At 38.5% G+C, this 60,948-nt stretch overlaps 1 protein-coding gene, 1 non-coding gene and 1 pseudogene across 7 annotated transcripts; all 3 read right to left on the reverse strand.

The window, feature by feature from the left end:
- Positions 1–729: 729 nt before the first annotated feature.
- Positions 730–59,011, reverse strand: DPP8 (dipeptidyl peptidase 8). Of its 6 annotated transcripts, none has more exons than XM_045822982.1 (21): positions 58,711–58,996; positions 56,695–56,830; positions 52,116–52,385; positions 47,885–47,997; positions 45,518–45,691; positions 44,537–44,705; positions 37,099–37,209; positions 35,660–35,788; positions 34,818–34,879; positions 28,086–28,186; positions 27,233–27,410; positions 26,208–26,367; positions 22,397–22,476; positions 19,022–19,174; positions 18,610–18,745; positions 16,440–16,585; positions 11,363–11,509; positions 9,980–10,132; positions 8,535–8,677; positions 7,874–7,985; positions 730–4,889 (listed from the first exon to the last, which is right to left on the reverse strand). In XM_045822982.1, the coding sequence occupies exons 2-21, from the start codon at positions 56,729–56,731 to the stop codon at positions 4,767–4,769; spliced, it is 2,697 nt and encodes an 898-aa protein (XP_045678938.1). In that variant the 5' UTR covers positions 56,732–56,830; positions 58,711–58,996; the 3' UTR covers positions 730–4,766. The 6 variants fall into 6 exon arrangements, with proteins under 6 accessions (XP_045678938.1, XP_045678939.1, XP_045678940.1 ...); XM_045822983.1 differs by lacking the exon at positions 58,711–58,996 and adding an exon at positions 58,447–58,670; XM_045822984.1 differs by lacking the exon at positions 58,711–58,996 and adding an exon at positions 58,287–58,423.
- LOC123809045 lies at positions 11,877–12,006 on the reverse strand. The gene has a single exon (XR_006783921.1). It is a non-coding gene; the product is annotated as a small nucleolar RNA SNORA38 (small nucleolar RNA).
- Positions 31,120–32,538, reverse strand: LOC123808371 (annotated as a pseudogene).
- Positions 59,012–60,948: the final 1,937 nt, after the last annotated feature.

Genomic DNA, 60,948 nt, shown 5'->3' on the forward strand with positions numbered 1-60,948 from the left:
TGCTATTTAAAGATTATCTTTATTCCTAATACTTTTTGTATACAAATTAAAAGTTTAAGACCCAAATACATAATACAGCAGTGGTTCTTTAACATTATTATCCTTTTGAGAATCTGATAAAGCCTAAGTCCTTCTTCCCAGAATGTACCTCCACTCATTCATGCAGTATTTTGCATACAAATTCAGAGGGTTATAGAATCCTGGTAAAGTGTCTGTTCTGGAAGGATTATCAGATGAGTCCAATGTTACTAATTTTAGAAGAGTTCATCTGTTTCTTTCCCCCCACCCTTTCTCTAGTAGCTTCAAAAGACCAGAGAATTGTCAAAGAAAATATCTGAAGACATGATTACACTGAACTCCCTTCAAGGTTTCTGGGGAACATGCAGAAACCACTATCTACTCGAAGTGGTATTCCCAAGAAGCGCCCAGCTGCTTAGGGAGGATATACCATTTACTGGCTCCGAGCACCGCCTCCCTTGCCACACCAATTGCTGGGTACTAGGAACCACTGGCAGGCACAAGCAGCACTCTGCACACCCTTCTTTGGGTTGGGTGCAATTTTGGTTAGTGGGTATAGTACCAGGAGCCCCACGTCATCACCTTACAGTCTCCCTTCTCCACTGCGAGCACATGACCTTGCTCGTGTGTGTTCACCACTCCACCCTTGCCACTACTCAAGTCAGGACTGTTCAAATGGAGAACAGGGGGAAAGAAGAACATTTACATCAATTAATTTTAGCAGCATCTTTATTGCAACAAAGAACCTGTAATAAAATGCAACAAAACTAATGTTTTGCTTTACATGATTAAAAGCTATGAAGCTGAAAATGAGGAAACCCATAAACTTACTGGTGTGAGACATGCAATTCTTTTTATACAAGTCAATGCTTAAAGCAGCAGGCACTTTATGTCTAAAATTAAAGACCTGAACTCCAATTGTGCTGAATACAACATAAATTTGTACTTGGGTTATTTAAAAAACAAACATACAAACACTACTTTTTCTGTCTTCGAGGGACTTCTGAAATGATTACCCAAAGCTGTCTCTTGCCAAACAAGCAGGAGCCAGCACCTTGCACTGACATGTCTCCACACTCTAGGCTGCGTGATGGTAGGTGAGGCTGGGAGAGGCTGGGAAGGTGGGTGTCAGGCAGGTCTCAGTATTCCGTTATGTCTGCTGGGGATGGACACTAACACCTTAGTTTCGATAGGGCCATGTCTCGTCTCTTACTTCGAGCAGCTCTCAGGCGGGCTCCCAGGCTTCAGCAAGCACTCTGCATCCCAGTCCCCAGTCCCTCCACTACACCAAGGACACATTCAGTACAGTTTTGATGAACTTTAGAATGTCATAAACTAATGAGAAGTACTGCTTCATTAATAAGCATGCTTAGCATTTACTTTAGAATGGAAAAATTAACCATTTTATGTTATCTTTAAAATGTTTCATAGGAATATATTAATAAATATTTCTTTAAAAATTTGCCTTTTCTACATATTTAACTACCATGAGTCAGGACATCTGAATGGGGTCTAGTACCGACTGAACACCGGCCATGGGTATACATTCTTCTCTCTCTAGATGTCGGTTCCTCTTCTAACAAAGAGTATTAGATTATATCAAAGATATACCAGCTTGACACATGTATGATTCTATAATAAGGAGAGATCTCATGGGAATCATCCCACCCAGAGAGAGAATGATGTTAGAGAGAGGTGGGGCACACCTTCCGTAAGGAATAAAACTGGGAGTAAAAAAGCAAGCCTCCTCACCTGTATCTCACTCATTCAGAAAGTAATACATGCATTGTGACTTCGTCCTCTCGCCTGAGGCTATGGAAACGACCCAGGAATGGCAGAGAGGGAGAGACCTTCATTCCAAAAGGACTCTCCAGACAAAAGGGATACATAGTTAACGACCTCTTCTGCTTCTTTTAGGGTGAGAAGGGACCAACAGCTATCACAGATGAGCAGCTGTCTTAATTGTTTTAGGTTCTTGTAAATGAGTCCAGTGTAAAAATTGCCAATTATTTTCTTAATCCAACTCCACTGTCTATAGAAAAGTTTCTTAAAGCAGCCCACGAATGCCTTGCAAAACTGGAAAACTTCTTAGAAATACAGATTTCTGGTCTCCATCCAAATAAACCGAATCTGAATTTGTAAGAGTGAGGTTAAAGACTGTATCTCTCTTAGTTAAGTGTCCCAGACGAATCTTAGATTTTGAGTCCCGCTGGCTCAACAATGACAAGCGACCCTACCTGCCAGTGACTGAACAAGTGCGCCCATCCATCAAGCCTGCAAAAACGCCACTTCATCTTTAACCTCATGCCTTTTGGCTCTCACCCAAATTGCTGCTACTTTTATATAATCTTGCCTTTCAAATTGTCTGTAGACAGGGGACCTACAGGTTTAGTGATATTTCTACTGACTGCTTGAATTGACTGTGTCTTACACAACAGTTTAAAAAGCCACATTCAGTCAAGCTGTCTTTCTGCAAGTGAATTCAGTCAGGTATTCCCCCTACAGAAAGAGACCGGCATTTAAGCGACTGAGAATTACAGCAGAAGCATTCCTCGTGATAGCAGGAAAGGAAAAGGCAACATGCAAAAGGAAAATCTGTGAATTCCAGAGTGCATGAGGTTTTTTAAGGTTTGTTTTGATAAAATAAGAGATGCTATTTTAAAGAAACAGCCTCAGTGGGCGAAGGGCTTCAAATGCATGGTTAACAGCCACTGTCCAATCCATTTCTACTTGGCAGATCAGGTAAGGATGAGATTGTTGGGGCCAACCAGACCACAAAAACCACCCCTTTCAGCTGTCAAATATATGGTTAAATCATGTGGGAAAATACTTTCTTGGGGAAGAATTTACCCAGATCAATTTAATTTAACGTTGAAAAAAATAGAAACAAATCTTGGCATGGGAAAGTACCATAAACAAGAAAGTCAATACAAACACAGACCAAAGGGGCAAGTGTGGCGCCTATTACACAGGACAAACATACAAATGGCAAAACCGAACCCCCTTCCCAAGGACAGAACCCCAGGTCACCCTGCGATTCTGGACGCCTCCCATCCCCCACCCGACCCTCAGTGGGGAAGCCCACCTCTGACGCATAGTCACTGTTCTGACTAACCAAGGCCATACCCTCTGTGGGAGAAAGCTACTCTGTGCAGTGGTGAGAGAGAGAGAGAAGAACAATTTCCCCTGGAGCGTTGTTTAAAAGTACTAGTAACAACTTTCCAAACACTGAGGCTTGTGATAAAAGGGGTCAAATTCACAGTCATGTTCTTTGCCCGAGGCTCCAATGTCACCCACCCCAGCCAGCACCCAAGACTCTAAGGGACAGACCCCAATCAATCAGCACCTGAGCTCCCTCAGCAATCAAGTGCTAGAGCTACCCCCGGGACTGCCAAGGCCGTTTAGCAACTCGTTCACCGGCTTTGAACACTGAAAAAGAGAGACATGGCTTGCTGGGATCAGTTTATGCCAAAGAGGTTGTTCTGGAAATTTCTTTAAGCTCATAATACCGAAATTATGCTCAAATAATTTAAAAAGGATGAAGGCAGTTCAAATTTGTAATGTTTCTAAAACTAAAAGAAAATAAAAAATTAGAACTTAGAATTATGAAAGTAACTCTTAAGAACTTTTCCTCTCCTGAGTAACATTCATCCATAACTGTGTTGGCAAGAGAGTAATTTTTAAAATCTGGTTTCCTAACATCTTAGGAATTTAAATTTCACCTTCCAAACTTTTCATGAGTACTTTTGGTCAAATTATACTTCTGCTTAGTTCTCAGGCAGGCCCTCGCCTCCCCCCGCCCGCCACCCTCCACAGCCGGCTCTCCCTGCCCCACCGCAATTCCCGTGCGTCTCCCTGAAGCCCTGGGACATTTTATTTAGAAAACACCCAATGGAAACTGGCACCACTATTTTCTGAAGGATACAAGTGAATGTGTACTTTTTTCCTTTTCCTAAAGGAAAAGAAATTGCCTATAAATATTCAAGCTCTAATAGTTCGATTAAAATTTTTCTGCCTGTAATTATCAGTATTGTAAGACTAATTAAATCCATGCTACATACAGTTACTCGCCTTTACTCGAAGGGAAAGCTCACTCTGTCATGTCGTCGAAGAGAACTGTTTATCCTAGATACAGTTAAAACTGGCTCAAGACTGGTCAGAGCTCGAATGAAACAATGTAAGTGTCTTTAGGAGGCCACTACGTTTTCCTTGAAAAATCATTAATGACTGGTTAAGTCATAGGTTTAATAGTGATTAATTCATAACATGCTGGATACACCCCAAGCAATGAAGCATAAACTATTCAATTACATTTAAGTGCTATCAAATCTGTAACTAGTCAGAGATTCTGGAATTGAACCAAACCAATCACTAATATCATCATATTTTAACAAACTCAGAAGTATACTGTAAAAATACACTAATTAAGTCCATGAGGTTTATAATGCTATTAAAAGTGAAAATACGGTAACAGGGATACATAGTGCTGATGTCTTACTTCTGTCAGTAATTCTCAAGGTATTGCTGGATCCCTCAGAAATATGTCATTCAATTTTCTGTGTGTATGGTTAAGGTATTAGATTACTATCCACAAGCTGTAGATGTCTGCATGGCACAAATAAACTTCCGGAAGTAGATGTTATGTGGCAGGAATCAAAATGCGATGATCAATTCTATGGTCTCCATTGATTAAACCTCCTCATTTGGTTAAACAGCCAGTGTACACCAGAGTTCTACACAGGTCAAAATTATATCACTTTCAGAGCAGCAATGCGTGATCCCAGGTTTTCTTGAAGGTAGTGCAAAAGATGCAGTTCATAATGTTCTCCAGATTCAGGAACTCTTATGCTGTGTCTCTCCTGAGGATAGATCTTAACAACAAAAAAAATTGAAATACAAGAAATAAGAATTTAATAATATATCTCCTTCCAAAGCCTTCCAAAGATCTCCCACAGGATGAACGACACAGAGCATACCCTCTCAGACATTACACACATGCATCCTACCTAAAGGCCCCTCTCTTTTTAAATTAAATTTTTAATGGCATGTTATTTTGTATTAGTTTTGGATGTACAGCGTAGTGGTTAGACAATCATACACTTTACGAAGCGGTCCCCTTGGTGTTTCAAGAACCCAGCTGGCACCTTACATTACATCCCGTGACTATTTTGCAACTATCAATTTGTACTTCTCAATCCCTTCACCATTCTCATCCAGCCCCACAACCCCTCCTTCGCTCTGGCAGCCACCAGTCTGATTTCTGTATCTATGAGTGTGCTTCCATTCTGCTTATTTCGCTCTTTAGATTCCACATATAAGTGAAACCATACAGTATTCTGTCTGTCTGTCTTAGTTCACTGAGCACGATATCCTCTAGGCCCATCCACGGTGTTGCAAGTGGTAAGACTTCATTCGTTTTTATGGCCGAGTATATCTCACTGTATATATGCACCACAGCTTTTTTATCTACTTGTCTAGTGATGGCACTTGGGTCGCTCCCATATATTGGTTGTTGTAAATTTACAACACTGCAAGTGGAGTGTTGGAAAAACTAGACAGACACATGCAAACAAAATTAAACTAGACCACCTTCTTACACCAAATAAAGAATGAACTCAAAATGGATTAAAGGCTTAAATGTAGACCCTGTCCTCTTTTTATAATTCCCTATACACCATTAAGCTTACAGAAGGATTTGTGTGTAGACCAATGGTTCTTCCAGTGTAGTATGCAGACTTCTAGGGTCCTAAGAAACACTTTCAAGGGATGCACTAGGTCAAACTGCTTTCAGAACAATACTAAAACATTATCTGCATATATTCCCTGGGCTGGCATTCGTACTGGTAACGTGAAAGCAGTGGTAACAGTGCTGGTACCTTAGCATGAGTCAAGGCAATGGCATTAAATTGTAGTAGAAGTCACAGTATTCTTCACTACCACAAACTTGCAGTAAAAAGAAAGATGCTAATTTCACTTGTCTCAGTAAAAATTATAATTTAATTTTATCACATTGCAACTCCTGAGTAGACGTCTTTTTAAAACCCTGTGGTGACAAAATGGGAGAGAAGGCATAAAGTGCTTCTGCTATGGCTGTCTCAGGAAAAACAACTCGTGCAACCGAGTCGTGAGCTGAGCTGACACTTCTAAGTGGAATTTCATTTTTAACTTGAAAGAAGGGCTGATGATTAATAGTGATTCAGACGTGGGTGTCTGACAAACATTTTCTCAAGAATGAATGAAGCGAGCTGGTCACTTCAAGGACGACACTGGCAGTATTTGTTTGCGATGATAAAGTGTGAGCTTTTAAGAGAAAATCAGAATTCTGGAAAACCTGCATCCAGCACTACTAGCTCATGAGCTTCCCAATACAAACTTAAGAGACTTTTCTGATGAGATCAGTGGAATTTTCACGTGAGTTTTAAAACACTATATAATGAAGCGAGTCAACATTTAGAAGACTGGCATAACTCGGCGAACCAATATTTTCCAGCTGACGAATGCATGATAAAAGATCCATTTGAAATACAAGATCCAATAGGTTATAATGTAACAACACAGTATGAAAAACTAACAGATATGGCTCAGATTCCACACAAAAACTAATCTTTAGGACACTAACATGTCCAGTTTTGTAGCATCAAAGAATATCCACAATTATCTGAAACAGCTAAACCCTCCCAACTCTTCAATACATATTCCGTGAGACTGAAAACAGCAATTCACAACAGACAGTGTCTGGAAGTAGCTGTAAGAATCCAGGTGTCTTCCTTATTATGCCAGACATTACGGGGATTTACGAAAATGTAAAGCAGTGCTATTTTTCTGAGTAAATTCTGTTTTGTTTCGGAAAATAGTCTCCCTTCTCCATAAAAATGTGATTTTTATTAACATGTAATAGTTTATTATTAAATTTTATTATTAAAATTTTTATTATTATTATTTTTTTATTATTTATTTTATTATTTTTATTATTAAAATTTATTATAAAAATTTTAAGTAAATAAGTATTTTAATAGTTTTAATGTCTTACACAAGAAATAATGACAGCAATAACCCACACAAACAAAAGCTGTTTGGTATGTACGGGGGCCCAAAATGCTTAATAACTGCTGCCGTGGACAAATATCTCATAGTTTACCCACAGAAATGCCAAATGAAACAAAAAAAGGAAAAAGTAACATTTTTCATTTCTTAAGAGCATATAATCTATGTAAGAAGTAGAAAGGAGGAAGAGTTTCTCCTAAAATCTTTTTATTTGAGTAATGGAGCAATGCAATCAGGACCTAAAAATTCTCTTTACAACAAAAATCAAGTAACATTTCCTCACCCTTGCAAGGAAAGAAGAAAAGCAGAGGACAGTAAATGGACACCTGTAATCTTTTCCATGATTACAAACTGAAAGCAGATAGCAACACATAAGTCATGGAATCTAACAGGCAGGTTTCAGCCTAACTTCAACAGAATCTTAACTTTTATCCAACTGGAGGCACTACTCCCTGTGCCTATGACTTTAGATCTCTTAAGCAAAGAATGTCCACAACCGAAAATTCGGCCTTATTCCATAGTTTATTGTTATTTCAAAGTAATCAATTACTAATCACTATTTATTTTAAAAATGTAGACAACCAGCCCTGGCAGGTGTGGCTCAGTGGATTGAGTGCCAGCCTGCAAACCAGAGGGTAGCAGGTTCGATTGCCAGTCGGGGCACATGCCTGGGTTGTGGGCCAGGCCCCCAGTCAGGGCCACGTGAGAGGCAACCACACATCGACGTTTCTCTCCTTATCTTTCTCCCTCCCTTCCCCTCTCTCTAAAAATGAATAAAATCTTAAAAAAGAAAAAAAGTAGAAAACCTCACCTGTAAATCATATGGCTTTCCAGCCCTCACTAAAAAACTCAGTAATATACTGGTGTGTGCAAAGTGGACATTCTCATCCAAGAATCCATGTAAGAGCAGTAATCGATTTGGTCTGGAAAAACGAATACCACAGGATTAGGCAAGACAGAGTATTCAGGAAAACCACTCACCACCTTTAAACTAATCACAATGAACTATGTTAACTTCCTTACGGTGTAATGTTAGAATAAGGATCCAAAATTTTCTATGTTGTATTTGTAACCTGTTAACCAGATGCTACATGTATAAAAGTTTAAAAAAATAAAAAGATTAGGTGTAAATTTCCTATTAAAATATTAGCATGCATTGGTAGCATGTCCCCAGAAAAAGAAAAATCATGAACACTATTTGTAAAATAATGCGGAAATAATTTTTTCCATCTCAAGTAGCAGTTCACGTAAACTTCTTTTAGCACAAGTGAATCGCCTCAAATATAATTTGTAGAAAAAAAAACACAAGAACTATCCTATAGTTCAGCTTTGAGAAACATCCATGCCATTCTAGTACTCTATAAAGTATTAGTCTTGGCTATAGTATTTGTAGTTTCCATAATTATTATTAAAGACAACTTTGAAAAATACAATTTTAAATTTATAATCTTAATTTTAAAGCCTGAACTTACTCAGAGGGGAACTTTTCTGCTTGCATGGCCACAGATCCTAAGTAATAGCCCTGTTCATTCTGGTCAGGGTGGCCCATGTAACGTTCCGTGTAGCCTGTGTCATAGAAGATCCATAGGGTGACCGGGGCCCCGGCAATAGCAACCTGCACAAGGCAACAGTGATAATCAAGTGTGGTCCAGAAAAGAATGGCTAGCAATGAGAATCTGTAACTGCAAATTCACAACCTAAAATTATCCTTAGGCTTTAGCTCCAGGACTAGAGCTACATGGTTTCACACCACTCAAAAAATCAAGGCGGAGTGCCAAGGTCAATAACTTGATACTTTGTGAGTCAGTTAGTGTTTTGTTCCACAGGCATGCTGTACACTAAACCCTTAGCCTGGGCTAGTTGAAATATAAACATGTTTGTTAAAAGGGTAGACGAACTAGAACATATGAATGAATGCCTCAGTGTAAACTCATTCCTGCTCCTGGGGAAAAACTGTGCAAGAAGGGTCTGTCAGCTTTATATACATAGGAAAAACAGTCATTTTTTAAGACTTCTGTTGGCAATACAGGATTTAAAACAATGAATGAAACATATTTAAACACTAAACAGTTACCTCATTCTAAAGTTCCCACGCAGTTTTATATTTAAATGTTACAATTACATTCCCAACAGCTATAAGCATGGACCAATTATGACAGTTTTCAAAGTTCCCTTTGTGGATATTTTATTAAAGGTTATCTGAATATATATGAAAGAACAAAAACCCTATTGTTTTTATTCTTAAAAATAATCTTTCACTGTGTAAAATAAAATCACGTTATTGAAATACAGGGTGGGGCAAAAGTAGGTCTACAGTTACGAGTACACAAAACAGTTTATTCTTATATTATTATTAATTACTGTATTATTTCCCATACGAACAACTGTAAACCTACTTTCCCTCATCTTATATAAAAAAGAAAACCACTACTCATAGTTCCCACTCTCTTAACAACTGTTAGCATTTTTATATATTTTCTTCTAGCACATTTTTCTAAGAAGTTGTTTATAGAACTGTAACTATCATCTGTAGATTTAATAATTTGTTCATCTAATACAGATTTAATTCAGACCTATTATGTGTCAAGCACTGTGCTTAGCTGCTGAGGATACAGTGATCCAGTGTACCTGAGTGACAGGTCCCTTGGAGCTTGAAGTCCAACAATGAAACATGTAATTACAATCTAGTGTGTATGTGTGCATGTTTTCACTAATCATAACTAAATCTCATAACCTTTGGCATCTGTCTACAAATAACCAACAACTGGTCACCAAGTTGACAAGCAGTTTTTAAAAAAAATCTATTTAATACTCCCAAGTCTGTAAACCTTTAGAAAAATCAGCATCATCCTCATACCCTCGCCGTACAGAAAACTCTATCCTTATGACCAAAATAAGTACAAGGGAAACCACATACCCTGAAGACATCTGATCGCTGGATTAAAGCCATTAGGGAGAGGTATCCGCCGTAGGACCAGCCGTGGATGCCCACGCGATCTAAGTCGATGAAGTCATATTGGGAGGCCAGGTACTGGAGCCCTTCCACCTGGTCGTCGATCTCTATCTGTCCCTGTCAAGAAAGGGGGAGTATTTCACTGGCTCTGATGAATGGGAGTCTCAGTGTAAGACTGCTTTTAAAGCTAATAAATGTTTCTTACTGAAAATACCTGTGGTTTTTAGATTACAATTCATGATCAATTGAGATTCTGCCGCCCGAAAAACTTTTCTAAACTCTATTTAGAGATAGGAATCTATAGCTTCTGTTGCTAGCCTGTCCTGGAGTTTAGTTATTCATTAGTCCTAAAGTTCTTTCCTGTTGCAACCCAAACTGCCCCTGGCCATCTGGGTCATTCCCCATTTCCATTTGTTCTGTTGTCTGCTAAGAGCCAGCATCTTCCTTGTAACAAGCCTTCCCATACCCAAAGGTGAAAAATTAGCCCCCTGAATCGGGTGACTAAATTTCATTTCTCCTTTTTAAAACGTAATGCAGTATAGCAGGAGGAATCATTCGTGAGGCCTTATCCTCCTATTTCCCCACAGTATACCTCTAGGAACTAAACATACTGTTTCTTTAAAGTCCTATTAAGTTTTAATTCCTACCACCACCACCCTGTCTGTATTACTAGGCCTGCCAGTGCACACAATCTCACTTCACTGAGCAAAATAAAAATAAAAACAAAAAAAAACTTACATGAGAATACAACATAAGGTCAAAGAACTGGCTGTGGGAGAAAATCCCCATGTCTTACTCAGCATGTCCAATACACTGGCAAACACAGTAACTGCCTTACTGTGCAAAAGGAACATCGGATTCTCATCATTTCCCAAAGCAGCAGAAAGGACATGGGGCATCTCTAAAAGGTAGCATTTAAAGCTTCCTGTAGAGAGAAAGAGGCTTGTCACAAGGAAGGCACTAACCAGTTGGTTTCTCTCTTCACAGAGGACAGAACAAACCTCAATTATTCCTCTCAATAGTGTACAGGATGCCGAAAGCTAAACGGTGCTGCCGTCCAGCTAAGCTGGACGTACAAAAAGCAAACAGAGGCTATTTCTACGAAAAAGTGGTTCTGTCTCAGCTCCCCAAAGTTACATATAAGTAAACATGAGCTAGCCTCGTGAATATGAAGTTGCATCTTCCCTCCCACCCCCAAACTCTAACACACACACGCACACACACACACGCACACTCTCTCTCTTTCTCATTCACTCAGAGCCCCTTCCCCTGACTCTCTCTGGGATTTCACCCCAAACAATGCACAAGAAATTGTGTCTTTAAAAGAATGTTTGTATGTTCACACACCATTTTATATTTAAAGGCGCCTTCAAATTTAAGCCCTCGGTGACAGGATCCCCTGTTGTCTATCACTACAACCACATAACCCAGAGAGGCTAGTGTGTTCAAACGGAAATACTTGACTCCTTTAAACCGATTATTCACCAGCTGCACCTGAGGAAGAAATACAACTTCAGTGAAATTTATTTCATGGCGGCATACAAAAGCATAAGAGAGGCAGGACGCTGCAAAGAGTAGAAAGCTTAAATTTTCAATATCATTTTTGCCTTTGAAAAGACATTTCCTTTTTCTTGTGGACAAAAACATTTAACATGAGATCGACCCTCTTAACAAAAATTCAAGTACACAATATGTTACTGCTAATCACAGGACAACGTTGCACAGCAGATTTCTAGAACTTATTCATCTTGTGTGACTGGGACTTTATGCTCATTGATTAGTAACCACATACCCCCAATTTATTTTTAAATTAACTTAAACTTTTTCATGTTAATGGTGCTGGTGCTGCTGCTTTTTCATTCTGTGTGGGATGGCTAATGTCGAACCTGCAGGGAGCAGGCCACTCCAGACCTCCCCAAGTCCATGCGTCTTTACCTCCGGTTCTTACGCGTCCAAACGCGGGGAACCATGGACGTCCCTCTGTAGGAGGGTGCTTCTTTTCTTTCTTAAATTTTAAAATTTTTATTTTTTATTGTATTTTTTCCATTACCATTTATTGCCCCTTTCTTTCTTAACTTCACATGTAATTCAGGGCAATTACTGAACAACTAACGACTTTAAAACTATAACCTACATATGAATTACATACAAGAGGTTTAATCTGTCCCACAGAAAAAGTTCCTAGAACGATTACTTCTCCCCTGAAGAACCGTGTCATTCAAATGATACAGACGAGAATAACCAATCGCTTTTCTTCCCTATCCCTCTCTTCTGGGATTGTCTCTGACCAGTAGCAGGAAAACTTAGTATTTTAATAAAACACTGTTACCAGTCCAGCTTCTTTTCTCCCATTACACAAATCAGTGCAAAAGATAGGATAATTCTTAAACACCTTTATCTCCCTAGAAACTACTTCAAAGTGACTGGGAAATTAAATGTAGTTTAGTGTTTCACCAGAAATAAACTGTCTAGTGAAAAGAGAACTTTAATTATTGGGCAGAAAGTTACATAAGTTTGGTGAACACTAAGATAGATATTAAATAACAACAAAATGAACATTCTTTCAAGTGAGAAAGAAGTTTTCTCTGACTGAAACCAGTGGAAAAAACCAAGCCAGCCAGGACTTAAACAGGAATCAACACTGGCCCTCACCGGGCAGGTCAGACGGTTAGAGCATCACCAAGGTTGCGGGTGTGATCTCTCTCTGGGCAGGGCATATTCAAGAATCAACCAATGAATGCATAAATAAGTGGAACAACAAATTGATGTTTCGCTATCTCTCTCCCTTCCTCTCTCTCTATAAAAAAATCAATAAAAAATTTAAAATAAATAAATAAATAAATACTATCTTTACCCAATAGCTACTGAGCATTTATTGGGCTAGATTTGGAGAAAGGGGTAGAGAATCTTCTCTCTGACATTTAGATGTTAGTATCACTGTCTTCCTGTTTCTATTCTTGTCCTCCTATACTATAGGACCTACAGCTTGTTCACACGGTAGCAGAGCAATGTTTTAAAATTATAAATCGGTTATGATTTTATAGCTTAGCTCTTGCCACCGGTAAGGAGTTTAGATCTATACTCCTTACCACTGTCTCTTGAGACCCTATATTATCTGGTCTTTGGCAATCTCTCTAACCTCGTCTCATACTATTTCCTTACTTACGCAGTATCCTCTAACTGTATTATCAATGACTGATTCTAACCACAGGACCTCGACCTTGAAACACTATTTTCCCTCTGTCTGGAATGCTCTCCCCTCAGATCTTTAATGTGGCTCATTCCTTCTCATCCTCTGCAGAGACCTTTCCTGTATCAGAACTTCCATCTTAGTCATGTTACCATCCTTCTTTTGAACAATTATTCATAGCATTTCCATTTATGAATTTTTTTGTCTAATTATTTTCTGAATTAAGCTCTGTAAGGGTGGAACATTAGTCTGACTTGTGAGAACAGTACTTTGTGCATAATGGGAACTTAAAACTCTTTACAGATAGAGATAGAAGAATGATGTTTTCCCTTCCTACCAAGAGAGGAGAGGTTTGATGGGCAGGAGTTTTTCTTTTCTGTTTCTTCTCTCTCTTCCTCTCTCAGGGAGTTGAAATAAGAAGTACTATGTATAGAACACAAATATGAGGATTTAAAGAAAACTACCTCATTTCATTGCCTGTAATCATACAAAGATGGCCCAAGTGCCTGGTAAAAAAAAATCCCCCCAAAGCCAGTGTTTCTGCCTTGGCAGCCTGGAGGCCTCTGCTACTTCTGGAAGGAGGTGCTTAAACATTATGCCCTTTGACGCTGAGAATTCACGAGTGCCTTCAGAATCAGCTCTTCAAAACCTGTGTCCTGCTATCACCGACTCTGCTCTTTTGTGCATTTACATTTGCACAGAGTGTCTGGCACATAGGAAGCATCATAAATGTTTGTTAAATAGACATTTTTAAACATAGTACTATTACCAATGAAGAGTGTAAAGAACCAAGTCTTGATGACCTTAATGACAAGTATTTGTTGCTTTACTTTAGATTTTACTTTTGTTCGACTGCAGACATGGTTGTATTTAGTGACAAAGTGATTCAACTCATGTTATGAACTGTTGCATTTTGACCTGAATATACACCAAGAAAGAACAAGGAACACTCATATCATTTCACCAAACTTCACAAGGCTATTAGAAAGACTTGTCTCACATTACGGAGCCTCTTCATAATTATCTCACACGGAGCCATCCAACAAGAGGATGAGTGCTCTGCTCCCGCCGTGGGTGCAGTGCCAGAGGCACTCTATCCTGTGAAGTCTCCTAGGGACATCTCCCTGTCAACCGAATGCCAGATTCTCCTAAGGCCTCACAAAATTTGAATGTTTCCAGAAAACACTTTGAAAAAGGAATTGTTTCTACAAGTATAAGAAAATACGGTTATGTTCATCAAGTATTCCAAACAACTAAACAATTTTGTTTCCATTGCAGTGACTACGATTTTTTCATTATGGTAAAACACACATGACATAAAATTTATCATTTCAATCCTTTTAAGTGTACAGTTCAGGGGCATTAAGTACATTCACACTGTTGTGCAATCATCACTTCTATCCATTTCCAGAATTTTTTTTATCATCTCAAACAGAAACTCCATACCTATTAAACAGGAATCTCCTATTTCTCCCTCAGCCTCTATTCTATTCTACTTTCTGTTTCTATGAATTTGCTTATTCTAAGTACCTCTTACAAGTGGAATAATACAATATCTGTCCTTTTCTGTCTGGCTTATTTCACTCAGCACAATGTCCTCCTCAAGGTCATCCATGCTGTATTTTCTCCTTTTTAAGGCTACATAATATTTCACTATATACCACATTTTGTTTACCCATTCATCAGTCAATGGGCACTTGATTTGCTTCTACCTTTTGGCTACTGTGACTAATACTGCAATGACCACCGGAGTACAAGAGTCTGTTCAAGCCTCTGCTTTGGGTACACACCCAGGAACGGAACTGCTGGATCAGACTGCAATTCTGTTTAACTTTAAAAAAAACTGCCATATTGTTTTCCATAGAAGAGTTCTAATTTCATCACACCCTTGCCAACTTTTATTCTCCCCTCCTTTTTCCCTGAAAATAGCTCTCCAGATAGGTATGATGTGGTATCTCACTGTGGTTTTGATTTGCATTTCCCTAATGACTAGTGATGTTGCATATCTTTTCATTTGACTCAGACTTTTAAACTTAATTACTGATATAAGGTGTCTCTTAGTCTTAAAATCTAGATAACCAGATAGTTTTTATAGTATGTTTTTCACATATTTCATATATCATTTCTTCATTGGAAAGAAAAAACACTCTTCTTACTTAGCCTTAATATCAAAATATAACAAAACATACAAAGCTTCTGAGGTGTCCTGTAATTTTCTTTTGAATTTCTTTGTATTAAGTTTTTTTTAAAGTTTATAAAGATTTGGCCTCAAGTTTTTAATGGAAGTCTAATTTAACCTTTTCATGATTTTTATGTGTAGATAACTATAATACAAATGCAAATCACATTTCTTTGTAAAAATACTTTATGATGGCAAAGTGAGTTAACTTGACATATTGAATAGCTCACCACTGAGATTTTATGGCTTATGCAGTTATTTTACTTTCATTTTTTTGGATGGCTTAGAATCTAGATATATTTTCAGATACTAAATAATAGGGTATAACTATAAAGGATATTTACTGAGCCCAAGAGTTAACAGTGTAAAAACAGTGCAATTATATTCTAATCTCTTCAATGGCTCAATGTAAGATATATAATCAATAATAAAAATTTAACAAAAATTCCAATTAACAAACTCACCTACTCCAAACACTTTACTTTGATAGACAATAGAATTTACTTAATACTCACATGCTATTATTTTAATAAAGGAAAAAGAAAATCAAGGTTAAATTTCTTACAGTGCTAAATAGTAATATAACAGTTGCCTTAACTAGGTAATAAAAGTATTCTAGTTTGTTTAAGAGGTATAGCCTTAGAATGAAGAGGACAGAATTCATCAAGCCACCACAGCTTTCTAAAAATAGCTATTAAGATCCTTTTTATTTACCAAGAAATTTAATTACTTAATTTCATTTCCCAAACAAATTTCTGTAGATAGAAAACATGTTTACCTACAGACACGAATATTCTCTTCCCCATGACAGTTACAGTCCTTGTTGTAAACTAAGAAACTGACAATGATTTACAAATTAGATATCTAACAAACCCAGCTTCCTGAACTGGATAATTAGAACATAAGCCAGAGTCAATAACAGCAGAGGCTCAACAATGCTCAAATCTTAACTTAAACAATTGACTAGACATTCAAAAAATAAATAACCTTAAAAATTATATATACATATACAAATGTGTGTGTGTGTATGCATATAAGTAATAAAATGTACCCACCTGGGGGCCACCATATATGAACAGCACAGTGGGGTACTTCTTTCCAGGTTGTAGATCATGAGGTTTGTAAAGCATCCCGTACAATGTAAATCCAGTAGTACTTTCAAAAGAGAAAATTTCTGGAGGGGTATAGTCAGGAAGAGGACCTGCAAGGAAATAACATTCAGAGTGTGTAAGAGGAGTTGTTATTGGGAGCTCTACAATCTGAGCAAGGAAAAGGTAAATCTACAACCTCAACCTCACACACAAATAACTGACCATCTTCCCTTCAGGTGACAGGCAAAAAATTAAGCAACAATATTTATATTTTAAAAAGAGAACCCAATGAACACATTAAGTTATCTATTTCAGAAATAAACACAGTGTTCTGAATAATCCTTGGCGCCTCCGTGCAGTACTATACAAATACTTTGTGCTTGGTTCAGTGTAACTTATTGATTAGAACTGGAAGCACAAATTTAACTTAGTCAATTTAAGTTGCTCAAGGCAGGTGCTCAATAAAATTTGTTTCTGATTATTAGAGAATAAGCTTAACCAGAAGGCAGAAAAAAAAGGAAGTCATCACCCTTGTCAGGTGGCTCAGCTGAATGGCGTGCTGATGTTTCCTTCCCTCTTCCCCTCTCTCTGCCTCTTCCCCTCTCTCTAAAATCAATAAATATATCCTTAGGTGAAGATTAATATGTGTGTGTGTGTGTGTGTGTGAGAGAGAGAGAGAGAGAGAGAGAGAGAGAGAGAGAGAGAGAGAGAGAAAATAAAGCCATGAACAGTCTTTGGTTTACCAAAGCTATACAAACCTATCCTAAGTCTGTATATTGGATGAGGTTACCGTTTAAGCAGAAACCATCACCACATTACAAATTCTACTTGCTCCCATTAGAACAATTTATACTAATTCTTAATCCCTTGCAAATATTAATGCATGAAAATACCTAACAGGAAAAAATTGGGGATAGAGTAGATTAAAAGATACATAAAAGCAGTCAATATTTTATGTTTAAGAAATTATGCATTTTGCCCTGGCTGGTGTGGCTCAGTGGACTGAGTGCCAGCCTGCAAATCAGAGGGTTGCTGGTTTGATTCCCAGTCACAGCACATGCCTGGGCTGCAGGCCAGGTAAGGTCCCCAGTAGGGGTATGCAAGAGGCAATCACATATTGATGTTTCTCTCCCTCCCTTCCCCTCTATCTAAAATAAATAAAAAAATAAAATCTTAAAAAAAAGAAATTAAGCATTTTAAAAATAAATAATTCACAGTGCTCTTCACTCCCATACAGAACAAGTTTCTATCTTTAATAAAAATGGCCACTGCAAGTGTTTTAGAAGTTTTTTTTTTTTTTTTACTTTATTTATTTATTTTTAGAGAGGGAAGGGAGGGAGATAGAGAGAGACAGAGAGAAACATCCATGTGTGGTTGCTGGGGGCTGTGGCCTGCAACCCAGGCATGTGCCCTGACTGGGAATTGAACCTGCGACCCTTTGGTTCGCAGCCCATGCTCAATCCACTGAGCTATGCCAGCCAGGGCTGTTTTAGAAGTTTAAGAAAGCTACCAGCTAGTTATTCCCTAAAGATGCAGCTTCACTGCTCAAGAGTATCACTAGTTCAGGGTATGTTATCCTCAAGGTCACTTGTTTATCTGGGAAGTCATCCCAACGTGTGAATAAATGGTTTCCTGACTGATACACTGACTATTTTAATCCCACTTTCAAAAAGGCCTTCCAGCCCTAGCTGGTACTGCTCCACTGGTTGGGCAGCACCCCGCAAAGCAAATGGTTGCTGGTTTGATTCCCGGTCAGGGCACAGGCCTAGGTTTTGGGTTGGGTCCTCAGCAGGGGCACATAAAGAAGCAACTGATCACTGTTTCCCTCCATCTCTTTCTCCCTCCCCCTGCCTCTAAATCAATCAATCAATTGAAAAGGGGTACTCAGCCTGGCTGAGGGTCCCAACATAAAAAATAGAAATAAAAATAGAAACAACACCCATATTACTTGGTAGTTGATCGACTAGGAGAGGTGGGATCAATCGGAAACCCAGCAGCTCGGGGACAGGCAGTGGTGAAGACAGAGATGGGACAGAGATAGGAAGACTCTGCCCAGGAAACATGAACACACACACAGGCTTCAGAGCACTAATGTACTAATCTTACTTAAGATCAGGTTTAGAGAAATGAGTACCTGCTGAGTCCAAAATGGTGGCCCAAAATTCCTTTGTTTTGCAAGTTGGGTCATCCTCAGGACTTGAGAGCTTATAGAGGGTTACAGAGTGTGGATTCTTCTGGTTACTGTATTTACTTATAAAGAAGTCACAATGCTAAAGAAAGGAGAAACAGTTACATTTTTCTCAGGAACACTAACAAAGGTTATCTGCTACTACATCTGCACTGATGCTATAGAAGGAATAGAAGAGTCTGGCCATTTATGTACATACACAATGCTGAAGTTAAGGCTAATCTTTTCAAAGTTTTTCCTAAAAGAATCAAACTTCTGCAGGTCAATTCTGCCAATTTTCATATTACTCCAAAGGACTATTACATGAGTAGAGATTTTTTTCATGACAGGAAAGTCTTTTCAAACAGGGACTTAATACCTGGCTGATGCAGCAAGAGTGGGAATAGCCACGGTCGGTTAGCCTTGTCACTTCTCCAGGATTTACATAACTGACCACATACAGGTGGTGTTCTAAAGGAGAATCTTTGGTGCCCTCAAAATATACCAGTTTTCTGATTTCATCAACCTGGATCTGCCAAAATGACAACAACATGAAAATCAGTGCTCGCGTGACCTTGGCAAGGTCAGTAACTCAACCAACAATCCCCAATTTTGTTCAGAATCATTTGAGTCACCCTTTGATTTGTGCCTCTTTAAAAAAAAATTTCCAGCCTTGGCCGGTATAGCTCAGTGGATTGATCTTGGGCTGTGAACCAAAGGGTCGCAGGTTTGACTCCCAGTCAGGGCACATGAAAGGCAACCACACATTGATGTTTCTCTCCCTCTCTTCCCCCCAACCCCACCCTCTAAAAATAAATAAATAAAAAACCTTTAAAAAATGTCTACAAATGTTAATAAACTTACTGGTTTTGTTTATGACTTATAGCTAAGAATAAAATTTACCCAGAAGAGAAAAGGACACAAGAGTTGCACACTATTAGTAGAGCTTCCTATATGGTCAGAATGTGTACTTTTCTTAAAATACAAGAATTATTCCATTAAAGTGACAACCTTCTACTGAAAAAAAAAGTAGCCATATTTCAGCTTAGGTCAACCATTCAGGCACACTTAACAGAGTCTAACTTTGGCATCCTGTATATTTCTCAGTGCAATACTATCTTAGACAGTACTTTTTGGTCTTCTGCACAAATTTACAAAAATGTTTTATCTGTTGGGTTGGGGAATAGTTGAACTCAATCACAGTTTCAATACTGTTATAGTTTATAAACAAGTATCGATAACATCTGCACCAGTCTGTGAACCAAAGGGTCGCTGGTTCGAGTTCCAGTCAGGGCACATGCCTGGGTTGCAGGCCAGGTTCCCCAATGAGGGGTGTGCAAGAGGCAACCACATATGTATGTTTCTCTCCCCCTCTTTCTCCCTCCCTTCCCCTCTGTATAAAAATAAATAAATAAAATCTTTTAAAAAATGCAGTAAATTCACAGATGAATTCACTTAATATTTTCCCCAAATCACAAGACTCTAAATAAATGCCTTCTACTGTTTCTTTTAAAAATCTTCAAAAAAATTTTCTTACAGATTTTATATATTTATTTTTTATGAGGGGCAGGGAGGAAGAAACAAAGGGAGAGAAACATCCATGTGTGGTTGCCTCCCGCACACCCCGTACTGGGGACCTGGCCCACATCCCAGGCATGTGCCCTAGACTGGGAATTGAACCGATGACCTTTTGATCACAGACCAGCCCTCAACCACTGAGCCATACCAGCCAGGGCTCTTTTAAAAATCTTTTTATCAGACTATTCAAACAAGTTTAATAAAATTTAAAAAACTTTTTTTACAAACCAAAGAAAACACAGATACATTTCTAAAAGCAAGTATTTTTAACTGTCACATTTTCTCCAGGAAGCTTCTTTAATAAACACAATTGATGTACACAGAAAGGATACAAGTGATAAGAAACGGAAGAACAAATATTCATGAAGCTTCAAAGGTATGTGTTAATCTGTGCAAAAAGTTGGGATTGGTTCTACTCTTGTCCTAGCAGTTGGGAGTCAGGTCTTTCAAAATTGAAAAAAATAACTGGTTAATTCCTCACCCCCTGACTTTATTCAACAGAAGTATTAGGATTACCAGAGGGGTTGTTAAACAGCTTGCCGAGCCCCACTACCAGAGATTCTGGTTTAGGAGGTCTGGGGTGGGCCCAAGAATTTGCATTTCTAACAAGCTCCCAGGTGCTGCTGATGGTCCAGGGACCACACTTTGAGAACCACTGCTAACAGTCAAGGGGCACAAAGGCTTACCAGTTTCAAATTCTTACTCAATTATAGCCATTAAAAATCTTTGGGTGGGAACAAGGACACTGGCAAAAGTAGAGAGAAAAAGGTAACTTAAAAAAAAAAATAAAATAAAAGCAGTCCTGGCAGGTGTAGCTCAATGGATTGAGCATCAGCCTACAAACCAAAGGGTCGTCGGTTCCATTCCCAGCCAGGGCACAGGCCTGGGTTGTGGGCCAGGTCCCCAGCAGGGGGTGCGTGAGAGGCAACCACACAATGATGTTTCTCTCCCTCTCTCTCTCCTTCCCTTTCCCTCTCTTTAAATAAATAAAATCTTTTAAAAATATAAAGCAAAAATAGAAAAGAGAGACAAACACATTACACAAATAAATGTGACAAACAAAGAAGAAAGTTGATGCACATAATGGTTTAAGTTGACCAAATAAAGTTCAGGTCAATGTAAATAAAACTTTGGGGGTTCCTTAGGTATTACCCAACCATTATACTGCATGAAGTTTACATTAGCGTCATTTTTTGTTATTAAAACTTAGAATTCCACAAAAAAGATTTTTCTCAGTTGACAATAACATCCAAGGTCCCTAAACAGGAAAAAAAAATGAATATATAACCAGAAGGCCATCTGAGACTCTAACCAAGAGGACTTTCTGAATGAAAAGTAACTTTAAAGGTTGCCTACAATATTCTACAAGTTTTTACCTACAGAAACAAACCTGGGACCTGGATCTTCATTCTCTCTCCTTAGTCACCTTGGGGACTATGAGTGACTTTTCTTAGTAACCAGTATTCACAATTCTTCAATAAACCTCCAAATCTATTTGAGGAAATCACAGGCCTTCACTAAATCCTAGTATACATCAACTTAACTGTACGTATCACACATACAAAGGATGGAGTTCTTAAGAGAGTTCATGAAACTGACACCTAACAGAAGGTTGAAACAAATATAAAGTACTATTAAAGGCAAAAGAAAAAAATTACAATTCATTAAATAACCACAGAAAGCTATATGCTAAGAGTGAACAGAGGGTGGACTTCCCTCCTTTTCCCTATCAATCTATGCTGCCTGTATAACATCACTCTTTGCAGATGGTGGATGAAACTGAATTTGTGAGATAAGATGAATAGGTGAATGAAAGAGAATCATGACCTCAAAAGTAGTAATGTAATTTCTAATGTAGAAATGACACAAGTAGTTTGTTAAGAGATTTAGAAGTAATTTTCAAACCATATCTTAATTTACAATTTTTGCTAGACTTTTCCTTCCCTTATTAAGCATTAACAGTATACTTGAAAATGGTGATCTGTAACAACCAGTACACATCTAATACCAGGGCTATAAACAGTGGGTGAGATTTGTAATTTAAGATTTTTTTTCCAACAACTTGAGTTCTTTTAGGCCTGAACTTAATTTTTCAAAACACTGGGGTTATACGAAGTTGTACTACTGATTTTCAGTAGCAGACATTGACCAAACACCAGCAGAATAAAGGACATACGTTAGATCCATGCCGGCCAAGAACTTCCCATTCACCGCTGGTAATTGCTATTTCTTCTTTGATAGGACACTTGAAATCACCTACAGATAAATAGAGTTATAATTCAGCACTTCATACTAGACTATAAGCAAATGAAACAATAAAGAATATTGTCCAAAAGGGTGCATTTAAAATGTCAAGTTATGTCTGGGGTAATGAAGATGTTTTGAAACCAGCCCTAGACAGATAGCTTGGTTGGTTAGAGTATCATCCTAATACGCCAAGGTTGTGCACCCGGTCAGGGCACACACAGGGGTCACCTGGTGAATGCCCAAATGGGTGGAATGACTAATCAATGTTGTTCTCTCTTTCTCTCCAACCCCTCTGAAGCCAAGAAATAAAAATTAAAAAAAAAAAAGGAAAATGTTTTGGAACTAGTTAGAGGTGGTGGTTACACAACACTGTGAATATACTAACTGCCACTGTTCATTTTAAAATGGTTTATTTAATGTTATGAGAATTTCACCTTAATTAAAAAAAAAACCCTACAATAAAAAAAAACTCCAAATTATGAGTCTTCACAATACTTTGGAGTAAAAATGGAATGATACATGTAAATAAAGTGAAAACAGCAAAATAGATTCTCACAGCAAAGCCAGATAAGAACTCAAAAGCACTTGCATTCGTAGACCCTTGGTTAGACAAACAAAGTCTAATGGGTCAACAAGGCATTTTTTTCTAGAAATGCAACAAACTACTTTAAAAGCCACAGGAGGAAAATTTTAATGAAATTCTTCATCATTTGCCAAAAACAAATTGGTTATTACCATATTAAATGCCAACATGCCCCACTCGCCTTAATGAAATTCTGTCCTGGTAGACGAAGCTCTCTCAGTGGTTTGAGAAGACTGAGAAATGGGAACTATTTCTCACTGCCTACCTGCTGCTAACTCCAGCCACGGAAGTGACCGCTGCAGGAAAGCCGAGATGCTGAGAAGGTACCGGGTCTTAGCTAGTACCACTCAACTTAGACACAAAAATTCAACCTAGTACTTTACATTTGATGGCCAGAAAATAAATATTATTTTATATACACATATATAAAACAAGTACTAATTGTTTCCACATTATAGCCACTAAGGAAGAAAAGAGAAAGGAGGAGGAAAATAAAGTGGACATTAAAAAAAAGGAGAAAGACTTGGAGCAAGACAGACTAAGAAAGAAGGAGGGAACCAGAAGAAAGAGGTGGACAAACAGAAGGGCCCAGAAATAGATGCTGAGAAGGGACAGTGGCCAGGTGTTCTGAGATGAGTACTAACTGAGTAACAGCTCTTCTCCTAAATTATCATCTTTTTATTATTGTCCCCTAAGTATTTTTAGCTAATTAACTACTATTCACAGCTCTCTGACCAGTCTTTATTGCTACATTATCTAGAATTCCATAAATGAAGTTCATTTCTGCAAAACAGAAGATTTGGCAGCATGATTTCACACTAAGAGCCACATTAAACCAAGGCTCTCAGGGAAGAAACTCTCCATCTTAGATATGTAAGATCTTGCCTGTTTTTAAAATAATTAGGGATAGGAAAGGCATGGAGTCATAGGTAGTATTTACTATACTAGTCCTAGATACAGCTGTTTCCCAAATAACAATATTTAAAAGGTCATGCTGAGTGCTGGCTGGTGTGGCTCAGTGGATTGAGCACCGACCTGCAAACTAAAAGGCTGCCAGTTCAATTCCTGGTTCAATTGGCTCCCAGTTCAATTCAGGGCACAGTTCTGGGTTGTAGGGGCCCTGTGTTGGATTAGGGGAGTGCAAGAGGTGGGTAATTGATGTTTCTCTCCCTCCCCTTCTATAAACAAACAAACAAACAAACAAACAAACAAAAACCTCAAAAAATTCCTTTGTCCCCCTTTTTTAAAGTCCATATTGAAAAAACAAACAACCCACACTTCTCCAAAGAAGATATTCAAATGGCCTATAAACATATAAAATGATGCAATGTCGCTTGTCATTAGGGAAATTCAAACCCAAACCATAATAACATACTACTTCATACCCATTATAATGGCTATTAAGAAAAAACAAAAACACAGGAAATAACAAGTGTTGGCAAAGATGTGGAGAAATTGGAACACTTGTTCACTGCTAATAGGAATAGAAAATGGTGCAGCCACTATGGAAAAGAGTATGATGATTCCTCAAAAAACTAAAAATACAATTACCATAAGATCCAGCAATTTCCCTTCTGGGTATGTACCCAAAAGAACTGAAAGCAGGGTCTCAAACAAACGTGTGAACACACATGCTCACAGCAGCATCATTCACAGCAGCCAAAAAGGAGGAAGCAGCCCAAGGGTCTGTGGACAGATGACTGGATGAGAAAAATGTGGTATACACACAGAAAGGAATATTATTAAGCCTTAAAAAGAAAAGACTTTCTGACACATGCTACATGGATGAACCTTGAGAACATTATGCTAAGTAAAATAAGCCAATCATAAAAGGATAAATACTGTATGATTCTACTTGAATGAGGTGTCTAGAACAGTCAAATTCACAGATACAGAAAGTGGCTGCCAGGGGCTGAGGGGAAGGAAGGAATGAGGAGTTATTTTTCACTAAATTGTGTATTTATTGGGTGGTTTCAGTTTTGGAAGATGAAAAAAGTTCTGGAGATAGACAGTGGTGAAGGTTGCATAAAAATATTAATACCTTAATGCCATGAAACTGTGCACTTAAAAATGATTAAAATAGTGAAATTTTAAAAATATTTGATTTATTTTTAGAGACATGGGAAGGGAGGGAGGAAGAGAGGGAGAGAAACATCAATTGGTTGCCTCTTGCACACACCCCCAACAGGGGACCGAACCTGCAACCCAGGTATGTGCCCTGACCAAGAATCTAAGTAGCCGAGTCTTCTGCTTTGCAGTATGATGGCCAACCAACTGAGCGACAGGGGAAAAGAGTAGATTTTGCTATGTATATTTTACTACAATTTTTTCCTAAATGGCTACGTTGAGTCTGTTAAATTATAAGTAACAGTTAAGCATATAACGTAACATCATAAAGTGCCTACCATTCCAAAACAAACTATTATTAAAGTAGAAAACTATAACTCAATTTTTTAAAAACACAGAAGGATTCAATGTACCATTTCACTTTTCCTAGGCTTATACATCCACTCTGTATTACATTTTCCAGAACGAAAACCATCACTCTTTTTAAAGAACAAGTGATGGTTAACTTCAGCTGACACAATATTTAATTTCACTTTGGGCAACATAATTATACCAATCTGAAGCTCTATAACTATAAATAAACTTCAGTGTAGATGAAACAGTATTAAAAAATATAATATGTAAAAATAACTAATAACTGTATTTTAAAAATATCTTTTTAAATCTAAAAATGACATGGCCTCACTTTAAGCAAATTAAAAATTATAGTTAAGGCAAAAGTAGGAAGTAAAAATAAGTAATCCCACTACTCAGAGATTATCTACTATTAATTGTTTAGTATATATCTATCAAGAACTGTGTCCTACAGGGCACAGTCAAGATCGTAGAGAGGATGCCAATTCAACCCCTGGAATGCAATTTTCCTGTTAGGGTTTGCAAATATTAAAATGAACACACTCATAAAAACAAAGCAAAATGTCTTTGTCTTCTATATTTTTACACATGTACGTAGTTATATTTTAGTTTCTATTGGGTTTAATGAAGCAGTACTGATGTTTATGAAGTATATAAAAGAAACGATACATTACCCCTGCCCCTCCGACCTTCTCCCCCCAACATTTTTCTGTTTTAAATAAAAATTATTTCTTACTTGGGGCAGGCAGTCCACCACTGGATCGTTTATATTTGCTCTCCTTTAAAATGGATGTAATTTTATATAAATGACGAAAACCTGTTTTGCATTCAGAGGCAAAAATAAATTCAATCTCATCTTCATGACTTTGGGGAAAAACATGAAAGATGTCATGGATCTGTAAAATGAAGAGCTCAGTTTACTACACACATTAATGAAATACTACATAAACAATTCAATTAAGCTAGAGAAAGACCTGATAAACATATTCTGAAGTATAAACAACTGTTAGTGCTAGGGGCTATTATATATTTACAATTATAGATTTTGCCTGGGCCTTTCAGATTTGTCTTACTTTAGTCAAAGACTTTACCCATTGAGAAGTGAATGTTCCTGAATGGAGAAGAAAATGCCAAAAGCTTTTTCTTACTCACCATTTCTGTAATCCTTTGAAACATGGCATAAGGCTTATTTAAGAATATAAATATTACTATGGAAATGTTGAGGGAAAAAAATTTTTTTAAATATTTTTTTCCCAAAGGGAAATAGTCTAACAGTTGAAGGGAAAACAGATGTTTGTTTTAGGTGAATCTTATAAAGCTTATATTCAGCAAGGGAGTGAGCTGGCTTTATTTATTTTGTATTTTAATTTTTTCCTACTACATTAGAAAATGCAAAATTCAACCCCAAAGTGTTATATTTTAATATAGTTTGCAAACAAAAGGAGAAACTCTTTTTCTATACAGGACTCTTATGGCCCTCTAAGAGGCACTGATGAGGCTGTGTTTTTAGCATTGGATGAGTCCAGGACCATGGGTAAATCTGCAGCCACAGAGATGTCGTTTCCATGGCATCTACTTTCCACCCACACCCTTTCATTATTCTAAATAGAACCATCATTCCAATTTGAAATGTTAGAGCTTAGCAAATGATATTCATGGTTACTTTGAACTTAAAACTTCATTCTGACAGTCTGCTGTAAAGCCTCATTTGCTTTAGCACCCCAAGAAAACATTTCACCAAGCGCAGGAGGACAGGCATACATTTATCCAGATGTCTGTTGTTTCTTCATAGATAATCAGTGGTGTCACAGAGTCAGGCACTGACTCGATGAGCCTCTGTCTTTCCATGGCATCGTCTTCTACTGGGATAAATAATTCGGGTGAGATCAACACTATCTGTAGGCGAGTTTGGGAGCGATCTAGCAGGATGGACCAAGCACTATTTAAACAAATAAAAGAAAAGCACCAAAAATAAAGCAAGCTCTCAGAAAATGAATATTCCCCTACTCTCTCCCCTAGTACCCACCACTTATTTCTATAATTATAATGAAAAAAATTGCTTTAGTATATGTTAAATCAGCTCTTACAAATGGCTAATTAAAAGTATGTATTTATTCTACATTTATTTTTAAAAGCTAAGCTTGAATAGAGGTTTTAAAGTGCCTTTCTTTAAATTCCCAAAATCACAAACAGCCTTTGAAATTTTCTCCCTGTAGTGTCACCAAATACCAGCCTCATAGAACTCCCGAGGTCTCCGTTAGACACAGAACTGTATGTAAGCAGGTTCACATAAGGCTCTACAAATATTTCTGCTTAGATTATACAATGAAAAAATACACACATGTGAGCGTTAAAGTCACACTATTTTTAACCACAAATAATGGAAACCCTGACTGGTAGAGTAAAAGTCCATTACAATGTAATGCACCTATGCTTATAGGGTTACACACCAAAAGTCCATCTAGTTTTAAAAAAGTCTTTGTGTATAAATAACTACACTGCAGATTTACATGTGAAGGCAGCTCCAAATGAAAGGCAAACCTAATAGCACAGACATTTCTAAAGTTCTGGATCCTAAATTATTTGTAAAGAAGTGACAATTTAACATACGTACTATTTTCCCTCTGGAGTCCAGCCAGCTCTGGCAATATATTCAACACCTTCAAAGAGAATCTCAAAAGGCTGAATTAGTTCCTTATCTATGACATCTATAATCTATTAAAAAAGAAAAAAGAAATCTAGTTACAAAAGACTCAGATAAATAATTATCTTACTAGTCTACTTAAATCATCTTTATTAGTGTGATACCTTTTCCAGACTTAGGCATTTAAAAAGGCACTCAGGGTATAGCAAAACCAGAAATTGTAGGTTACCTATGCAGGTGCTCTTTGTGCCTAAAAAAAGTTCTAATCACAAGAATTAGCAATAGTCTATGATAATTCTTAGAGGGGAGGGGGGATGGCTAGGGAGCTGGGTGAAGAGGGTGAAGGAATTAAGAAGTCCAGATTGGCAGTTACAAAGTAGTCACAGGGATGTAAAGTACAGCACAGGCAATATAGACAATAATACTGTAATAACTATAATAACTATATACTGTAATATAACTATATACAGTGCCAGATGGGTACTTGAAATATCAGGGGAACTGCTTTGTAAAGTATGATTGGCTAACCATTATGCTGTACATCTGAAACTAACACAAAATAATATTGAATGTAAACTGTAATTCAAAAATAAAATTAGCCCTGGCCAGTGTGGCTCAGTTGGTTAGAGCAGTGTCCCATAGACTGAAAGGTCACAGGTTCAATTCCTGGTCAGGGCACATACCCAGGTTATAGGTTCCATCCCCATACTGGGCGTGAATGAAAAGGCAACCAGTCAATGTTTTTCTCTCTCTTTCTATTTCTCTCTCTCTCAAAGCAATTCAAAATGTCCTCTGGTGAGGATAAAAAATTAAATTAAAAAATAATAAATTTTTAAAAATTAGCACAGTCTAAGTGTTTTCCCATGAGTTTATATTAACAGAACCCTTGATACAAGGGTTAAAAAAAGTTCTAATCTGGGGCAAGATGGAGGCATAGGTGGACACACCATACCTCCACGCACAACCAAGACTTGAACAACAACAATTTAGAGGCAGAATAACACCCAGGACTGACAGAAAATTTATCTGAATGGAAGTCAGACAGCCAAGAAGTTGAAATAGACCCGTTTATCCAGACCAGTAGGAGGGGCGGAGACGAGCAGCTGGCCGCAGGTAGTGGTGCAGAGAGCAGGGAGAATTGGGCGCACGAGGCAACTGGGAGTACGTAAGGTACCTGGGGCAAGCAGGATCGCAGCGGGTGGACCCTGAGTACCCAAGTGGCAGCTGGCAGACCCAGTGAGGTGGCAATTGTGGAACAGGGCAGAGCGTGCAACGAAGGATCCCAGAAAAGGGACTGAGGTCCCGCGGAGAATGGAGCTACCACCATTGTTCCGTCTCGACCCCACCCCCACATACAACGTCACAATCTAGCGACTGGGGTGCCCAGCCCCGGTGAACACCTAAGGCTCTGCCCCTCACTGTAACAGGAGCGACCAGACCAAAAAGAGAGAGAGAGAGAGAGAGAGAGAGAGAGAGAGAGAGAGAGAGAGAGAGAGAGAGAGAGAGAGAGAGATGGCTCAAACAGAAAAACAAATCAGTGCCCCAGAACTCATCCTTTTGAGTGACCAAGAGATAGCTAACCTATCAGATGCATAGTTCAAAACACTGGTGATCAGGAAGCTCACAGAATTGGTTGATTTTGGTCACAAATTAGATGAAAAAATGCAGGTTACCATCAAAGAAATGAAGGAAAATGCACAAGGAACCAATAGTGATGGGAAGGAAACTGGGACTCAAAACAGTAGAGTGGACCAGAAGGAAGAAAGAAACAACCAAACAGGAAAGAATGGAGAAATAAGAATTCAAAAACATGAGGAGAAGCTTAGGAACTTCTGGGACATCTTTAAATGTTCCAGCATCCGAATTATAGGGGTACCAGAAGGGGAAGAGGTAAAGCAACAGACTGAAAACGTATTTGAATAAATAATAAAGGAGAACTTCCCCATTCTGGCAAAGGAAATAGACTACCAGGAAGTCCAGGAAGCTCAGAGAGTCCCAAAGAAGTTGGACCCAAGAAGAAACACACCAAGGCACATCATAATTACATTAGCCAAGGTAAAAATGAAGGAGAGAATCCTAGAAGCAGCAAGAGATAAGGGGACAGTCACCTACAAAGGAGTGCCCATCAGCGTGTCAGCTGATTTCTCAAAAGAGACCTTGCAGGCAAGAAGGGGCTGGAAAGAAGTATTCCAAGTCATGAAAGACAAGGACCTATATCCCAGACTACTCTATTCCCAGACTACTACTATATCCCAGCAAAGCTTTCATTTAGAATGGAAGGGCACATAAAGTACTTCTCAGATAAGGTCAAGTTAAAGGAGTTCATCATCACCAAGCCCTTATTTTATGAAATGTTAAAAGGACTTATCTAAGAAAAGATACAGAAAAAATATGTATAGTAAAAGGACAGCAAACTCACAATTATTAACAACCATACCTAAAGCAAAACCAAAAGAAACTAAGCAAACAACTAGAACAGGAACAGAACCACAGAAATGGAGATCACATGGAGGATTAGCAACAGGGGAGTGGGAGGAGGAGAGAGGGGAAAAGGTACAGAGAATAAGTAGCACAGATTGTAGGCAGGAAATAGACAGGGGGAGGGTAAGAATAGTATGAGAAATGTAGAAGCTGAAGAACTTATAAGTATGACACACGGACATGAACTAAAGAGGGGGGGAGTGGGTGGGAGAGGGTGTACAAGGTGGAGGGGAGTGAAGGGGGGAAATGGGACAACTGTAATAGCATAATCAATAAAATATATTTTTAAAAAGTTCTAATCTATGAAAAGTAACAGTTCCTAGTTCCCTATATTTTAATTTTTTACTTTGTAACACTTTTATTAAGAGTGAACAGAAATCAATATTCCTAAACTGTAAACAATGGGGAACTGAAGTATCAAAGGAAACACGTTAGAGATCATATATAATAGACAAAACCCCTTAAATTTTCTTATTGCCTTAATACATCAATGTGTAATGTTTAAATATAACTGAATTTCTTATTAAGCAAACATTTTTGCATATACTGCCTTCTCTTTATCTTTCTGTGCCTTTATCTTCTGTTTGACTTTCAGAAGTTGTGCCTGGATGGCTTTCTCTTCCTGTGCTATCTCCTGAGCTTTCTTAATATCAGCCAATGTTTGGTCATATTCTTTCAGTCCTTGCGATCCTGGAGCTCTACAGTACAGTACTTTGGTATTTGATGGGTCTATTTCAAGAGCCTCCAATAAAAACTGCCAACTGTTCCCTGTGAATTTGATATCCTCAGTTTACAAGGGCCAATATTCAGCAAGCAGCTTAAAGCTACAGGTTGCAGCCTCAATCTATCTGCCTTCTCAATAACAGCCTTTGAACCTTCCACATATCTTAAAACCTCTGATATATATATATATATATATATATTTTTTTTTTTACTGTTACTTGAACAACAGTAATTACTTTACTGTTGTTCAATTACAGTTGTCTGCATTTTCTCCCCACCACTCCACCATCTGTATATTTTTTAATGACAATCTCCCAGTTTTGGGATTTGGAAAAAAATATTTTCAATGTTTTTTAAGTTTTCTGTTATTTATAATATTTTATCTACATCTTTTTACTTATTTATTTATAGAGAGAGGGGAAGGGAAGGAGAAAGAGAGGGAGAGAAACATCAATGTGTGGTTATGCGCCCCTTCCTGGGAGCCAAACCTGGCCTGCAACTTAGGCATGTGCCCTGACTGGGAATCGAACCGGCGACCCTTTGATTCTCAGGCCAGCGCCACATTAGCCAGGACTGGTCTACATCTTTTAAATCTGTATCTGCATCCTTGGGGAAATCTGGGTGACTATCACTGGGTCCACCTATTGGAAAAATTCCCTAATCATCCCCTTCCTTCAATACTCCATATTCTGCAATAACACACAATTTGGCAGGTTCTTCACCTTTCACTTCTACATTTCCAGAATTCTTGCCTTACCCATTCCTTTAATCATTTGGTCAAATACCACATTTTTCCCATCCAAATGAGTAGTTAGAACTATTGCAATGAAGAACGAAGAACCATTTGTATTGCAGTCTGCATTTGCCATGCCCAATAAACCCCTCCTGGTTATGGTTATAATAGAATTTTTCATCTTCAAACTTTTCACCATAAATATTTTGTTCCCATTTTGATTTGAGAAGTCTCCACCCTGAATCATAAATTTCTTAATAATTCTATGGAATGGGCATCCTTTGAAATGGAGAGGTTGCCCAGGGGTGGATCCAATGCCTTTTTCTCCAGTACACAATGCACAGAAATCTTCTTCAGTTTTGGGTACAATATCTGCAAACAATTCTAAGACAGTTGGACCAACTCACTCGCCTCTGATATCATGCCAAAGAAAACTCAGGGGTTCCTGGAGTTGGAGGGCTTAGCTCGGGTGGACTGGCGTGACATTTTGATGTGCAGATGTGTTTGGAGGTGGGTTGGAGCACCTTGTGGCCACCTGGCAGCTGAAACCCAAACCTAGTTCCCTATATTTTAGCCTAAAATATTATTTTTATAACATATTAGTGAAATAGTCCTGGGCTAGCAAGCTTTTCTTCTTTAGAAGTCTAGCCAATGCAAATTTTAAAAAAAGATTTTATTTATTTATTTTTAGACAGGGGAAGGGAGGGAGAATGAGAGGGAGAGAAATATCGATGTGTGGTTACCTCTCATGTGGCCCCGACTGGGGACCTGGCTTGCAACCCAGGCATGTGTCCGGACTGGGAATCGAACTGGCGACTCTTTGGTTCACAGCCCACACTCAATCCACTGAGCTACACCAGCCAGATAGCCAGTGCAATTTTCAAAAGTTCTTTTTTTAATGGGCAAAGATCTGATTAGACAGTTCTTCAAAGAAGACATACTAATGGCCAATAAGCAGATGAAGAAATGCACAATATCATTCAGCCATCAGGAAAATGTAAATCAAAACCACAAGTAGCCCTGGCTGGGTGGCTCAGTGGATTGAGCACCAGCCTTCGAGCCTAAAGGCTGCTGGTTGATTTACAGTCAGGGCACATGCCTGCATTGGGGCCAGGTCCCCCTTGGGACCTGGTGTGATAGGCAACCAGTCAATGTGAGAGAAACATTGGTGTTTCTCTCTCCTTCCTGTTCTTTTCCCCTCCCTCTCAAAAAACACACAAACAAAAAAAAAAAAGAACCCACCCAATGAGATACAACTTCAAGCCCACTAGAATGGCTGTAATAAGTAAGATGAACAATAACAAGCGTTGATGAGGATGTGGAGAAATTAGAAAACTTATCCACTACTGGTAGGAATATAAAGTAATGCAGCCACATTAGAAAAGTTTGGTAGTTCCTCAAAAGGTAAAACAGAGTTATCTTATGACCCAACAATTCTATTCCTGGGGATCTAGCCAAGAGAAATAAAACCATATGCCCACATAAAAATTTATACAAACACATTCATGACAGCATTATTCATAATTGCCAAAAGGTGGAAACAACCCAAATGTCCATACTGCTGAGTCGATAAATAAAATGTACTATATCCATGCAATAGACCATTAGGTGATAAAAAGTCATAAAGTACTAACACATGATGCAACATGGGTATAGCTTTGAAATGTGATGCTGCCCTGGCAGGGTAGCTCAGTGGGTTCGAGTATTGTCCCGATACACCAAGTCTGTGGTTTTGATCCCCAGTCAGGGCACAAACAAGAATCAACCAATTAATGCTAAATATGTGGAACAACAAATTGATGTTTCTGTCTGTCTGTCTCTCTCAAAATCAATAAATAAAAAATTAAAATTAAAAAACATGATGCTAAGTAAAATAAAGCAGACTAGATACTGTATGATTCTATTTATAGGAAATGCCCAGAACTAGCAAATCTATAGGCTGAAAGTAGATGAGTGGTTCCCCAGAGCAAGGGCACAGGGAGGTTGAGGGGTAATAATTAAGGGAAGTGGGGTTTCTTTTTGGGGATGATGAATACATTCTAAAATTGACTATGGTGATGGTTGCAGAACTCTGTGAATGTACTAAAAGCCATTATAAACTTTAAATGAGTAAATTGTATTGCACATGAATCAGATCTCAATAAAGCTTTTTTAATAAGTCTTTTTTTTTAAAGATTTCATTTATTTATTTTTAGAGAGGGAAGGGAGGGAGAAAGACAGAGAGACAAACATCAATGTGCAGTTGCTGGGGGTCATGGCCTACAACCCAGGCATGTACCCTGACTGGGAATCGAACCTGTGACACTTTGGTTCGCAGCCCGCGCTCAATCCACTGAGCTACGCCAGCCAGGGCAATAAGTCTTAATTAAGTCTATAATTAATCCTGTGTGCATTCAGCTTATAAGTCTTTGACTGCCCAAATGGAAAGCAGCACTACAAGAGAAATGTGGAATATTAATATATCAAAGACATATATCCAACACAGAAGGTAATTTACCAGTCAATAACCAGTATTTTAAAAATACTGATCTGGAGATTAAAAAAAGCAAAGAAGAGAAACTATTGGAAAGCAGTGGTATATGTGCATATCCCCAAATTCCTATGGGGATATCTTTGGGAACCAGCAGGAAGTTTTGAAAATGGAAAATAAGGTCAAACTGAAATCATGACCAACAAGCCCCCCAAATGATTGTGTACCTAAGATCTACACTAGACCGACCAGTCAAATGACACATGCAAAAACCAACTCAACATTTTCTACTTACCCTTCCTTCAGGATCAATCATTATCTCTGACATCTTAAAAGTGACTTTTGGATTTGCTGTGCCTTTAGGAAGAGATATAAATGAATAAAAATGCATATCCAAAATTACTGAAATTTTACCAGATCGATTCTCTTTACACTTCAAGTTAACTCAGACTACTACAGAGCCAGAGCTTCATTGCATAAGAATTTTAGAACTCCATTGCAAAATCTTAGTTTTTATATTATTATTAAAAAAAAAAAAAAAAAAAAAAAAAGGAGGCTGCCTGGCCAGGTAGTTCAGTTGGTTAAAGTATTATCTCAATGTGCCAAGATTGCAGGCTTGATCAGTGCACATGTAAGACCCAACCAATGAATGCATAAATAAGTAGAACAACAAATTAATGCTTTTCTCTCTCACTCTCTCTTCCTCTCTCTCTAAAAATCAATACAAAAAAATAAGAAGAAAACTAAAAATAAATAATTTAAAAAGAGGCTGAAACCATCAACAGTTAGTATGAAATAAAAGGAGATTTTGTATCATTTTGAAATGCTATAAACAGCAAAATGGGGGGAAAACTACCAATTTATTAAGAACTTAATCCCTTAAAAAAATCTTAATTTTCTAGCAAAGACACCTTTCTATTCCCTCCTTGAAATGATCAGTTTTGTGCACTTCTCCACCTTGAAAATAATTTAAAAGGACCAGTCTGTGATTAAAAAATCTACCCAGTGACACTTAACCACCTGTCCTTACCAAGGGCACAAACAACCAATGATGACCGTAACTCTGGATGGCTGCGGAGAGACTCTTGTCTGGAAAGCAAAAACGAGTGAATATAAAATGCCAGTGGGATACAGTACCTGTTTTAGGATAACGAAATGAATCTGCCCTTCTCGTTTCCAACATAGGGGATGTAACATGAATAACTTCCACCTCAGACTCATCATTTTCTTCATACAAAATTCTAAGAATTTTGTTGCCACTGGGAGCTTAAAAGGAATTTAAATATAGAAAATTTAGAATTATGCCAGAAAGCAATCATAACTGACCATTCCCTCTAGTATTATATTTCCCAAGGGAAAAATAATTTATATATAAAGTACACTACCTTTTATATATAAAATATCACTAGTCTTTGCAGTGGCAAGGTGAATTTCTGCTAAGCCATTCTTACTAGTTAATAAATGTTAACGCCTTTTGGAGGAAAAAAACTGAAGCTAATTATGTATAGATACATAATTAAAACTGGAAAACACCAGTGAAATACTCTGGTTCTTGTATACATTAACATGCACTGCTTATTAAAAAATGAATTAATTACATTTGTAATACTTCCTATAACAAGATAAATGTTATTTTAGAAGAGTCCAGTTTTTTGAATAGTTTCTCTAATTCATGACAAAATCTTGCTCTAAAAAGTACAATTATAGCAAAACACTTTATATCTTAAAATAAAATGTCCAAATCTAAGACATGGCTTAAAAATAATTTTATTTTCATGGTCCCTTAGAGAAGTGTTCAGACGCTAGCTGTAATCCATTAGTGGATTATAGTCCACTAATGAAATCTATTGATGAGGCATAACCAGTTAAAAACAACAACAGGAATAAGTTCTTGTCAAGAAGGCGGTGCAGGCAGACATGGTTCACCTCTTCACACAACCATATCAAAATTACAACTATGATATAGAACAACCACCACTCAGAACAGTTAAAAAATACGACAGAAAAAAACACACATAAGTATATTACACGTAAGTATAAGTATTACTTCATAACATTTATTTTCTAGTTTCATATGATAGTATACTGTACAATGTATTAGAATGCAAAGCAAATTTCTCATTGGGTCATGCTCAGCCACTGCTTTAGACAGCTGTTTCTCAGGCAGTAAGAGTTATAAATTCACCAAGAAAAAAGAGGAATTTGTGCCTTTTTCTGATCCATTCAAACACTAATTGGGCCACTTGTACATAAAGATTCCCTAGTCAATCCTACAACTAATTAAGGTATGGTATTTTTGTATTTTGCCACCAATATTACTAAGACAAGCTTCTAGATGAAAAATTGGCAAGGGCAGTTGAAGGGCCTAAATCAATGAACCACAGCACCACTGTTTTTGTTGGAATTCATTATGGTGGAATATAGCCTACACATTCTAAATAACCACTAGTAGATTCTAATCTTCATCACTTCAGAATCTACACACCAGGATTTAGAATCTGTGCACTTAAGTAATTGGCAGTTGAACCTCCTAAAGCTTTTAGTGAACTATAATGTATAATTTTGAACCCGCTTACTCGTTTCAGCTTCTGGACACCACCAATAGCCAGAGTACCTATCAAATTCTTCTTGAAGAACAAAGGTAGCAACCCCAGCTGATCTGGGATCCTCTTCCATGTTGGCCAGCTCTAGATAAACATAAAAAGCAAAATTATCACAGGACATTCTCTGTCTTTTCATGGGTACAAAGCAGAATGATTCAGTTAATTTTCAAAGGCAGCTGTGGTACAGTGGTGAACTCTGGGGCCAAATGGGCTGAATTCAAATCTGGACTCCATCACTGACTGACTGACCGACCTTGGGCAAATCACCTAATCTCATTCCACTAAAGTATCCCATTTGTAATGGGAGTAAGAACCTACCTTTTAAGGCTGTTATGAGGATTAAATGAATTAATTCACATAAAGCACTTAGAACAAAGTCTGAACCACAGTATTATGCTCCATGAATGTTATTTTCCAATGTAGCTAGAATCATGGAAAACACATGTAAAGGGTCACGTTGCTTGTAACTCTTCTATACAGAGAAGTACATCTTTAGACCTACAATGGGTCTTACAAATCATACAATTCATGATTCCTTCTCCCTCTCCTTCAACCAGAGCAGCACAGTTTTGGTCTGTTTTATACTTAAAATTTCCAGCAAATAGTTAGAAGAGAACTTGTACTTGAAAAGCAAAAACAATAGGAGACTTCCAGCCAAGATGGAGGTGTAGGTGGATACATTTTGCCTCCTCACACAACCAAAAGGACAACAAATTTAAAAACAAAAAATAACCAGAACTGCCAGAAAATCAAACTGTATGGAAATTGGACAACCAAGGAGTAAAAGAAACAGTCATCCAGATGGGCAAGAGGAGCGGAGACAGGCAGCTGGGGTGGAGAGGACGCAAGACAAGGCAGCAGACAGTGAGGGCAAGGCAGCAGCTGGCAGACTGGGTAGTCCCATATTTGCATGCAGATAACCCGGAAGGAACAATTGGGGGGTGATGCAGACAGTGCAACCTGGGTTCCAGCACAAGGAAATAAAGCCTCGAAACCTCTAACTGTAAACATTTGTAGGGTTGTGGTGGCGGGAGAAACTCCCAGCCTCGTAAGAAAGTTCGTTGGCAAGACCCACAGGGTCCTAGAACATACACAAGTCCAGAATCAGCACCAGAAGGGCCCATTTTGCTTAGGGATAGCTGGAGAAGTGACTGAAAGCCAGCCTAGAGCCAAGCAAGCTGAATTGTTGCCTCTCATAACCCTCCCTCACATACAGCACCACAACGCAGCAAAGTGGGTTGCCCCACCCTAGGGAATACCTAAGGCTCCTCATCTTACTACGCAATAGGCATGCTGAGACAAAAATATATGGCTCAAGAGAAAGAACAGATCAAAGCTCCCGAAAAAATACAACTAAGCAATGAAGAAGAAAAAATACAACTAAGCAATGAAGCCAGCCTTCTCTTATGTAGAGTTCAAAACTGGTAATCAGTATGCTCTCAGAAAGGGTTGAATACGGTCACAAAATAGAGGAAAAAGTGAAGGCTATGCAAAGTGAAACAAACAAAAATATACAGGGAACCAAGAGTGAAGGGAAGGAAACTGGGACTCAACAATTTGGAGAAGAAATAAACATTCAACCAGAACAGAATGAAAAAACAAGAATTCAAAAAAATGTGGAGAGGCTTAGGAACCTCTGGGGCAACTTTAAACATTCCAACATCCAAATCATAGGGGTGCCAGAAGGAGAAGAGGAAGAGCAAGAAATGGAAAGCTTATTTGAACAAATACTGAAGGAAAATTTCCCCAGTGGCGAAGGAACCAGGCATGCAAGTCCAGGAAACTCAGAGTCCCAAAGAAGTTGGATCCAAGGAGAAACACACTGAGACACATCATCATTACATTACCCAAGATTAAAGAGGAGAGAATCTTAAAAGCAGCAAGAGAAAAGAGGACAGTTACCTGCAAAGGAGTGCCCATAAGACTATCAGCCAATTTCTCAAATGAAACTTTGCAGGCAAGAAGGGGCTGGAAAGAAGTATTCCAAGTCATGAAAGGCAAGGACCTGCATCCAAGATTACTCTACCCAGCAAAGCTATCATTTAGAATGGAAGGACAGATAAAGTGCTTCCCAGATAAGGTCAAATTCAAGGAGTTCCTCATCACCCAGCCCTTATTATATGAAACGTTAAAGGGACTTATCTAAGAAAAAGAAGATCGAAACTATGAACATTAAATGACGACAAACTCACAACTACCAATAACTGAATCTAAAAACAAAAACAGAAACAATGTTTTTAGCAAAACAACTAGAACAGGAACAGAATCACAGAAATGGAGATCACAAGGATGGTTATCAGTGGGGAAGGGGAGAGGGGAGAATGGGGGAAAGGTACAAGGAATAAGCATAAATGGTAGGTACAAAATAGACAGGGGGAGGTGACAGGGGGAGGTTAAGAATAATATAGGAAATGGAAAAGCCAAAGATAAGTACAACCCATGAATATGAACTAATGGGGGGAATGCCGGTGGAAGGAAGGGTGCAGGGCAGTTAGGAATAAAGGGGAGAAAAAAATAGGACATCTGTAATAGCATGATCGATAAAATATATTTAAAAAATAAAAATAAAAAAAACAAAAGCAATAAAACCACAAAGCCGTAATTACATAAGATTTTGTGACATGAGGAAATGTTTACAATATTACAAAATAGCATTTAATTCCACTTATAAAAATGTTACACAAACATATATTTTAAAATGTGTTGTCATTTAAACCAAAATGTGGTTTTCTCTAAATAGTGAGACTATGAACAGGCTTTTTTAAAAAACTGGTTTATAATTTATAAAATCTTTAGTGTACTTTTTATTTCTGGGAAATGCATATACTTGTATAACCAAACCCTAACAAGGTACAGAATACTCCCAACACTCCAGAATGCTTTCTCATGCCCGTTGCCAGTCAATGGACATTTCTGTCCAGAAGCAACTGTTGATCTGATCTCCATCATCATGAGTCAGTTTTGCATATTCTAGAACAGCACATAAATGAAATTATACATTATCTATTTTGTGCCTGTCTGCTCGAGATCAATGTCGCATCAACACCATGTGATATCAATATGCCAGTAATTCCCTTCTGTTTATTGCTGAGTGGTATTCCACTGTATACCACAGTTCTTTTCTCCAGTTATGTTAACTGGCATCTGGGCTGCTTCCAATTTTTGGTTATTAGGAAAAAAGGTGCCATGATCATTCTTGTATAAGAATCATTGTGGCTCTTTGAGGAAGATGTTGTGGCAGCTGTAGGAGAGCTGTTCCGCCTGCTCCTGCTTCTGACGCACCACTGACTGCTCTCACTGAGAATGGGTCAGTCAGGCAGCAACGTCACAGCTATGCCTTTTAAAGATACTGGAAAAACACCAATGGAACCAGAGGTGGCGATTCACCGACTTACAATTACTCTAACCAGCTGCAATGTAAAATCTCTGGAGCACATGCGTGTTGACTTGCTCAGAGATACAAAGGATAAGAACTGGGAAGTGAAAAGACCAGTTTGGATGCCTACCAAGACTCTGAAAATCACTATGAGAAAAACTCTCTGTGGGGAAGGTGTTAGACTCGGGATCATTTTCAGATGAGGATCCACTTCCACAGTCCTTCTGAGATTGTTAAGCAGATTACTTCCATCAGCATTGAGCCAGGAGTCAGGGTTGAAGTAACCACTGCAAGATGCTTAAATTAACCTTTTAAATAATTGACCTTCAGTTGCTAAGAAAAAAAAATCTTTGAGGATATATCTTTTTATTTCTCTTAAATAATGACTTAGGAGTGGAATGGCTGCATAGTATGGTGAGTATATGTTTAACTATTAAGAAACTGCCACAGTTTTCCAAAGTATTTGTATTATGTCATCTGCTCAGTAGAAACGTGTGACGAAAGGGCCCCTCCAACCTTTGATGTTATCTTTTTCACTTTAGCCAGTCTAATGGGTATATAGAGTAATATCTCATAGTGATTTTAATTTTACCTATTATTTTTGTCTGTATTTTCTATATATTGTCTGAAATGAATATTTATGTAGTATAAACCAATAATCCCTTACCCAAAATTTTTGAGTTCAGAAGTGTTTGGAGCACTGGCTGGTATTGCTCAGTGGGTTGGGCATCGCCCTACAGTTTGATTTCTGGTAGGGGCACATGTCCAGCTTGCAGGCCAGGTCCCCAGTCGGGGGCACGCAAGGGGAAACCGATTCATGTTTCTTTCCCTTTCTCTCTCCCTCACTTCCCCTCTCTCTGGAAAGAAACAAAACTTAAAAAAAAAAAAAAAGGGAACTCAGAATTTGGGGGATTTTTCATGTACTACATATGGACGATGTAATTATGTAACATCGCCAGCATGGTAATCAAATACCCTGTAATCTAATACATCAATATTCATTCCTGCAGCAAATAAGTGAATATGCACACTAAGTAGGATTAAGATTATAAATAGCTTCAGGTCAGGTTAGGTCAGGTTTTGCTACCAAATAAGTTTTAGCACCAAGCTAATGAAAACTAACCTGAGTTTTTAAAGCTTTTTAAATCTTGGAATTAATGATATAGCCAAAACCAGTGCTCAGTTTTCTTGGATCTTTCAACTACCCCAAAGTTATACCCCCAAAACTGTTTTATATTTTGTTCTCCTTTATAAAATAAGTACCGCTCATTTGTATTTCCCTATTACTTATTTCAGATCTTAATTATTAAGTTATTTTTTTATAAAGTAATTTTTTAAAGATTTTATTTATTTATTTTTAGAGAGAAGGGAGGAAGAAAGGGAGAGAGAGTAACATCAATGTATGGTTGCTTCTCACGTGGCCCCCACTGGGGACCTGGCCTGCAACCCAGGCATGTGCCCTGACTGGGAATTGAACCTGCGATGCTTTGGTTCGCAGCCTGCGCTCAAGCCACTGAGCTATGCCAGCCAGGGCTTATTAAGTTATTTATTAAACGAATAAATGGCATCATCTTGTTCTCTCAGTGAGACACATCATTTGATAGTAGAGGGTGGCATGAATATGACTTTTAAGTTCCTCTAACACACTACACGGAGCGCAAACACAAACACACACATGCGCTGACCGCCTGAACCCGCCTGAACCTGCCTGAAGGCAGACTTTCACTTGAAAAGCTGCTGTGAATAACAGGAGTAAGAATGATGATGCTCCCTCTCTACTTACCTTTCTGTCTAAACAAACACAAAGCACTTACTATGCTTCAGACGATGTCCTAAACACTTCACAAATATTGACTCATTAAGACCTCATGAAAACCCTATGGTGACATGTTATTAATTAACCTTTCTTTGCAGATATAGAAACAAAGAGATAGGTTACATAACTTAAAGCCACAGACCTAAAAAATGGTAAATCTGGGACTTAAATCTAGATAGTCTGGTTCTAGATTATATTTTTAACTACTATACTAATCCTGAAAATAATAAATATACCACATACCTACATGTACACAAAAGAAAAAATTGAACACTATAAAGAATTCTGCAGTGTTTCAATGCTGTCTACTTTGAATTCTGTCAGTCTTCACAATAATGCTATGTGGAAAACAATTCTACAGAAGAAAAAAAATAGACTAAAGCATGTCTTAATTCTATAGTTTCCTGAGGGCCTGAACTATATTTTATTCAATTCTGTACCCTTAGTTTCTGCCACATTGCCTGGCACACAGGTACTTAATGTTGATTTTTGTTTGACTGAGTAGTTAGAACAGATTTCTTGACTTCTAATTAATCTGTTATCATTAGGACTTTGCAGCCCCAGGCTCAAGTACAATAACTAGGACATAATAAGTGTTCAAAGTTTGTTCAAAGCATAAAAAAAATGCAACGATTTCCAATCTAGATTTACTAACTACCAACCTAATCTTTCTATTGCCATTGGTAGCTATTCTAATTCCCTCCAAGTGGAGAACTATTAAACACGAAAAATACAATTTTTACTTAAAAATTTCCCTACTCTACTCCTCTCTATCCTATGCTCTAGTTTCAGGCCATACAACCTAAATAATTTCAAGTCAAACTTGGGTGTCCCTGTCTCTAGTCATGTGCTTCTCAAATATAACTTTCACAAAGTACTCTAAAAAGTTACATAATCTATGTATGACCCTGATCATACCACTCCACTGCCAGAACTTTTCAATGGTCCCCCATATCATAACAAAGACCATGTCCATTTACATGAGCTAGAGTCTACCCTTGACCTGGCTTTTCTCACCTGCCAGTTTTACCTATCCCCACTTCTTGACTCAGACCCTGTGCTTTAGGATCATCACATTGCTTCTAACTCCTCACACACACCACGGTACCTTCTGCGTCAAGACCGTTCTCATCCCATCTCCGCACCTGTAGTGTACTAGCTACTGTGCAGTCATTTAAGATCAGTTCAGGTGCCCTCTCTTCTGGGAATCCTTTCCCGATCGCTACCCCTCCGTGGTGCTCTCACAACACCCTGCATTTGACTATCATCATTCTGTTTTGCTGTCATTTGTTTATATGGTTTCCTTGAGGGCCAGATCTATGTCTTATTCAATTCTGCACCATTAGTTCCTGCCAGAATGTTTGGCACATAGGAACTTAATGTATTTTGGTGGATTGACTAATAGAACAGGTTTTTGGACTCCTAATTCAGTGGTCTTTCTATCAATTGTTCAGGAAAAGGCTTCTTCTATAATACTGACTATTCTATTGAAGAAAATGTTTGCTGTCAATACATTATTATATTCTTAAATAACTTAAGGAAGATGCCCAATAAATCAACTTTGTGAACATTAAGCAAAAGTTGGACAAATCAACTTATCAGAGTGACCATTCTTCATTATGGAGTTCATCTTTAAGCTCTGTTTCATATGTTCAAAGAAAAAGCAATACATTATTTCCCATCTTTCATTTGCATGAAAGATTCAGAGGAAAATGCCTACATCTTTTCTGTGCTTTGAGTAGTGCTTAGGACTATTACAGTTACTTCAATAAAAATTAAGTATTCCCACAATACACGTAGTTCTACAAAGTCCTGTTTTCCCTATTACGACAACATAACTAAGTAGCTTCTCCAAAAAGGGACATAAATCTTCAGGTAGTTCTTACAGTATTAGTTTTTTCTGTTTAAAATTTTATTTTACTGAGAACAGGTTGGGGAAATTCTGGCAGTCTCACTTGGCTAAGAGAACAATCACACCAGGGGTGCCACTGCTGTGCTGTCCAGGAGTGAACATTAACACAAGGCAGCACTGCACAGGTAATACGTAAGTAATATCTCCAATATTACTTACTGTCTGCACTGTTTTCTTTTTCAGTTTTAGAGATCTGAATAGAAAATATAAAGATTATCCACCTTGCTTCATTTTCAAAAAGTAAGCAAAAGCAAATTACATTTTAAAAATACTTTTCAGAAAAGGGGATTTTAAGAATTGTCATTACCATTGTGCACGTAGGTGAGCCTTCTCTCTTCTCTGGTTACAATGTTGGAGATCCAAATGTCATTGCTATGTATAAAAGCAATCCAGTCTGGGTCAGCTGGGCATAGTTTTGGATCCATCCTAATGTTGGGACAACTAGTCTCCACTAAATTGGGCCGTAAGGGTTGTTGCTAGAAAAGTAAACATTTTAAGGCAAGAATCAGGTTAATACACACATACTCATTTGCCAGTACTCTTCCTAGAAAACAATAATTCCAAGTAAAATGTCAACTATACATTTTGGGATAACTGCACTCCAGAAAAAATATTTTCATATTCCTTAACTTATAAGGAAGGACTCATTTTTAAAAATATGAATTAGAAAGGTAAGCATAACAGGAGAGGAAATAAAGATGATATAACAGCACTTCATAAATTTTGTTGCCCAAACCTATTTAATAGAATAGTTATTATTTATGAAATACTTTTATTAAACACTCATTTTATTTATTAAACACTTCAAATTCATTTTACCAATATAAAATAGTTGGCTCATAAAAATCTCACAAAAGCCAGAATCATCACAATTCTATCAAAAGAATAGTTCTAGTAGCACAGAAAAAATTGCCTGGAACAAAATCACACATTTAAACCATTTATTAAGATGAATTAAGCTTTTAAGGATACCAAAAATGGACTGCCTTGTGATAATGCCCTCCCAGACCTCCCTCAGCACTGGAAAAGTGGGGACCGATGCCCTCTACTACATCTTTACGACACAGCAAGTGTTTTTAGCATTTAGAAACTGTATATTAGTGTCACTGGAAAAATGAACTCTTAAAATTGGAAATTAACACCCAAATTTCCTGTTTTCTTTACTACTACATTTCTTAGTTGATGGGTAAACAGAGTATTTTGGTTTGTTTAATTAACTTTCTGATTTGGGTGCAAATAACCTTTAGGACCCCAAAAATACGTTTAATGAGTAATACTGCCAACTCACAGTGAACCCTTGCGGCCCTCCATCTTTGACATGATATATTCCACTGCCAGCCTGAAAGAGGAACGTTCCACTTCCTTGGTGATAATCATAAGAAGCAATTCCAACTGTTCCAATACGCTTTCTTTCTCTTAACAGTTCTTCTTCTCGAGAATACATTCCGTAATCCAGTGTTGCCTAATGCAAAAGAAAAATCACCTGTTTCAGACTTCTGAAACTTGATTTTGCTTTTAGCACTGAAATTCTAGCATCTCCAATATTATTAAGTCCACAGTTTCAGTGACCCCAGAATTTGCCAGCAACTTTAAGTAGATTATTAATTTGAGGAAGTCTGCTGAAAGATATCTTGGTAAAGGGTCTGTAGATGATTGTTATATACATTTGAGAACAAGAACTACATCTCATTACCTTGGCTTGGCATTCACCATCTTCTACATTACTGAAATGGTACTTAGCAGTTTTACATGCAGTTAAGATGTCTGAATCTAGGCTTTGACCCTCACAAGAAGTCTGACTTTGAGCAAGTAGTCTAATTTCTTCAAAAAGGGCAATACAAGAAATCAACTAATGAATGCATAATAAGTACAACAACAAATCAATGTTTCTCTCTCTTTTGAGAGAGAGAGAGAGAGAGAGGGAGATAGGTAGGTCAAGGTCTAGATAAGCTTCTTGGAAGGAATATACCACTCTGAAATTAAGTCAGCACACTGAAAGTAAACAGTGTTTTCAAAGATGGCAAATACAGATGTGTACTTGCAAACCTGAAATAATGTTAGATGAGATTAAAAAAGGGACAACCTTGGAATCCTGGTAAAAGCTCCCCTAGTTTCTTATATTTATTGTACCACTTTTTAAATATATTTAAAATTTTTTTTCATTTATTTATTTTAGACAGAGGGGAAGGGAGGAGACAGAGGGGGAGAGAAACATCAGTGTGTGGCTGCACTCACATGCCCCCAGATGGGGACCTGGCCCACAACAGCCAGGGCCACTTTTTAAAAATATATATTTTTTTAAATCCTCACCTGAGGATATGTTTGTTGATTTTAGAGAGAAAGAAAAGGGGTCGGGAGGGGGGGAGAGAGAAAGAATAAATGTGAGAGAGAAACATCGATCAGTTGCCTCCTGTATGCGCCCTGACCAGGGATCAACCTGCAACCTAACTATGTGCCCTGACCAGGAATCAAACTTGTGACCTTTCGGTTTACAGGTCAACACTCCAAGCAACTAAGTCACACCAGCCAGGGCTCTTACTGTAACTTATTTATAAATGAAACTTTATCAGAAGTATACATAAACTGTATTACATGTATAGGAAAACACATAGTACATATAAGGCTCAGTACTATCTGTGCTTTCAGGCATCCACTGCGGGTCTTGGAACATTTCCCCAACAAATAAGTGTGTGTGTGGGGGCTACTGTACAGCCATACAATGGAATATTAACCATAAAAATAAATGAAGTATTGCTATTTGCTACAAAGTAGATCAATCCAGGAAACAGTGTTTAAGTGAAACCAGTCATGGAGGCCCACATATTGTATAGGCAAATCTACAGTGACTCGAAGATTAGTGTTGCTCAGGCCTGGAGTAGGGAGTGGAAGGAGATGGGGAGTGCCTACTAATGGGTTTCTTTTGGGGATGATGAAGTGTTCTAAAATTAGATTTGAGGATAGCTGCATAACTTCGTGAACACTCTAAAAACCACTGAACTGGGTATACTTTAAGTGAACTGCGTGGTATGTGAATTGTATCTCAGTAAAGCTGGTTAAAAAAAGAGAAGAATGCAAAACCCTAACCCTGTTAACATTAATGAAAAGAAAGTTGGAATGGCTGTATAAATATTAAAGTAAATTTCACAGTAAAGAATATTGCTGGAAACAAAGGTCATTTCCTAAAATAAAGGATTCAATTTATCAGGAGGACACAATAATTCTACCCTCTTATGCACCTAACAAGTTTCAAAAGAATAAAGCAAAAACTAATGGAACCACAAAGAAAAATGGTCAATTCTACAATTACGGTAGGAGATTTCAACATTCTCTTTCAATAACTGATAGAACAAATAGAAAGTCAGTAAGGACATGGAAGACTCAAACAATATAATAAACCAATTTGATCTAATGATCATTTATAGACCCAACAATAGCAGAACACATCATCTCTTCAAGTAAACACAGACCATTTACCAAGATGAACCATATTCTGGGTCATGAAACAAGACTCAATAATATGCAAAAGATTCAGGTAATCAAAGTATGTTCTCTCATTCACATCTACTTCAAATATAAAAGCCCATTTGAAATTCTGCCTCTAAATAAATGCTAAAAACATATACCAAATCTCAGGAATAATGATGTCTAATCCTACCTGAAAAAGATCCAATAGAGGCTTCCACGAAAGCATTAAGACTGCTGCTTTGTTGATGGTTTTGGGAATTTCAGAATAAAACAGTGTATTTTCTCTGTTCTCACCAGACATAGCTATAAGAGAAAACAATCTTTTTTAAAATTATTTTTTAAAATAGCGATCTACTGCAATCATAGTAAGTACCAAATGTCTTCTGTATCTGCAAATGTTTGTTCTCTATGGGATCTATAATAAACATTAACAAGTAGGAGATGCACACGCCACATGCCATGGGAATGTGCTGCAATAAAACTCAGACTTCACAGAAGAATGTTCATGTTTCATTCTGATATTCAGATCTTAATCCCTCTCAAAACAAACACAAAAGTATATAAAATGATATATGGACAAATATAATTTTATATTTTTTGAAAATTGTTAGTCTTTTACAAGTTGGCAAAAGATTCATGAGATTCCAAATGAGCATGCTTTGTAACAAATTCAGATGACTAAATTTCTTTTTTTCCTGTGCCAATATATATAGGTTTAACTAAATTCTAGTTTTTCTTCAGTACAAATGTAATCACTAATAAGTTTCAAATTAAAGTGTACTCATATTAAAACAATACCGAACTGCTCTCTGATTTGCTAAAAATCTCTCAGTCTTCTATCGGGGAAGGGTGAAGGAAAGTGGTCTGTCTGTATTAAGTAGAAGCCAGCCAAGTCTATCATGCAATAATTGAATGGGAAGATGACAGCAGTGTACAATGACCTATCTACAGAAGAGAATAGAAATACTGATACACTTTGGCTTTGAAGATGTGAACCAAAGAAAACTCAAAGTAAAAAAAAGCCCTTGAACCCTAAATGGCATTAGAAATGTATCAGCTCGAAAAAGCTAGGAGCGAGTGAAGGAAGGAGAAAATAAATCTCATAGTCAGAGCAAGAAACTCTTGGGTGGAACACAGTCTCAGCCTGGAGCTTCAGACAAAGGCAGCGCAGTCGGTCTGCAGAAGGGCAGGGCAACCTCCACACACCCCATGCAAAGGTTCCAGATGAGCCCTGAAATATCCGTATCTTCCTTTGCCCTTATTTTCCTAAACTTTTCTTAAACCTTCCTTAGTTTGTGTTGCCTTTTGGAGTAAAAAGTTAAATACAAGCTGGCATTTACTTCAGCACATGCTCTTGCTGTAAATCTATTTTGTATATTCCAGAGTTACTTTGTTATAGAATGCTTAAGATTGCGGTCACCAATCTATACCATTTATAATTTTACTACAATAAATGTGATCATAACCTCCTTAAGCCCTTCCTAAGAGTCTTCAGCCATCAAATATGAAAAAAATTGGTTCTCAGCTATCCTCAAATGTGAGACATTTCCCATTACCATTTCAGTTGCCCCTCTTAAAACTTCTCCTTATTCTATCATATTTTCCTTGGCTTCGTCCATGACCAATACGAATTTCCAAGTCATGGGTGTCATGGGTGGGGAATCACTTCTTAAGTTACATAAGTGCCTAACCACTATGCTGTACACCTGAAACTAATATAATACTGAATGTCAACTGTAACTTTAAAATTCTTTAAAATTTCCAAGGCATTCTATGTACATAACACACCATCTGTATAAGCACAAAATGGGCTTTTCCCGCTGTTTATTTTCTGATAATACACTAGTTATTGTTTGATGTATATTAAAACAATTTAAAACAACATATTTATATTGAGAAAAAATTTTAAATTCAAATGGATATAAGACTTGAACGAATGCAAAGGCGTACAACTTTTTAAAAATCTCAACATTCTAAAGACTGCCATTTTCCCCTAACTTTATCTATAAATATAGTATAATCTTATAATCTTATAATCTTAAACCGTATAAACAGAATTTGGGGAAAGGCACTATACACGCCAATTTTAAGTTCTCACAGAAAAACAAGCACACAAAAATAGTAAAGAAAGTATGAAAAAGAGTGATGAAGAGTGACTAGTGCTATCAAACAGTAAAACATACAGAGCTATGATAATTGCAGCAGCACAGTATTGGCACAACAGATAAATGGAACAAAACAGAATGTCCAAAATATATGAAGATTTCTTGCCCTGGCTGGTGTGGCTCAATGGACTGAGTGCTGGCCTGCGAAGTGACAGGTCAATGGTCCGATTCCCAACTGGTGCACATTCCCAACTGGTGCATGTACTTGGGTTTTGGGCCAGGTCCCCAGACGGGGGGGTGTGCGAGAGGCAACCGATCAATGGATCTCTTGAACATAAGATATTTCTCTCCCTCTCTTCCTCCCCCTTCCCCCTCTCTAAAATAAAATCTTAGAAAATACATACATAAAGATTTCTTTCAAAATATAATGTTGGAATTTGGAAACCTCTCTAGATGACGCAAAACTACATAAAAATAAAAATTTAACTCCAAAAGAAAAGAGTCTTTACATGGCAAAAACCAAATTAAACCTCGAAGGAAAATATCACAATGGATTAATTACCTCATCATACCAAAAAATGCTTTAAGTCAATAAGAAAAACACCCACAACACAATAAGAAACAGACAACGACTATAAATGGGTCAAAGAAAAAAGAAATACAAATGTCTTTTAACTATGTGAAAAGATGCTTGACCTCGCCCCTAAGAGAATGTGACTGCACACTGCGAGGGGACGTGGGGACGGGGGCTGTAGCTCCTAATACTGTATGTAGTGCCTATGTGACAGCTGCTAAGAGAGTAGATCTGAAAAATCCTCATCACAAGAAAAGTTTTTTTGTTAACCAGGTAAGAAATTAATGTTAACTAGATTTACTGTGGTGATCATTTTGCAGGACACACAAATATTGGATCATTATGTTGTACACCTGAAACTAGTATGTTATGTTACTTATACCTCAATTTAAAAAATGATAATGAAAAAAACCTATACTGAGACTGTTGTTCACTAAACAGACTGAAAAAGATAAAACATTTTGATTACTCACTGTTGAAACAGGTGTGGAGAAATAGATACTTAGATACAATACTGATAGGAATATAAACTCTATAAGCTCACTGGAGGGGCAATTCGGCAATACCATAAAAATTCAGAATATATGCACTTTTGTTCCAGCAATTCCACTCTTTGGAATTAGTTCTGTAAGTAAATTTACACATATACAAAATGATCTAATACTGTGATGTTCGCTACCTCATTTTTTTAAGGGAGGGAGGGAAACACTGACGTGAGAGAAACATACCATCGGCCACCCCTCGAATGCGCCAGCTGGGGACTGAACCCAACTGAGGCCGTGTGTCCCAACCAGAAATTGAGCCCATGACCTTTTGGTTCACAAGATGATACTCCAGCTGTACCTGGCCTGGACTCTACTTCAGCTTTTGTAATAGCAAAACAGGAGAACCTAAATACCCATTATTGGAGGTCCGGTTAAGTAAAAGACGGCACAATTATACAATGGAATACTCTGGAGTTGTTTAAAAGAAAAAGAATGAATCTATAATTACCAGTATGGATTCCTCCAGAGAATATCTGTTAAAACACACACACACGAGAAAGAGGAAGAAACCCGTTTAAAAATTTAATAAACAAAAAATTTAATCAGTGGTATGATATATTTAATTAAGATAGACTTTAAATCTGGACTGAATGGACTTTGGAAGAAGAGACCAAAACCAGTCATGGTTTAAAAAAAATGAAAGCAGCAGCTGTTAAAAGTGGGAATAAACTAATGGTGTCAGAGTTTGTGTTCCTAAGTTGACCATTATTAAGGAAAGGAATTTTATCTTAAGATTTATGTATTTATTTTTAGAGAGGGAAGAGAGGGAGAAAGAGAGGGAGAGAGAAAGAAACATGAGTGTGCGGTTGCTGGGGGCCATGGCCTGCAACCCTGGCATGTGCCCTGGCTAGGAATCAAACCTGCGATACTTTGGTTTGCAGCCTGCACTCAATCCACTGAGCTACGCCAGCCAGGGCTAGGAAGAGGAATTTTGAACCAGCTATAGGAAGGTAATTTCTGGCATCTTTAACTTGACACTGAAAATAAGATCGTGATCAATCCATGATTTGTTACCTGAAAGTAAAATAAAGTTAACAGGACAAACCAAAATTAAAACAGCACCAAAACTGATGTTCTTCAAAGAAGGTTTTTTTCCTTTAATAGTATCACTGACACATTTTTAATTCACCAATTGTATCTAGCTTCTAAGTTTGAATTACTAAAGCATTTCCGCTCAGAAACTGACTTCATACTCACCAAGGTAATAGATCCTGTCTGAATGAGGCCCATCTGGATCATTCCTCTTCACAAACATAAAATCATGTGGTGCCTTAGCCATCATGTAGCCATGGTATTTTCTGGTATCAGCAAGCAGCTTTTTAAGCTGACTCCAGGAATATCGCTCAACATAAAACGGCTCCAATTTGGGCCGATCCCCTGATTCAATATTCTCCTCACACTCTGCAGTTTCAAAGATCTCAACACCCAGCTGTTCTGTTTCCATAGCTGCTGCCATGTTGCATTTTCCTAGAAAAACAAAACACATGGAGCTGTGCTCAGGCTTACCTTCTCTTAGATTAAGCAGAATGACAGTATGATGGGGACCCCCACCCTATCAGAATGAACGCAATGGGAAGAGTCTCTGGGGTTGCAGTCTGAAACTTTCAAATGTCATACTGAACAGCAACAGGTCTGCTGAGATATGTTTGATCGGCTGACATCAAGCCTGCTGACTCGGTACAGATTGTGTGAAATTCATTTGTAAGGGCTATCAGCATACTCACAAATGTTGATACTTTCAGAAGCTCTACCAGTTTTTTGTACCCGTCCCCTCAAAAAGAGGCAAGGAAAAAATGCTTTTCAGCAGTTGCAATGAAACCTAGTAAGAAAAGCAACAGCTCCCCCTTCTCTATGTTCAGTTTAAAAATGAGATTTAAAAAAAAAAAATTGAGGTCATGTCTTTCACAGTGACTATAAATCCCTTTGGGAACCTTTCTAAAAGGCTCTCCTTAGGTATCTCTTGCCAAAATTCCTTCTTTCTTTCCCACACTGGAAGGAAACAGGCCACATGCCAGTTGGCTGTTAAGCTCTATCCAAGAGCATGTCAACAGTGAAGCTGAATGTGCCATGGGAGTTAAGTGCTTCTGCACCTTAAGAAGTAACACATTTATAAATGTGGACTTCTTCAGCTAAGAAAAATAATCATGACCAATTAGAAAAGTGATAAAATTGTCACAAACGACATGCTTTTAATAATTTTCCTAGGGCACTTACCCAAGATAACCTAAATACTGTTTCCTTTTAACTGGAACTCCAAGAAATAAAAGAGCAAAAGACTTAACTGGCTGGTAAGTTTTTCTTTGTCTTCTGCTCTTTCCTAGACATCACTATCTTAAGATCATTTGTGGGACTCTAGACTACAAGGAATTTATGTATTATTACAGATTATACAAGTGTTACTCCCCCGATTAGATGAGAGGAAAAAACTGTTCCTATCTTTAAGTGGCTTTAACAGTTGAAGTAGTTGATGTTCAGAGACTTCCAGACAAGATGGAGGCATAGGTAGATATGCTTTGCTTCCTTGCACAACCAAAAGAAGGATAACAACCAATTTAAAAACAAAAAAACAACCAGAAGTGCCAGAAATTCAAACTGTATGGAAGTCTGACAACCAAGGAGTTAAAGAAACATTCATCCAGACTGGTAGGAGGGGCAGACACAGGAAGCTGGGGCAGAGCTGCATAATAAGGTGGTGGCTGGCGGACTGGGACATCTCACATTCACATGCGGGTAAGCTGAGAGGAGTAACTGCGGAGTGAGAAAGACCCTGCAACCCAGGGTTCCAGTGCAGGGAAACGAAAGCCTCAAAACCACTGGCTGTAAAAATCAGTGGGGGTTACCGTGCCAGGAGAAACTCCCCGTCTCACAGGGGAGTCCACTGGAGAGGCCCACAGGATCCTAGAACGTACACAAGCCCACCTACCCACCCACCCAGGAATTAGCACCTGAAAGGGCACAATCCACTTGTGGGAAGCAAGGGAAGTGACTGAAAGCAGGGCAAGAGCCCAGCAAATTGCATTGTTCCCTCTCTGACCCCTGCCCAACTTGCAGCACCACAATGCAGCAATCTGGTTCGCCCTGTCATGACGAATACCTAAGGCTCTGCCCCTTACAACATAACGGGTGTGCCAAGACAAAGAAATATGGCCCAAATGAAAAAACAGATCAAAGCTCCCAAAAAAGAATTAAGCAGTGAGGAGATAGCCAACCTATCAGATGCAGAGTTCAAAAAACTGGTAATCGGGATGCTCACAGAAATGGTTGAGTATGGTTGCAAAAGAGAGGAAAAAGTGAAGGCCATGCAAAGTGAAACAAACAAAAATATACAGGGAACCAAGAGTGAAGGGAAGGAAACTGGGGCTCAAATCAACAATTTGGAGCAGAAGGAAGAAATAAATTCAACCAGAACAGAATGAAAAAACAAGAATTCAAAAAAATGTGGAGAGGCTTAGAAACTTCTGGGACAACTTTAAACATTCCAACATCCAAATCATAGGGGTGCCAGAAGGAGAAGAGGAAGAGCAAGAAATGGAAAGCTTATTTGAACAAATACTGAAGGAAAATTTCCCCAGTGGCGAAGGAACCAGGCATGCAAGTCCAGGAAGCTCAGAGTCCCAAAGAAGTTGGATCCAAGGAGAAACACACTGAGACACATCATCATTACATTACCCAAGATTAAAGAGAAGGAGAGAATCTTAAAAGCAGCAAGAGAAAAGGAGACAGTTACCTACAAAGAAGTGCCCATAAGACTATCAGCCAATTTCTCAAATGAAACTTTGCAGGCAAGAAGGGGCTGGAAAGAAGTATTCCAAGTCATGAAAGGCAAGGACTTACATCCAAGATTACTCTATCCAGCAAAGCTTTTATTTAGAATAGAAGGGCAGATGACGTGCTTCCCAGATAACGTCAAATTCAAGGAGTTCCTCATCACCAAGCCCTTATTATATGAAACGTTAAAGGGACTTATCTAAGAAAAAGAAGATCAAAACTATAAACACTAAATGCCTACAAACTCACAACTATCAACAACTGGATCTAAAAACATAAACAAAAAAGCAGAAACAGAAACAATATTTTAGTAAAACAACTAGAACAGGAACAGAATCACAGAAATGGAGATCACATGGACCACAGAAGGGAGGGAGAAGGAGGGAAAAGGTACAGGGAATTAAGAAGCATAAATAGTAGCTACAAAATAGACAGGGGGAGGTTAAAAACAGTATGGGAAATGGAGAAGCCAGAGAACTTACATGTATGACCCTCGGACATGAACTAAGGTAGGGGAATGCTGGTGGGAGGGGGTGTGCAGGGGAGAAGGGAATAAAGGGGAGAAAAATGGGATAATTCTAATAGCATGATCAATAAAATATATGTATTTTTTTTTAAAGTGCATTACGGTAGGGGTCCCCAACCTCCCTCCTCCTGGCGGGCGATGCCACTCTAATTACCACTTAAGCTCCACCTCCTGTCTTCCCTCCATCCCACCCCAGTTTGTGGAAAAACTGTCTTCCATGAAACTGGTCCCTGGTGCCAAAAAATTTGGCAATGCAAATGAACTAAACAGTGTAGCCATTTAGTTCATTTAACACTGTGTCTTTTTTTATGTTACAACAAACTGTACTACCACTTGCAATGTGATAGTACCAAAAGCACCCAGAAACTGCCACTGCAGGGTTATATAAGGTATACAACATATAACATTATTACAACTTTATATATATTACAACAGGGCATTTACCACCAATGACTAAAATCCACATGGTGCAGCTGTGTGGAGAAAATATCATTTAGTTCAACTGGTATTCAGCACATTGATATTAAGTGGCTGTAACTGACAAAAGTGGTTGTTTGCCCACCTAAAAGCTAGTGTAGGTCTATGTTCTATCAAATGGCAGTGATTTTCAACCAATGTGCCACAAGAATATTTAAAACATGCGATACCTGACTATTTAGTTAGGGGCACTGACCTCTTTTTGCTTAGGCCATCAAAAAATGACAACAGCCAACACAACAATAGCTTTCCAGTGTGAATAAATAAAAATCACACCTTTTTTGGGTCAGATCAGCAAAAAAATAGAATATATTTTTTGGTGTGCCATAGAATTTTAGTAATTAGTTTAGGTGTGCCATGAGATGAAAAAGGTTGAAAATTGTTGCAATATGTCAAAGTATCTAGCTTTGTGTTTAATGGGATGAGAGAAGCAGCTACAAAAACTGGGCTCATTTTCCTCAACTTCCCCTGTGTTAAATTTGGAATTTCACCTGCAAGAACAGGGCTAGGGAACAGAAAAGGGAACAAAGCACACAAACTGCTGAAGTCTTCCTGCCCTGCTTCTGGAGTTATCATTCACTTGACTGACATCTCTCCTATATACAAGTTGTATTAGCTTGCACTTAAGCAAAATTATTGGTATTCCTAAATTGTACAAGGTCTCCGGATTACTTCTCTGTCTTTCTACACACACACACACACACACACACACACACATTTTATAGTTCAAATGACACTACCACTTCATGCTTATGGTGAATGTACATCCTGCATTTTCTAGGTAAGACCAGATATATATTTTAATTAATTTACACAACTGGGAAACACAGTGATTTAATTTCAAGGTTTCCGTAACATCTACATACAGATACACTCTCAAAATAGGAGACTCAAGTTTTCTCATTTCAAAATTTGGAACACAGGGTTAGCACACATTGTCAGAACGGCGCCAGCATCTCACCGCCCCACCTGCCTCCTTCCTTAAGGACCTTCCCTGGTGCTTACCTGATTGTATTTTCATCTGCTCAGATCTCTTCCACATTCAAAGAGATCTTTTTCAAGGGACTCAACTTCAAGCATAGATCCCTCCACTCATCCTGCTCTCTTCTCACAGGGGTCTTCCTTTTGTTACCATCCAAACCTGTTCACCAAAATGATGACATAAGCTATAAGGCTGCTGATCATTATTAAAGTGAATCTGATGTGGCCAAAAAGATTAAATTTTAAACGTCTCAAATAGTATTTAAAACTGATACAGAAATACTCTATTTAATTGAAATATAATGCCTGAATTATTTTGTATGTGCATTTTAGATTAAAATTATAAAATTATTTCAGAAATGTATAGCCAATTTACTCAAAACAGTATCTTAATATCCAGACATACATTAAAAGTTATAGAAAAGCTTTAAAAACTATAAAACGCATAGATAGATGTGAGGCTACTCTTAACTATTGCAAATCCTCAAAAATGACAGATGATTAACAAAATTAATTCCTATGGTACTGTTCCTACCTTGCATAATACAACTGTATAATTTTACATAATACACATTGAGCTGGTTGGAGACAGAGGACAGTCCATAGAATAACCATAGAGAATTATAGAATAGGCTCTGGCTGAGAAGCTCAGTTGGTTAGAGCATGGTCCTAATAACCAAGGTTGCAGACTCCATCCGTGGTCAGGGCACATACAAGAATTGACCAGTGAATGCATAAATTAGTGGATCAACAAATCAATCTTTCTCTAAAATCAATAAATATGTTTTAAGGAAGAATTATAGAACAGGCCTATATTCTTGAGGAAAGGGAACTAATTACATTGAATAATTTAAGATTTTCACAAGATAAAGAATGTACTATCAATTTTAAGTGCATTCCACTTATGCTTCTTTCCTTTCCATTACACTCTGAAAATAACTGAATTAGGTAACTTTTCTGGAAAAGAAAGCATTCAGATTGTTGAAATGATGGCTTAGTAAAAGAAAAATAGAGGGTCTGTGGTTACATCTGTTACTTTATCATTTTTAATTCTGGGCTCTGCCCAGCCCAAGCTGGTGGTGGTGGAGAGAGACGTGGTGAAAAAAGTCGTGGTGAAAAAAGTTCACGGGCCGGTGGAGGGAAAATGGTGAAGTTATGACAGCACCCAAACAACGTACGAGGTCAGGACACCTTCCCATGCACTGTAAGCCATTCAGAGAAGAGCATTCTGGATTAGAAAACAGCTTCGGTCAGGACTCTTGAATTTGGACCCACTGAAATATTCACTATTTTTAATCCAAGGGCCAAATCATCGTCCACTTAAACACCGCAAGCCTCACTGAAGCTCAGCTCTTTTTTTTTCAGGGTTTCCAGGTAGTTGAGAGGTAATTATCAGAGAGTGGGCAAAGATTTTGGAGGCTATGAATGAGACATGTCAAGAAAAGGGACTGGGGAGAGGCCAAATCTTAGAAGTCTTAGAAGAAAACTGTGTCGCAAGAAAAACTTAAGAAAGGAAAGTATCCTGCCCCAGATGGGTGAAATAGAATGCGAGGGGGCTAGTGAGCAGGGGAAGGAGGGAATCGATCCGGAGTGAGGCAACATCAAGAAAAGACAACCGGCAGGGAAACTAGAACATGTCGGTCCAAATCCGATCTATCACAGTCGGGCTTTAGGCAAATCCCTTCGGCTCCGTGGGCTTCCGTTCCGTTTCCTCATCCGTAAACCCCGCCAGTACCCGGCTCCCAACCCCAGCGAGGCTCAATTAAGATAACGAACGTGGAGGTCCGAAGGCCAGCACCCAGCGCTCATGGGGTGCCCAGTGAACGTTGGCTGACTCGGAATTTCAGAGCCTCAGCTTCCTCTTCCGGCAAGGGGGGCCCGCCACGGTCTCCGGCCCGCGCAGGGCAGGGCGCCGGTAAACCGCAGGGCGGGCCAACCAGGAGAACGCGGAGCGCCCCCACGGGGGAGCGGGGAGGGCCCAGGTGGGCTGGGGCACAGGCCTCGCGGGCGAAGAGGAAGGAGAGGGGGCGGATACAGCACCTTCTCCCCCGACCCGGCCCCGCCCGGACGGTCCCGACACGCGCGTTACGGAGCGGGCCTGCGCCGCTTCATGCCGCTCGGTCTCCTCTCCAGACCCGGCTGCGGCGGCTTCCTCCGCGCCGACACCGGCGCCGGCGGTAACTCAGACGGAACGCGGTACTTAAAGGCAGCGGCGGGGACGGCTCGAGGGGCTCCCGCGGCTCCGGCACTTCCGGTTCCTCGCGACCCGCCCTTCGACCAGCGAAGGTGTAGAGGGGCCAAGAAGGCCGCAGCTCCCTGCGAGGTGGGGTCAGTTCCAACAGTGCCTTCTCGTGGCCGGAGGAGCGAACCGGGTGTGCGAAGAAGACTGAGTTGGGGTGGGGGGCGGAGATGAAATCCAGAAGCCGACACGGGACAAATAGCGGCGCGTCTTCACTAATCCAATTTTCTTCACTCAAACATATATTGAGTGCCTGCTCTGTGCCTGGCAGAGTTGTAGGTGCTCAGATTACAGCAAGGAGCAAACCAGGTAAAAACCCTGCCCCTTCATGGAGATTACATAAAGAGGGAGGTTCCAGGGCCTTGGGGATCTTCTAAGAGTCCCATTGTTGTGATGAAGAGAAACCTGAACTTGGAGTCAGAGAGCTTGGCCCTGGTACTAATTAGTGGCCTCCAGCAGATCTCACAATGTCTTTAGGCTTTTTATCTGTAAAAGAGATACAGTAACATGTCACTTAGTTGCAATTAAGGGAAACCATGTGTGTCACACTAACATAAAAATGGGGAAACTGGGGCTCAGGGCAGACAAATGAGTGACACTTGCTATAATCAGAACCAGAGGCAGGTCCCTGGGCCTACAATTTCTTTCTTAGTGTACAGCATCATTGGTTGAGGGAAGGAGGAAAGGGAGCCTGGGAAGATGACGGAGGAAGTGGTAGGCTAGAACGAAACAGTGGTGAAGCTGGGCCTCCACTATTTTTTTTATTACAAGGAACCGTGTGTCAGGGTTTATTATAATAGCACTAATAAAAGATACACTGGAGTGCCATTTCCATTCCTTAGTGTGTAATAATTCACTCTGAGGTTAAATGAGTCTTCCCTGAGATTTTTTTTTAGTTGAGCTCCCCTAAAAGAAAGGTACAATCATTTGCACAGGAATTCCTCCGAATTTGCTGCACATGACCCAAAAGTAGGTTTTAAGGCTTTGAATGCACATACTGACAAAATACAGTGAAATATCCTGCACTTCATTTCATTCATCCAACAAGTATTTGTTGAATGTCTGCCACATGCCCGACCCTGTTCTAGGCACTGAGACTACAGTAGTGACCAAAGTAGGCAAAACAACTGTCTTTGTGCAGTTTATATTCTAATAAGAGGGAAAAGACCTCCTGAAAAACAAACAAAAAATATATAATTTTATGATCTTTAAAAATCAAGCCCTGAGGAGGTAAAGGACTTGCCTAAATCACACGGCTAATTTTTGATTGAACTAGATTTGAGTTCAGATTTCATAGTTTTCAGTCTTACTACCTTTCTGCATGGCAGGCTTAAAAAGCCTCAAACCCTGAAAACGCTATGGGGGAACATCTCCGCCAGGCACCTTGCATGTGTCCATATGGGCCTCACAGGCAAAGGCTTCAACCAAAGCATATCTGAGTCTTAGCAGAACGCCTTATGATCTTTGCAGAACCAGAGAGAATGGGAGGCTTGTGAGGACCTGGATCAATCAGCAGCACAGACTAATATCTTCCTCCTGGATTTAGAGCATGACTGAGTCAAAGGAAGAGAAAACTCTGGGAACCTTGGTTTCCCAGAAGGGCACACCCAAAACCTTATTGGACAGCACTACCTGCGCCACGTCCACCCAGCAGCAAACATCATTCTTTCAATATGAATTGAGTGTAGACACAACTTTTTGACGTCATTAAAGAAGTATCCACTAATAATCCTACTATCCTACCATAACTTTTATTTTGTATAGATATTTTACCTATGTAGGAGGAGCAACATTTTCAAGCCACATACAAATGTACACATACATTTAATATCCTTACTTTTTCTATCATTCAACCCAACCTGTATTTATATGACCATTTCACTACAGAGTGAAAAGTATAATCTTGATTAATTCCAGCCAAACCCAGTCACACAATTCAGGATCTTCCCTGGTGGAGGGGATGATGACCAGTCTCTGGTCTATACCAGGATCAGAGCACATACAAGAATCAACCAATGAATGCACAAATAAGTAGAAAA

Source organism: Phyllostomus hastatus, unplaced genomic scaffold (genome assembly GCF_019186645.2).
Source record: "Phyllostomus hastatus isolate PE091 unplaced genomic scaffold, TTU_PhHast_1.1 phas_scaffold_501, whole genome shotgun sequence".
Classification (NCBI taxonomy): domain Eukaryota; kingdom Metazoa; phylum Chordata; class Mammalia; order Chiroptera; family Phyllostomidae; genus Phyllostomus; species Phyllostomus hastatus.

What these genes read in the sequence shown, in the direction of transcription:
- DPP8 (XM_045822982.1), bottom strand. Translation starts at nt 56,731, where the DNA reads ATGTGGAAGAGATCTGAGCAGATGAAAATACAATCAG. An exon ending in TCATATATGGTGGCCCCCAG is followed by an intron (nt 11,510 to 16,439) that starts GTGGGTACATTT and finishes TTTCTTCCTCAG; the next exon opens with GTGCAGCTGGTGAATAATCG. An exon ending in GCAGAAAAGTTCCCCTCTGA is followed by an intron (nt 7,986 to 8,534) that starts GTAAGTTCAGGC and finishes TCGTTTTTCCAG; the next exon opens with ACCAAATCGATTACTGCTCT.